Source organism: Leopardus geoffroyi, chromosome A3 (genome assembly GCF_018350155.1).
Source record: "Leopardus geoffroyi isolate Oge1 chromosome A3, O.geoffroyi_Oge1_pat1.0, whole genome shotgun sequence".
Lineage (NCBI taxonomy): Eukaryota > Metazoa > Chordata > Mammalia > Carnivora > Felidae > Leopardus > Leopardus geoffroyi.
Genome location: NC_059336.1, coordinates 105,974,493 through 106,035,440, shown reverse-complemented (window position 1 = coordinate 106,035,440; position 60,948 = coordinate 105,974,493). Strand labels below are relative to the sequence as shown.

The window sequence follows — 60,948 nt, the reverse complement described above, 5'->3', positions numbered from 1 at the left end:
TCAGCAGAGAAGCCCTTCCTCGCTACTTCATTCACTACCACCTGGGTGGGGCAGCTTGAAGGCTGAGGGTCGGAATCACTCTCGCTCCCATGTCCGGCCTGTGCTGTTGGCTGAGACCTTGGCTAGGACTCTCAGCCGGAATCGACAGACGGGTGCCCTCTCCATGTGGCCTGCGCTTCCTCACGGCATGGCAGCCGAGCTCCAGTGCGAGAAACAGACAGAGACAGAGAAACGGACAGAGAGAGAAAGAGCCAGCCAGTGGAAGCCACATGCCTCTTATGACCCAGCCTAGGAAGCCACACAGTGTCATTTCTGAGACATCCTATTTGTTGCGGCGGCCCCAGAGACCTGCCTAGGTTCAAGGCAAAAGGACACAGACCCCGTCTCTTAATGGAAAGTGGTAAGGTTGTGGAAGAGCATGTGACTCTAGAAATACTGCTATGGCCCTTTTGGAAAATACACAGAGCCCCAGTTTATACACAGAGCTTCCCATGAGGCGGGAAGCTACATGGCCAGTGCAAGAGCACAGAACCCTTGAGTAGCAGAATCAGAACTGGAAGCTGGGTCTTCTGACTCCAAACCCCAGGTTTTTCCTACTGAACAGTGTGCCTTCCAACCCCATCTAGTGGGGCTTCAGAAAGGTCCAGGCCATTCCCATATAACAAGGCCTTTCAGAGCCAGCCAGCCAGCTCCCTCATACACACACACACACACACACACACACACACAGCTTCTCCCAGTAGTCTGTTTATCCCACTGGACCTGGTGAGGGGAAAAGCTCCTCACTGGGTCAGACCCCATTCTGCTTCACTGCCAGGCCGAGCTGAGCCAGGGGACCCAGGACTCCCCAGTGCTGGCGAGTCCTGATGCTCTGGGGTGAGGGTGGAGGGATTGACAGGGTGCAGTCTGGGATGTGTAATTCCAGACGACAGCGGGAGCTAAGAAGACTATGGGTAATTTGGGGAATTTTTGGAAAATGTGAGTGTGATGTCAGCGTCAGTGAAAGAAAGAAAGCTGGGGGGATGAGGGGGAGCCCTGGAGGGGCTGGCCAGGAAAGGCGAGGGCAGTCAAGTTGTAATGGGAGAAACGGTTTATTAGTCTAGAAAAGTTTAACTTGAAGCTCCCAGCCTACCTCCACGCCTCTGCTCAGCATGGGCAAATAGCACAGATGTGATTATAATCCATGCTGGTTGAATCCAGGGGAAGAGGTGGGAATGTATTGATTTCTTCACAGATTATTAAACAACTAAGCATAAAGCCAGCTCTTCGCCAGACCAGGGCATCAGCAGTAGCTGGGAAATCTCGGCCTGGGTCATTGCATGGGGGAGGAGGCTGCAGAAGTCAAGGGTGGGGCAGCCCACCCCTCAAGAGTCTCTGGGGAATTTGGCTGATGCTTCTAGGAACGCTTTGACTGACTTGTTAAGGCTGCATCCCCAGAACTGGGTGCTCCTCTAACACCCTTCCCAGAAGTGACCTCAGGCCTGAAGTTCTCATTGAATCCTAGCCTTCATGCACAGAGCCAGGAAGCATTCAGCACACATTAGGGCAGCATTGTCCTGATGGCAATGGGTCATCCATCCACAGCCAGGCACAGCTAGCTGGCCTCACCGTCTCCCACCCACTGCTACGATCCCTGTGGCCTTGGGCAAGTCACTGAACTTCAGGAAGACTGGGTGAAAGCGAAGCAAGAAGATCTACGCCAAAGAGCTGTTATGAGCCCTAACTAGGAACATAGGCTCCTACCCCAGGGTCTGACCTATACGATTAGATACACGGGCATTCTCATCCCCATCTGTTTTCCTCTTCCATTCTTTTCCACAAACCCCAAACCACGATTCATCCAAAACTTATCTCATTCAGACAAGCAGAGCCAGAGAGAGGCAAAGCTGATAAAGTGTTGGGGGTGGTGGGGAGAAGAGATCCAAGGAGGCACTTTCTGCCTTCAGGAGGCACTGGTGTAGGAGGCCTTGTAGGACACTGGGCCAGAGCGGGGGTGCCAGCCCCCACTGTGGGGAGGGTTCCTCTTATCATCTTGTGCTGCTTGTCCTTAAGGTCCGGACAGTCCCAAAGCCACCCACTCCATCAGACCCCAGCAAGGTGCCAGCAAGAACAAACGAAAGCATAGGCACCAGGAAGAGAGGCTGCTTCGTCGCTGTCTTGGAGACATGGTCCCAAGCTTCTCTCGGCCTCTATTTTCTCACCCAGAAGATAGAGTTGGACTGATGGTGTCCTATTGGCTTCCTCGGTTTCATCCTCTTTCTCCTCCTGGCCCCTCCCACTGCTTGGCCCCTCCCACTCCTTCCCCTCAGGCCTCAGCCAGACAAACCAGGCTTATCAAAAGGGAGGAACTGGGCTGTAGGTTGTTCTCTAAAGTCCTTTCTGTGGCTGCAACTTCGGAGCCCCCTCACCCCGCCCCCACCCTGGCCCAGATTCCACTTTTCTGAGCCAGGACTGGGGTTTCGGTAGGGGGACCACAGCCCTTGACTTTCCTGGAGGACTCTGATGCTATTCTCACCCTTGTCCCTCATGGGTTTCTGTCCCTCTGGGGTGCTTGAAAGGTCTTAGGCCACCTCTCAAGGTTCCAAGTTAAAAAGACTTTCTCTAGAACCTTAGGAATGGGACTGAAAAATAAACGGACTCCAATCTTGTCTTCAGGCTTTATTTCGAGACTTTTAACAGCCTGAAACAATCCTCCCCTCCCCTTTCTCCTCTCCTGGCAGATCCAGCATCCTCCAACTCAGTCCTGCCTGGGCCGGATTAGGGATGGGAGGAGGTTATGGTCCATGGAAGAGTCATACCATGAACTTTATGGGGTTTGCAGTGGCCAGGTGCAGAGCTGGGTCCCTCCTTTTCTCAACAACAGCCAGAGAAACGAAATGCAGGCTCCAGAGAGCATCCAGTTCTGTGGAGGGGCAAGTAGAAAGGCAAGGGGATGGGAAAACAAACAGGTTTATGAAGATAAAGAGGAGTTTTTGTACGGGCACAGGGGACAGCCTTCAGGTGAGGAGGAATAAGAGAGTTATGGGGAGATTGGTCATGTCATAATCAACAAGTGGCAAGGGGTAGGAAGTTTTTGTGGGTTGTTAGGAGGTTACCCACGATGGCAGTAATTTTCAGGCAGGTATTGGGAGCTGGGTTGAATCTGAGAAGAGCCCATGGCCACCTTTCACCATTGCTCACAATCCCCAGAGGACCCTGGCCATGATACTCCCTCCGGAACCAACTCCTGTCTCCCCTAACCTCAGACCTTCTGCTCCAAGGAGGAGCCTTAGGGCAGCTGGAGCCTAACATTCCCTGGGCTCTTCCAGCCCCAACATTTATCTTAGGGTTATTTTCACTCCCAAGAACAAAGAAGCTTTCTATTCAGCAAGTGGCGAGAACCCACACCTCTGACAAGCCATAGATCACCCTTGGGGAGAGCGGGAGGGACGGGTGGCCAGCACGTGGGGCTGCTTCTCCCTCCCACCCAGACCCTCAGAAGGGGGCGTCTGGCTCGTGGCTTGCTGTAGGGTCCTGGGCAGAAGACAGAAATGGTGCAGGACAGACTGGTTCTGTGAGCCAGAGGCCAAGCTGTGTGGGAAGAGAGGGAAGTGAGGGTGGGGGCATGACTGACTCTCAAGAAGCAGTTCTGAGCAAGCCGTGCTTGGACCCAAACTCCCTGGGCCCAGTCTCCTTACATGAGAGATAAGATGATCATCCAAATCACCGGGATCGGGGAAGGGGGGAGGGGCCTCTAAAAATATAAAAGTAACACATGCCCACGGTCTATAAAGGCCAATACACAGAAAAGGTATATATTGGATTCAACACCCACAGTGCCTGCCACTGTGGCTGAATTTTTTTTTAATGTTTGAAGAGGAGTTTTAATTTTTATTTTTGTAGCTGAATTTCTTGTTTCCTTCAATAAATATATTTGAATACACTAGCATGTATAGGTATGGGCACACACTTATACATACATATGCTTATAAACTATCCATTTTCAAACACTCGGTAAGAAATTAAACACATTGTTCTACAATGTCCTTTTTACATTTAACTATATAGCTTGTAAGTCACTCCACCTTTGTACATATAGAACTATCTCCTTTTTACTGACTGGTTAGTATTCCATTGCATGGCTCTTGATGGATATTTAGGTCATTTCCCATCTTTTCCTATTACAAATAACACTGCACCAAATATCCACGTAACCTATTTCTTTGTACACATTTCTGAGTACCAGTAAGGTATGTTCCTAGAAGCAGAATCACCAGGCAGACCAAAGGGCATGTGCATTCATTTGATCCCAATGGATATTGCTAAACTGCTCTTTACAAACGCTGTTCTTATTTACACAGATGCCGACAATGTATGAGAGTGCCTCCCATCTTAGGTGAACTCTGTGTGTTATACAACTTTTTGATTTACATTAATGTGACAGATGAGAAAAATGGCATTACGTTGTGGTTATACCTCGCATTTCACTCATTGCAAATAAGGTAAGAAAACTTAATGTGTTTAAAAGCCATGTGCACTTAAGGGAGCTTTAAAATATACAGATCCTTGCATCCCATGCTCAAAAATCTAATTCACTGAACCCCAAAACTGTATTTTTTTAAAGTGACTGGGGTAAGGATTTCTTACAGAGAACGTAAAAAACACTATCCATGAAAGAGAAGCTGATACACCGTCCTTGAAACTATAAATGTCCATTCATTAAAAGAGAATGAAAAGTCAACCAACAGACTGGGAGAAGATATTTTCAATATATGTATTCTACAAAGATCTAGGACCAGCATATATGAAGAAGTCCTACAAATCAACAAGAACAATTAAAAATCAACAACTGATTTTTTTTTTTTTAGGTAAAAAAAGACACAGACACTTCACCAATGAAGATAAATGAATGACCATATACATATGAAAAGCTTAACTCATAACTCATCAGGGAAAGGTAAATTAAAACCACAGCGACATACGATCACCAGTAGCACTCTAGTATTCAACAAGCAACTTTCCAGGAATTAAAGCTTTTCTTTGGCGTCAATACTCCCATGAGGGCTGACGTTAAGCCAAGGTGACTTCGCTGATCGCATAATGAGGAAGCGATGTAGACAATGGACGTTTACAAGCCACACAGGCTGGTTCCAGCACATCACTGAGACCACTACACAACTGCCATGAAGGCTAAAATGAAAAAGTCTGACCATACCAAGTGCTGGTAAGATTGTAGAGGAAGTGGAACACTAACAGCTTGCTCGTGGGAAGTTGTTACTGGAAAAAAAACAAAACAAAACTGGTACAGTGTAAATTGGTACCATCACAGCGGAAAACTGTCTCTTAAAGCTAAACATATTCTGATTCTATGAATATGTACACCCCCACAAAAATGAGTGCATATGTAGTGGCTTATTTTAGGTGTCAACTTCACCGGGCCATGGGATGCCCAAACATTTGGTCAAATATTTTTCTGGGTGTGCCTGTGAGAGTGTTTCTGGCTCAGATTAACTTTTGAATCAGTAGGCTGAGTAAAGCAGATTGCCTCCCCTGATATGGGTGAGCCTCAGCCAATCAACTGAAGACCTGACTAGAATAAAAAGGCTGAGTAACAAGGAACCCCTCCTGTCTGACTGCACTGAACCAGAGGGCATCGATTCTTCGGGGCGTCTAGATTCAAACTGAAACATCAGTTCTTTCTGGGTCTTGAGCCTGCCAGCATTCAGCTCTCCTGGTTCTCAGTCCTCCGGTCTCTGAACTCACCATTGGTTCGGTTCTCCTGGGTCTCCAGCTTGCAAAACACAGATCCTGGGACTTGTCAACTACAATCATGTGAGACGATTCCTTACAATAAGTCTCTCCTTCTCTACACACACAGACACACACTACTGGCTCTGTTTCTCCAGAGAACTCTGAATAATATAGCATATGTCCACCACAAAAATGTATAAGAATGTTCATAGCAGTTTTATTCGTAAGAGTCAAAAACTGGAAACGATCCCAATGTCCACCGATACAGTAGCATGGATAAGTATATGGTGCTAGACTTGTACCATGGAATACTATCCCACAATAAAAAGAATAAACTACAGATCTACACAACAGCATGCATGAATCTCACAGACAAAATTTTGAAATAAAGGAAGCAGACACAAAAGACTTTATATATATATATATATATATATATATATATATATATGTATATCCCAACTTGGAGCATCCATGAAAATGTATTCTGAATATTCGAGATGCTCCATATTCTGATATGGGTGGTAGCTACAAGGGTACGAAAAGTTATCCAGCTGCACACTTAAGCTTTGTACCCTTTACTGTTTATATGATATACCCAATATAATTTTTAAATAAAAATGGTGTTTTAAAGCTACCAGGTATTTCCGATGATAGTCTAGTATAGGAAACACTGGACTTGGAATCAAAATTTCTCTTAGAGCCGGTGTTCTGTGAATGTGAGAAGAAACAGGCAGGATGGCACCAGGGCAAAAGCAAGAAGAAGGATGCCAGAGCACCTGCCTGGCTCAGTCAATAGAGTGGGCGGCTCTTGATCTTGTGGTCATGAGTTCAAGCCCTACATTGGACACAGAGTTTACTTTAAAAAGAAAAAGAGGGGCGCCTGGGTGGCTCAGTTGGTTAAGCATCCGACTCTTGATTTCAGCTCAGGTCCTGGCTTCACAGTTCATGGGATCGAGCCCCACACTAGGCTCCGCACTGACAGTGCAGTGGATTCTCTTGACACTGCTTGGGATTCTCTCTCCCTCTTTCCCTCCCTGTCTCTCTCTCTCAAAATAAATAAATAAACTTTTAAAAAGAGAGAAAAAAAAGAAAGAAAAAGGAGCAGCGAGTAGAGGCAAGGATGGAAAATGGAAAGACAGGGAGAGCAACTGAAAATACATTTAATTCAGCCAACATCTATTTAACAGCTGTTACGAGCAAGGCACTGTGCTAGGTAGTCAGAAGGTTAAAAATAAGCAGAGTGCAGCCCCTGCCCTCAAGAAGTTTGCCAGCTTGTGGAAGACATAATTCTACATTGCGAGGCAAAGCATGGTACATGCCCCACCCCCCAAAGGGGGCACCAAGAGAAAGCTCTGCAAGTGGAAAATGGCATTCGGTTGGGCATGAAGTTCATCTGGAAAGACTTCACAATGGGCCAGGCACTTGAACGAGGCCTCAAAGGATAGGGAGAATTCTGCTAGAGAGAGATGGTTGGAGGAAGATATTTATTTAGGATCCTTTCGAATGAGCCAGTGCACAGGGCCAGTGTAACCCTTGAGCACTGAAGCTCATCAGACTCCCCATGAGATGGATGAAGAAATAATCCACAGAAGTGGCTAGTGGATGTCTACTGACAAAGCCGGAAGGAGTTCCAGGTCTCATCCAGGGACTAGAGATTTCCCAAGGAACCATAAAAGAGACAAATGTGCTCAGCCCTTCTCAGCACAGAGGATGAAGTTATTATTTGTTATGGATTCCTTAAAGAGCAGGGGGAGTAGGGGCTGCATAGGGACCAGAGTCAGTAAGAACAGGCTAGAGGCAATGGCCATAGTCCAGAGCTGGACCAGCCAGGACCTGAAGTAGGAAAATGGCAATGACAAGGCAAAGGTTGGGACACAGGAAAGCTGGAATCAACAAATTATGACTACAGCATATGCTCCCTGAGGTAGGGGCTCTGTCTATCTTGAACAAGTGAATTTCAGTGAATTTCTAGCACCTAGTGTGGTGATGGATACATAGGAAATACATAATAATGTTTGTTGGACAGACTAAAAGGAGTGAGGGACAGGAAAAAGACGAAGATGACACCCTTCCCCTGGGTGAAAATTTATGTGAGTAGGAAGATGGGAACTCAAGAGAAGATGGTTTGGAAAGGAAAGAAGAAGATGATGGTTAACTGAGACAAATCCTAGCAGAACCCTCTTCTGGTGCAATCTAGTAGAAACAAGACCGTGGCTGGGATCAGACAACGAACTAACAATTTTATATGTGATGTCATCCTTGAGAAGTGACTGTTGCAGCTGCATGACCAGATGACACGGGCAAGAGAGAGAGCAGAGAGAAGACAAGTGAGGACAGAACTCAAGGGTAAGACGCTGGGGAGGGCAGCAGGAAAGGAGACAGAGAAGAATCAGGACAGTGGAGTATCACCACAGTCCATGGAAGACAGAACTTCAAGAGGAAGACCCTCTCAGTTCAGTTGTATATGAGAAATAATTGTGTCCCCCTGCTCCACAGTAATCCAGAAACTGAAGAGTTTAGTAGACAGTGTGGACTTGAAATAGAAACAGACAAGCCTTGACTAAATATAGCTTCAGTGCCAGTTAATAGCGAAATCTTGAGCAAGTTCCTTAAACATCTATTTCCCAACTGATTGGATTCTGATTGGTTATAAGAGTGCAATTGATATAATCTATAATTCCAGGTTGCTGTAAGGATTAAGTAAAGGTATATGATAATAAATGAAATGTATAAAAATACCCAACAGAGGGACTAGAATGTAGTTGGCATTCAATGCCTACTCACTCCCCTTCTCTGGCCCTCCTGCGTACTAGGACCTGAGGCTTGGGGAAATGACGCTCAACATAGACTACTTGAGGTATATGTAAGAGATCTAAGCGCACTCCAGAACCACTTGCTAGGACCGGGGGAGCCACTGCATGCTGGTCAAGCCACTGAACCTGATCAAGCTGCTCCAGAATACTGCAGTCAGTAAGGAGATGTTGGTGACCCTGCAAAGATGGTGGCAGCAGCATCGAGGATACAAGAGCAGAGTCATCAACCATCTCCTTGGCAGCAAGAGGAAAGAGGCAGAAGTGCCACTGAAAGACTAACCACAGAGACACAAGTGTCCTTGGGTTGAGAGTAATCTGAACAAGTATGTGGGCCAGGGGAGAAGGCAAGCTAGGAGATACAAGAAAGACAAAGGCCTGGGGCTCCTGGGTGGCTCAGTCGGTTAAGCATCGAACTCTTAATTTCAGCTCAGGTCATGATCTCACAGTTTGTGGGATCAAGCCCCATGTAGGGCTCCACACTGACGGCACAAAGTCTGCTTGGGATTCTCTCTTTCCCTCTCTTTCTCTTTCTCTCTCTCTCTCTGCCCCTACCCCGCTGGTGCTCATGCTCTATCTCTCACCCTCTCAAAATAACTAAATAAGCATTAAAAAAAGGAAAGACAAAGGCTACTCAAGACACTCAAAGTGAAGGGCTCAAACCGAGGGGTGAACCAGGTTCCATGACATGATCCTAAGACTGGTATAACTTGAGGAGCCATGACCCTTTAAGAAGGCAAATTTATAAATTTATGATTACAAATTAGATACAAAGCTGTATGTTTATTTAAAATGAGAAAATCATTCACACTAAAATTTTGAAAAAATTTTATGCTGATAAACACAATCACAAAACCCAGAAAAATAACATACATTTATTTATTTTTTTTTTTTTTTCAACGTTTATTTATTTTGGGGACAGAGAGAGACAGAGCATGAACGGGGGAGGGGCAGAGAGAGAGGGAGACACAGAATCGGAAACAGGCTCCAGGCTCTGAGCCATCAGCCCAGAGCCCGACGTGGGGCTCGAACTCACGGACCGCGAGATCGTGACCTGGCTGAAGTCGGACGCTTAACCGACTGCGCCACCCAGGCGCCCCAACATACATTTATTAATTAATTGCTCGATATACCCCTAGAATACTTTTAGGAAAAGTATTTTAGGTTTTGTGTGTGTGTGTGTGTGTGTGTGTGTGTGTGTATTTTTTGATTGCTTCCTCTTACATCAAAGGTTTTGTGGCATTATCTCCTATAGAGAGCACAGAAAAGTAACTCAGTCTTTCCCCCAGCATGGCTAATCAAAATTTGTTTTTTATTATTGATGGTTTAGAAAAAAATTCAGCTTCATAACTCGATATTGGTAATGTCACATAAATTTTTAGGATTATTGTCATATTCGGGAAAACCACTATCAAGATCCTTTCGTCTAGAAGCTATGGTATTTTGCGGCATGTCAAGTTCTCTTGTACAGAGACTCATTCTAAACGTCCTTTGACTTGATAGTATCAATGAGCCAGGTTGTTGATTTTCTTACTATAGTGGTTAATCATGAGTGTTGTAGCAACTCACTGATGTCAGTATTAAACAAGACATTTAAATAATGATTCAGTGATGAGAATCACAAACCTACGACTCTACAGATGAGCATTCTAGCTATTTGGAGCATTGCTGCAAATGTGTGCTCTGTACACATAGGAATTCTGATTAAATCACATTTCTCAGAAAAATGTATGGTGCATTTACTATTGAGTGTATTCCTGGCAGGAGAGAATTTTCCCTGTGACTTGGCACTGATGATGAGAACCAAATTCTCACAGCTTTACCTTTCTGAAGAATGCAAAATTATTTGCTAGACTAGCCTCTGGGTCTGCAGCAAGTTGCCTGGTGACTCCTAAAAAGATATGTTCTTGTGCTAACCCCCTGAACCTGTGAATTTGACCTTATTTAAAGGAAATGTCTTTGCAGGTGTTAAATTAAAGATCTTGAGGGGCGCCTGGGTGGCTCAGTCGGTTGAGCCTCCAACTCTTGGTTTTGGTTCAGGTCATGATCTCATGGTTCATGGGTTCGAGCCCCACATCAAGCTCTGTGCTGACAGTATGTGGAGCCTGTTTAGGATTCTCTCTCTCTCTCTCTCTCTCTCTCTCTCTCTCTCTCTCCATCTCTCTCGGCCCCTCCTCCCCACTCGCACTGCCTCTGTCTCTCTCAAAATAAATAAATAAACTTAAAAAAATTTGTTTTAAATCTTGAGATCATCCTGGATTATCCTGATGGGCCCTAAATCCAATGACAAGTGTCCTTATAAAGCAACAGGAAAGGAAAAGGCAGGGACACAGAGGAGGCTATGTGAAGAGAGAGGCAGAAAATGGAGCGACGCAGCCACACGCCAAGGAGCACCAAGAGCTGAAAGAGACACAGAAGTCCAAGAAGAATTCTTCCCTAGAGTATCTGGAGGGACAGTCAGCCCCTTGGCCCCCAGAGCTGAGAGAATACATTTCTGCTGTTTCAAGCCATCCAGCGTGCGGCCCTTTGTTAGAGCAGCTAGAAAACTAATACAGGTTCCATACATTCCAAACTTTGTTTCTCCTCTACTCCCCAAACATTTCCTGTGGGGCTGCCATAAGACACATTCACGGTCTCCAGCCATGCACCTCAAGGTGCCGGTTAAGTCAGCACAGTGTGCTGCAGAGAAGCCCCCGGAAGCCCTTCCCCCTGTGGATGGCTGACAATAATTTAACTACACATGCGAGTGACTGGAAGCCTCATACACACATCTCACTAAACCCAGACTCAACACGTGCTGGACTCAGCTTCCCATTAGCTGGGTCTCAACAAACCTTCTCACCCCTCCAAGGCCATGCAACACAAGCAAAAAATGTGAAGGCAAGGCAATCAGAGCAGAAGGAAGTAGACTTCTTAGCAACCATGGTTAAAATACACGACGCTTGTAACTTTACCGGAACATATCATCCCATGGATGCACTAGTAGAGTTCCCGCCCCTGGGTCCCTGGAAGGAGTTGTACAAGAAGGGGGCTCTGAGCTCAACTTCTGAGCTTCCTGGTAATCGCCTCAAGGTCAGCCTCCAGCAAGAAGGACCCTATCTTTCCCTGAGACCTAAAAATGCACAGCCAACCAGCTTTCTAGTGGACTCCGTTTCTAGAAGGAAAGCAACTCTGACAAATTTGAAGAGTTCTAGGAAGGCAAGAGCACAGAAAGTATTGAGACAAGGAAGAAAAAAAATTCCTAGGAGCTCACAAAGGGCCCCTTTAATTATACCAAGAACAGGAAGGAAGGTGTGGACCCACTCTTGAGAATATACTTAGGGCAGAGCAGTGATGTCAATGGCCATGGAAGAGAAGTGAGTATGGCAAATCCAAACTTACTTTCATATTCTAGGCAAGATTTATCAAATAAGAAAGAATAAATATTTGTAAACTGAGTTAAAAGCTGAAGTTACATGAAGAGGTCCTGAAAGTCTGAGGCTTCTCTAAATGGAGGTCTGTCAGCTCACCTGTAACATCCAGGGACTCACAAGAACCTATGGATGAAATAGTCCTGTAACTTCCACGCATCATGCAGGTTGGGAGACATGCTGCATTTCTGTAGCTGAGCAGATACAGTTAGGACTTTTGAAAACAGAAGAGGTCAATACTGGTAACTGTAGATTATCCATCTTGGGCAAGATTCTGGCACAGACTTTGAGCACATATGTGTGTATTTGTGTGTGTGTGTGTGTGTGTGTGTGTGTGTGTGTGTAAATTTCCAGGGCAAGTTTGTGCCCTGTGCCATCAGGTTCCCAGAGAAGTTGGTGACCCCTAAAATGGTTAAAAGCTACTGACCAAAGATTTTCTTTAGGGAAAAATTGCTTAACACTCGGACCCTTCCAATCCCCTCCGACCACAGGTGGGGAAACTGAGGACATGGGGAAAGGGGTCTGTTCAAGGTCTGTTCCTTCCTCAAATTCTCACTGCCCCACCCCACCCTTTACATTGCTTTTTCCAAAATGCTTCTCTCTCCATCAGAAGGCATCAAGAGATGCCCAGAGCTTGGCTGTGGGAGCAGGGTGTGATTTATGAGCTCTTTGTACCCCTTCCTGGGAAGGGACAGACAGTTTCTGAGCATAACACTCAAACCAAAAGGAATCCCTTTGGATTTAGAAATCCCCAGACATTCTTTGAGAAATGATGAATAGGGCTTGAATGTAATGGGAAAATCGTGGGAGACAGACTGGAGACGGGACGTCTTTCAAAGAGCAGTTGGGGTTCTTGGAAAGGAAGGCCAGGATCTCTGGGAGCAGGGTGGGTTCCCTAAGGCTCCTCTGTCCTGCCAAATTAATTTCACCTTTTTTAAAATTTTATTTTAGGGAAGACAGAGAGAGCACAAGCTGGGGAGAGGAACAGAGGGAGAGAGAGAGAACTAAGCAGGCTCCTACTCCATGCAGAGCCTGACACAGGGCTCGATCCTACAACCCTGGGATGATGACCTGAGCAGAAATCAAGAGTCAGATGCTCAACTGACTGAGCCACCCAGGCGCCCATATTTCACTCTTTTTCATAGACTTTCCACTCCTGCCAGATTAGGAGAAGGAATTTGACATTATTTATCTATATTTCTTCAAGCTCTTGGTGAAATTGCTTATTATAGACAAGAAGAAATGGTATGGATAGTTTGAAGATATAAACAGCTTCGGGATTCACCCTTGTTTCCCTCTGTTCAAACTTTTTATTTATTTTTTTATTTTTTAAGATTTATTTATTTATTTAAGTAATCTCTACACCCAACGTAGGGCTCGAACTCATCACTCCAAGATCAAGAGTCACATGCTCCACCAACTGAGCCAGCCAGGTGCCCTTGTTCAAACTTTTTATTAGTGATGTGCATGAGAATATTGCTGGCATGCTTACTAAATTTGCAAGCATTATCAAGCTAGAATTATTAACTTTTCAATTAACAAACTTTTATCAAAAACTTCTAAATGAAGAAACCGAGGGGATGAAAGACACTTTTTCCTGCAAAACTCGGGAACCAGAAGCAAAATAAACAAGTACACAGTTACAGTGCACTGTGACTGTGCTGCCACAGAGAGGGAGGCATGGGGGGGGGGGGGGGGCGGGGGTGGTTACAGGAGCCCAGAAAAAGGGCCCCAACCCAGATTGTGATTTCCATGAGGAGGTGATGGTTGAGGAGTCTTGAGAACAAGGCAGCAGTTAGCAGAGCAACCCTGGGAAGGAGATGACCCACTGGAGGGAAAACATACACAGGCCCAAGTGCAGGTAAGCCCTGGTCTGTTCAGGAAGCTGCATGTGGTTCTGGATAGCAGGTATTCATGGAGGTCATTCAGTGGCATCAGCCAACAGATGGTCTGGTCTGGTTTGAAGGGTCCAAGATGGCTTTGCCCACATTTCTGATTATTTGCTGGCTGGGACTAGATTCAGCTGAGACTATTGATCTAGTGGCTTCACCAGCATGTTCTAAGAGTAACTGGACTTTTTACATGGTGGCTCAGAGAGAGTGTTCCAAGAGACCAAAATGGGAGCTTTGGGAAATTTATGACCTACCTTGGAAATTCCAGACATTGACTCCCAATGCATGCTGTTGGCCAAACAAGTCACCAGAGCCAGCCCAGCTTCAAGGGAGGGGGGTGGGACCCCATTTCTCAATGGGACAAATGTCAAAGGATTTGCATCATCTCTAAGCCACCACAATGGAGAGAAGGTCAGGGAAGTGACACTTATATTTTCAGAAAGATAAAGTTATGGTGTCCAGGAAGGAAAAAGCCGGATGGAATTCAGCTAGGGAGGAGTTGAGGGTGCTCTATAAAATGGCCTAAGTCTTAATAAAACCAGTATAACTCATCAGCCTGATGGCCTGGTCTTCCCTGCTCTTCATTCTTTCAACAAGCGCTGATTTTGTGTCCACTCTTTTCCAGACCCTGGACAAGGTGCTGGGGAGACGGTGTGAATAAGACACTGTTCCTGTATTTAATCCATAAATCCCTGAGTAAGTGCAACAGAATGTCACAAGGGTTGCATCTTGGAAGATGAGGGGACTCTCTAGGTACCTGGAGAGAAGAGTGGGGAAAAGGGCATTCCAGGCCAATAAGCAGCAGGAACAAAGCTGTAGAGGCATGTGGTGGTTGGTTTTAGGGCCATGTCAGCATGCTAGAATACGGGATATGGTGGCCTCGGCAGGAGCAGAAACAAAAGGGACAGCATTCAGACCCAGATGATGTCTGCCGATGGCTCCGCAGTGTGTGTGGGGGGGCATGTGGGCTCTTTACCTGTTTGCCTGGTACCCTTTCACAGAAATAGCCCATAAAGGCACTAGAATGATGCCTGCTTATTGCCTTGCGGGGGCAGAGGAACAGAACCAAATGACTGCCATTCCCAGGTACTTCTTCAAAGTGATCAAAATGGGAGAAAACTGGTCAGCTGGACACCAGGTGCCAGAGCAGGTAGGATGTGTTTCTGGCCACAGGGGCCCCTAGAACTCAGCCAGCTGACTCTGTGCCTCAGGTCCTAAGCCAGAGTTCCACGGTCCTACCCCAGCTGCCTGGGGTAGACAAGAAGACAAACAAACATCAGGGCCCCCTGCCTCTACCTGCCCTCCTGCCTTCACAAGAGCCAAAATAGATACACCCCAACATTGGGTTTTACCAGGCTTCAGTGGAGGCTACTGTGGAGTTCGTATGTGACATCTCTCAACACCAAACACTCTAGGCAGGGGGGAGGGGTTGGTGGGGAAGGCCTTATCTTATTCAGCCCAAAATTTCATAGCAGGACCAAGGGTTTGTTCCCAATGGGCATGGAAATTCAGGTGTGGCATAATCCTCAGACAGCCCCACCGATGAGCTTCCAAGAGTTCAACAAAGCAACTGACCCAGCCCTAATCCCAAATACCAACAGCAAACCACATCCTAACCCAAACCCTTTCAGACCCTTATCCTCTTTGCTAACTCCACAACCATCTGAATTCCCGCCCAGTACTCATCTAACCCTATGCTAACACCAAATAAAATAACAAAATAACCTATACATTTACCTCCAATCAATCCGTACTGCCTTCAGCCCTAACTTTGACTCCAATTCCAACCTCACCCTAGGTCAAAGCAAAGGAAGGGTCTCTGGAGAGAAAATCACCACTGCTCCACGATCTGGAGGCCTTGACCGACAGCTGTCTACAATTTGTAACTTGAAATGTGTCTCGAACAACTGTCCTCCGGGTTTAAAACCTGATAGGAGACTATTGCCATTATTAAAGGATTTAATGCCCAGAAATCTATTTGGAAAGAATCAGACCTTAGAAATCCATAGCTGAGAAATAGAGGCATTTTAGTTATTTCCTCTGCAAACAGCAGACTGGGATGAAAATTCTTCTATCCCAAACCTTGGGCTGCCAGGAGTCATCGGGAAATGGGATTATCTTCAATTCATAAATGTTGAATAACTGCCAGCTTCTAAGGAGAGAGGAGATAAGTAGAAGAGTCCAAAGGAGAAACTAGATTTTTTTTAAAGAGACCCCAGCACGTTTCGTTCTGACTTAGTGTCTGGCCTTCTCCCCACCCTGGAAGGCTGGTTAGGGGTGCCCAGCCCATGGCCCAGAGGCTAAGAGCCTGAATGAGGGGCAGGGAAGGTGGGGTTTCAGAGCATGAGGCTGGAGCTAAGTCCCAGAGTTGTGTTCTGTAGGAGAAGGCAGAGGTCAGTCTGGAAATGTGATTCCAAAGTGGGCTGTCAATCAGGGAAATAAGACAAATAACTGAGGCTGAGACACAAAGCCCAGGGGCGGGATGGCTGGAGCGGGGAAGGCCAGAAAGAGAAACTGCAGGTTGGGGCAGGCCAGTTGGGGGATGGGGGAGGCAGTCTGGAGAAATTCCAGGATCCAGGTGCCAGTACCCCACCCAAGCAGGTTTTACACCCTAACAGTACAAGTTTGCATGGAAAAGCCAGACTCCTTTTTTAATCACACTTTTTTCCCCCGACAAAATTGGAGAATATTTAGCAAGTCTAAAAAAGTTTCTAGAAGCGAATTAAAATTAACTACAACCCCTAGGGGTGCCTGGGTGGCTCAGTTGGCTAAGCGTCCGACTTCAGCTCAAGTCACTATCTCGCGTCTGTGGGTTCGAGCCCCGTGTCGGGCTCTGGGCTGATGGCTCGGAGCCTGGAGCCTGCTTCCGATTCTGTGTCTCCCTCTCTCTCTGCCCCTCCCCCATTCATGCTCTGTCTCTCTCTGTCTCAAAAATAAATAAACGTTAAAAAAATTTTTTTAACTACAACCCCTTGACTTGGGTTACGGTCATTTAAAGGGGCAATGTGACTAGCACTTCATCATTTCAAGAATTTGTCCTCTTACCTTCCAGGCTTAGTTGCTAACATCTAGAAGAAAACAGCTTCTGCTCTCTTTCTTCGTCCAAGAGGACAAGACCTCCTGACCAGAAATCAAGGCACAGCTGAGGCTGACTGAGCAGATGCTATTCCCTGCACTGGAAGGGAGGTGGGGGTCCGTTCAGAAGATGCGTGCTGGTTGTCTCCTGCGTGGCGGCGCTGTGCTGGCCCCGGGGTTACAGCCTGGCACAAACCACCCCTTCTCTGGGCACTTCCACCTCCTGCAAAGGCTACCGATGGTCCCCAGGCCAGCTTCCTCCGTGTATCACTGACACACCCCCGTGTGCACCCACTCCCATACTCCCACACCACAGCATCACACAGGCGCCTGCACCCTCGCAAATACATTCGCGGGCACACACAATCACTCACACCGATGTCCTCGCTTGCACGCTCACATCACAGCGACATACACTTACACGCTCAAAGACTACACACGCACACGCATGCCCTCGGACACACTCTCACACATGCCGTTACTGATGAGCACACACTAGGCAGTCACGTGCTCCTTCTTTTGTGCTCCCTTGTCCCCTGGAGAACAGTCAGCAGGTGGCATTTAATATAATTAATTATATAATGTCACTTACCCACCTCTCTCAGCCTGGATGCTTCCTAAGTTCACTCCGGTAAAGCCCACCTTCCTGCACAGTGCCTGGCACATGGTAGGTGTCGACGGTGTTCACTGCATGAGTCATGACCCGCTCCTAGACACCCCCTCTCTCTCAGGCTGGAGTTACAGCTGGGAAAACAAAATCCGAGGGAGCTCGTCAGAAAACTGGCAGGTGCTACAGCAAGTGTCTCCCAGCTCAGCTCTCCCCTGTGCCCCGTCTGGGGTAGACACAGGCAGACAGCACCCAGCCGGCGAGCCTTCCCTGCTCCTGCCACCCCTCCAGGTGACATCACCACAGGTCCCACCCTCGGCCTCAAGGAGCCGGAAATGGGGTTCCTTGGCCCTCGGAAAGTTGACCAATGCCGGGAAAGAGGGATGTACTCACCAGTTGCATGCAGGACTCTGGATAAACCTGAATGGTTGAGAAACTCAGAAGTGAAGAGAGCTGGGGCAGGACAGGATGAGACGGGACAGGGTGGGTCCTGGAGCACTGCAGGGTGGGTCCTGCAATATTTGGGAGAGCAGACAGAAAAGGCGCCTCAGGAGAGGCAGACCAAAGCCTCACACAGTCACCTTGCCCTTTCTCTTGCTCAGTCAGCAACAGACCACAACCAGGGCCCAGACTGGATACCAAACTAACAACAAGGCTCCCAACCCTATCCCTATCATGATGGCCATACCATACTAGCAGTAGGATAGTCCGTTCTACACACACACACACACACACAGCCTGCAGAGCTAAGGCAGGTCCAGGATACAGACCTTGGGCTGGCAGTGGGGGATCAGGGCTCAGAGCGGGGGAGAAGGTGGGCTGGGGTAGGGCTGTGGCCGCTTTCTGTGGTCAGAGCTGCAACTCTGAGCTCCTAAAAAGAGCCTCAGGTTTGGGGAAGGAGAGAAGACTTGGGGGATGGGGAGAGGGCATCTCTGATCAGATTTGGCCATTATCACACATCCCTGATGCTGTGCCCCATCGTGGGACTCCCCCCACCCCTCCCGGGGCCCCCATCGCACAAGCACAACCCTGGAGAGCAGGCTTCAAACACCCCTCGGTGAGGGGCTCAAGGATGGGGGGAACCAGTTCACGCTCTCCTCCTCACCCCACAAATACCGAATCTCCCTTTTGCCGTCTATAGGGCCAGCGTCAGGCATGACCTTTGCTCCTTGGTGCCGCCTCCTTCACCACCCACCGCCAGCCTGCTCGCCACCTTGGGGCCATTAGCATTTTTAAGGTTCTTATTCCCATACACATCCTGCCCTGGGATTGTCTCTTCCTCGAGGTATTAGCACCTTCCACTTGCCTTTTATCACCCCAGCCCCGCCTGCCTGGGGTCAGCCTTCAATCCACAAGCGTCTGGGGAAGAGCCAGGAAGCCTGCTCACACTCCTTTCACAGTTCATCCCTTTCCGTCGGAGGCATGTCCTGAGGTCCCGAGCCCCCTCCCACCTTTTCTCCCTTCCCCCCCACGAGAGGTGTTCCCATAATCATTGGGCATCAGTCGGCTCTAATCAACCCCCTGTTTTGACTATTTTAGCAGCAATAAAAGGGCCATAAAGAGAAAGTCAGTGGGCCCTCTAGGAGCATGGATCTCCTTTGCTGTGATATAATGAAAAACACCAAGTGCTTCCTCAGAGCCCTAAGTGACAGCGTGGCAAGCAAAGCTATTGGAGGAAGCCTAATTATGCTATAAATTAAAGGCCTTTTTTTTTTTACCCAACATTATGACCTTTAATAAGATTGTTTTTACAACCGGCTGTCAATAAATCATGCAGGAGCACCAGTAAGAAGCATTCTCTGAGAACTTCTGCGAATTTCATTAGCTGCAGTTTATTTGGTTTTGGCGAGCTATGATGTTTTTTAAATCTCAAATTAAAGGCTCTGAACCATAAAAGCTAATTCAGAAAAGTTCCTGTTTCAGCCTCTGAAAACAAGCTTCCCTAATTGCAGAAATTAGCTGAGATGTGGCCAGGCCAGGAGGTCATTAGCTGGGAAGCAATGACAAGTGGCTGGGACTTCACCAGGCCCAGCAGCCACGAGCCCCCTAAAAACCTAAAGGTGCCAGTCCCAGGGGACAGCTGGCCCAACAGTGGCCGGCTCTGGGAGGTCCTTGTCCTGAGGACTACTGATGTCAAAAGGGACAGGCCAGCTCAGCTACTGGGGCAGGAACGGCCCCAGCCAGTGTCCTTAGGCCAACAGATTGGGAATCCACAAAGCCGTTTAACTCGCCGCTCAGAACTCCCCACCCGAGCTTTCTTGACTTCAGTTCTTGTCCTCCTCAGAACACTAACATTGGCCATATCAGTGTTATAATCTTCCTGAAAGATATATAAGGAGAATATATAAAGAATAGGACATACAGGTGGCAAATTCAGAGGCATCGCCATGACAAAGGAGTGCACACAGTCAGCAGAAACATGGCCAATGGTGTGAGGTCTGCTGCCCACCTCTTAAGAAAGCAGGTGAACCTACTATATGCCACACGCAGCTGGTGCCTGAGTACAGACTTACATCAGAAAGCCTGCGTTTAAATTCCAGCCCTGCTATGAATTATGGAACCTTGTGTGGCATGTACAATTAAGATTGTGAAGCCAGACAGACCTTGTTCAAATACTGGCTTCAGGACTTGCCAGCCAAGTGACCTTAGGCAAAGTATGTCATCTTTCTGGGCCTCAGTTTCCTCCTCTGTAAAATGGGGATAGTCTCAGTAGTCTCCCCAGAGCATTGTTTTGAGCAAGAGGAAGCAGAGGCAGAGACAGGGCTGCTGTCTATCGGCTCTCAATAAACACCAGCTGGTGACAATGGTAGTAAGAGGACAACAGTGTTTCCTCCTGGGTCTCAGCTTCACCCCCTACAAAAAGGGGGCTGGATCTGAAGGATTTCTAAGGCCACTTCCGTCATGGAGTGGAAGTGATTCGAAGAGATGTAAACTCTCCTGCTTAAACCCTTCAAAGACTTCCCATTACCCACAGAATGAAGTCTAAGCTCCTCAGAAAGAGCCCGTATGCTTGGATCCCTGCTGCCCACTCCACCCCTCCCCCACTGTCCCAGAGCTCAAGAGAATTTGATGCGCAATAGCCCCTGCCTCTGGGCTCAGGTACACAGTCTCCTCTCTGCCTAGAATCCCCCCTGGAGCCTCTTCACCTGGCTAAGACCTTCTCCCAGACCCCCAAAGTCACTTCTCGCAGGAAGCTCCCTACTCTCAGCCCTCCCCCCCCCCATTCCCACAGGATCTACTTGTAACACCTGCTACTTCTATCAGAGACCCCATCACCCCACACTGATGGTTTTGTCCAACCCGCACCCTCACCTAAGTAGGCAGCAAAGACCATATTGATTGGGGTCCCCAAATCCCAAAACCATCCTTGGCATATGATATGCCCTTAAAATATTTGTCAAAGGAACGTTCATGAAATAGCATTCAGGGACAGAAATCTAGCAAAAACGGTATGCAGAAATAGATGAAGTTATTTTGTCAACAGACATTTGAGTTGTAACTAGGAGTTAGGTCTTTTTTTTATCTTAATGAAGTAATTATACTGAAGATCGTCAGAAAACGAAACTTTAATACCTCTTCCCGTAGTCTTACCATCTGTTCATCATCTCTCTTTTCTCAGAGAACGAGGAGGGGAGACGGAGTCGAGATGAGACCTCATAGGGTGAGGCTGGGTCAGAAAGGATCGCCTTTGAGAACCAGGAGACACAGAGGCCATGCCCTGGGTGGGTTCCATTCTCCTCACCCCCAAGTCTTTTCCTCCACACTCCCCAACCTGCCCAACTTCCACAGCCCAGGATTCCTTTCTCCTAGGGGAGAAACATCAGTGGTTCTAAAATTTCCGAATGAAAACCATCCGTGAAGTCGTGCGTGGGAAATGAAATGCCAGCACAAGGGCGTCAGTGACTGTGGAGAAATCATGGCATCTACACTCACCTGGGCTTCCTTTGGTCTGCCTCATTAATCAGCTCCCCAGGTCATCGGGGTGTCTCGCCTCAGGCTCACAGGTCTGGTTTTTGTATAATACACATTTCCCCCAGTTTTTATTTCATCTGCTTTTTTCAAGCAGCCTTTCCATTATTTCTGAACATTTGAGTTAAAAAAATGTAAATTACAGACGCCTGTGGATTGACGTAATGTGAAAAGAAGGCGGCTGTTTCCCCTCCCTCCAAACAGGGACCATGGTTTTTAAAACTAATAAACCCCTTAAACCTCATGAAGCCCACTTCAACCTTTTTAAATGGCTATTTTCAGAAAGGAAAAGGAAAAAAGAAGAAGCCAGGAAACATGTTTGGGGCAATGCCTTGGCAGGAGGGGGAATGACCCCTGCCAGGGCAGATGGCATCTGTCCCCTCCCTCAGGTCCAAGGTGGCAGCCCATGAAGAATCTGGGAGGGGAAAGCCTCCCACTCGTGGAAGAGCCTTGGAAGTCCTCATAGAAAGGAGAGACTGAAGGGACAGACGCAGGAGACAGGAACTTCATGGTACAGAGAGGCTCTGGAGAAGGTGGGAGCAGAGGGATTGAGAGGGACATAGGAGGGATCAGTTTTGATACCCAAGTTGGGATAGTGAGTGGGAGGGCACTGGGAGGAGCAAAGGGTGAGGAAGGTGGCCTGGCCGGGAAGGAAAGTCAACAGGATCTGCCTTTTCTAGAAACAGGAATTGAATGTGGAGGAGACTATGAAGCTGGGAATCATGGGTGGAGCAGAGATCAGAAATAGCTCTAGGGAGACAACAAAAGCCACCTTTAAAAACTGATCCCACCTTGGGGCGCCTGGGTGGCTCAGTCGGTTGAGCGTCCGACTTCAGCGCAGGTCACGATCTCGCGGTCCGTGAGTTCGAGCCCCGCATTGGGCTCTGGGCTGATGGCTCAGAGCCTGGAGCCTGCTTCCGATTCTGTGTCTCCCTCTCTCTCTGCCCCTCCCCCATTCATGCTCTGTCTCTCTCTGTCTCAAAAATAAATAAATGTTAAAAAAAAAAAAAAAAAAAAAAAACAACTGATCCCACCTCTAATGTGTGCAAGACTCTCCTATTTTTGCCACTCAGTGAGGGTCCCACTCAGTAACCACTAGAGACAGAGTCAAGGGTCACTTACCTTACCCCAGAGGACTCTGGCTGACTGTCTACTCAGGCATTGGGTCCTGCTCTGCCCGTAGCCCTGAATCAAATGCTTGGCAGAGAAACACACAGAAGGCATCCAGCAACATTCATAGAATGAATGAATGAGCTAACACACGAATGGATCAATGAATGGGTGAAATGACCGTCTTCGAAGCAACTGTAATCCTTCTGGAAAGAAATACAGGTGCCTCTCTTCCAAGCGTACCAAAAGTATGCCCCAGAACAAGCCTACCATGTACAGCTGCACAGGTACTAGGGATCCAAATCAAAAATTTCCCTCCCAAAGTGACCTCTCATTCAGAAAGCAAAAGTTCCTAGGAACAGCTGAGAAGTTTCTCTCTTGCTTTTTCTGTCTCTTCTAGGTTCAACAGGTTGGAATTTCAAAATCAGAGAAGGACCAGCAAAGTTGATTTGGAAGTGCCCCGGGGAGAGGCTGGTGTGAGCCACTCTGCATTTGCCACATGGGCCGATGATCCTCCCCAGCTTCCTGAGGGATGGCATCAGCTCTTACAATTTCTGAGGGTGAAACGGGTCTTTGGAGTTTCTGGATTTGCCTCCCGAACTCAAGGAGATTCCCGGCAAATCCGCTATTTACACTTGTAAATAGAAGTGTTTCGCTTCTATTCTGGTTTGGTTTGGAAAGAATTTCTCTAATGCTTCCACCTCCCGAACCATCGAACCAGAACCATCGAGTAGGCTTTAAAAGTATCACACTTAGCCCTTCCCTACCACACCCACACCCGAGGGCACGGCTAGGGTCCTCCAGGGGGAAATGCTTCTGCACCCTAGGTCCCTGGGATTCGTGCCTCCTTCTCAGCAGTTGCAATGGAGGGGCTAGATGAAGGGGAGATCACCCTTCGAATCAGCCAATGTCCCTTCCTCAGCTGAAGTCAAGGAGATGTGAATGGGTTGCCAGTCGAAAGGCAAATATAAGTGTCCCCCACGATTTGAGCTGGATGAGGGAAGCACACGCTTCATCACTGTCATTCTACTCTGGCTTATAATTTAGGGAGCAGAGGATACGTTCTCATGGAGCTCAAAATCTTGAGCTACAACTCTTCAAGCTAAAAGTACAATCACTTAAAAAAAAAAATACGACTGCTTATCAACTTTATGCACCTCCTATTTAGATGTGAAAAATGCTCCAGAGGGAAGTTTCATGAGCAAAGGCCAGAATTTACTGCGTATTTCCCACAAATAGGGCTCACTGGTTTGTTCTGCGAGAAAGAAAACCCAGAGGACCCACCCAGCAGGCCTCTCGGGCAAAACAGAATCTAAGCCAGATTAAAAAATCCACTTCAGGACTTTTTTATTGCTGGGGTGGGTTGGAGAACTGTCAATGGGCAGGAAAATAGCACATCTGGAATGTGGCTCTGTCCCCTTGATGGCTGGTATAACTCAACTTGTATGTCAGATCTTTTTTTGTTTTTTCTTTCTTTCTTTCTTTTTTTTTTTTTTTTTTTTTTTTTAATGGCCAAGATTTATCTGGCTTCTATTCATTTTTTTAAGTCCAGGGTGAATACGATGGTTGAATTCTATACGTTTACATTTGTGTAAATTAAAAGTCGTATTTCACTACCGGGCTGGTCTCTTGCTTGTCTTCAAGGTGAAAATGGCAAAACTAAGCACTATGATCCAAGGCACTGATTACCCTTCTCACCCAGAAGATACTAAAAGAGAAAGATCTTGTGATTTTCTTCACTAAAGCTATATCCCCTTTGTGCCTTTATAAAATCTGGTTCTGGAAAAGTTGGCGCCAAGATGCTCAAACTGAAAGTAGAATTTTGGATTAATTTAGTCAGTCATGTTCTGACTGTGGCAACAAGAGGCTATTATAGGCCTTTTTTGCAGCAAGCAAATTGGTTTGTAAAGTTGATAGAGCCATTTTAACTCCTAAAGGGATTTGAGAGGAAAGTGAGCGGACCCTTCTGGAGACAGTGGTCTATTGCTTTTTCGTCCAGGGGCTGATATCAGTTTTGACCATAAGGGAATGCCTTTTTCATGGAAGTCCACACTTGGCATTTGCTCTTAAGTTAAAAGCAAGAGCAATGTAATAAACGTTTGGTAACAACCCCCCACATACTTAGATTTATTGGCTAGTTAAATCTTTAATGGTTAAAGTTAAAAACCTTTTATTTCAATGGCCTGGGGATTTGCACAGCTGGAAAGTTGCATTTTAATATATTCAAATTGGAATAGAAAAGCCAAAATTGACCAGGACATTGACTGTGTTTCTTGGATACTCCCAAACTGGTAGTAAGCAGATGGCAGGCTTGGCCTTGCTGTAGGTCTACCCTCCTCACCCCAAGCCAAGCCTGAAGGGGAAAGAAGAGAGGGGAGAAGGAGGCATGCGCTGCAGGCACCCGTGGGGCGGGCTCCCTTCCTACCTCCACTCACCTGCTTCACTCACCTTGTTCTCCACCCAAGTAGTTGAGAAATCACAGAGCATCTATTCTCTGGCTCTGCCACCCAAGTGACCCATATTGGTTGGGTCATGCCCTACCAGTTTTGCCCTTCTGGAAACTCAGCTGGTGGCATGCGAAAGCAGTGGCAAAGGGACTGGGGCACCTGAGTTGATGGGGGTTGATAACATGATGAAGGGAGATGGGGGAGAATGGACTATCAAGGCATAAGGACAGTACAGCGTCTGAGAGGTGAAAGTGATGGCAGGGACAGGGGGGTGGTGCTGGTGACATTTAACCAAAGGAGGGAATTTCAAATTGCTTTCCATGAATTATCTCATGGATTCTGCAATTTGGTACTATTTTACTCTCCTTTTACAGATAAGGAAACTGAGGTATACAGAGGCTGTCCGAGGGAGGGGCGCCTGGCTGGCTCAGTCAGTAGAACATGCAACTCTTGATCTCAAGGCTGTGAGTTCAAGCCTTGAACTCTCTTGAGTGTAGGGAGTACTTAAAAATAAATAAAATCGTAAAAAAAAAAAAAAGAGGTTGTCCAAGTTCATGTTGTTAGAAAAAGGTGGAGCCAGGATTCAACACCAGGCAGTCTCACTCGAGAGCCTGCAACCCTAAAAGCCTGCAACCCTCAAAGAGCGAAGGACGGGGACGCCCAACGTCTTGGAAACTAAGGAGCATGAGTGTTACAATCACTAGTAAAGCAGAACCAGTAAGGATTATCTCTGCTGCTTTCGGGACACATGAAAATGAAGAAATCGTCATCCTCACGCACAACTCACAAAGGCACACTGTCGCTTCACCCGTCAGCTCTTCAGGTACCTTAACCCAGAGACAAAGACGTTCTGACAAAGAGGTTATGCGCTCATCTACTGACTTCTTGGGCACTTGCTGCAGAGACACAGAGACATCATGGGACCAATGCTCTCACACAGGTGCACCACCAATCAGACTTACGTCTTCTGGCATCACATACTCACACACATTTGTGCATGCCACAGGGTATTCCTGGATGATCCCTTGGGACTCAGCGCTGCCATTATTTCTCAGATGACAGACTACCGTCTGTCCTGCTGACAGTGATCCACCTGGCCCACGGTGGATCCTGAATGATGAAGGATAAAGCATGCGGATCGCACTGCCAGGAATGTAAGATGATCCAAAGGCCCCCAGGACAAAGTAGAAATAAATAGGACCATCTACCCACCACTTCCAATCCCCATCCCAAGAGCCCTGAGCTGTCACCTAGAGAAGGGTCAACCCAGCCTTTGCTAGTGATCTTTGTCAGGAGGAGGTTAAAGCTCGAACCCAGGACTTTAGTCACCAATAGTTATCTCAGCATCCAGGATGAAGGCTGAAGGCACGGGGGTCGGATCACTCTTCTTAAGTATACTTGATTGCTGGGTCCCAAGGAGAGAAGATTCTTGATGGAAAATGCCAGGCTCCCAGTGAATTTTCTAGTTCTGAAACACTAATATTTCTCATATGGAGGCTCACAGACGTTCACAGGGTTTTCAATTTCAAGGCCATTTTGGTTTTTTATGGGGTTTGATGTTCTCTGCACAAACATAGGTTTAATAATTGACAGAGTGCCAGGCTGCCCATTTTGGCACTTACAGGCCTGCCGTTCAGGACAGTGAAGCCACTCAGTTCATATGGCCCACAAAGCCACGACAGTCTACTGCCTGGCACAGAGACCTTGCCAATTGCAGGAAGTTGGGAAATAAAAGAAACGTTTCAAATAAAAAGATGTCAATTTAACAGCCAGGGACCTGGAAACAGATGTTCCTTGCATAGTCGGAGAGCCGCCCACCCGCCCGCCCATCCGTCCTCCGGGTTTTCAAAGTCACTTCTTGTCAGGTGCCCTGGTTAAGAGGGAGAATTAATGAGCTGTGCTCCATTTTACGGCTGCCGTCTGATGTGGGAGCCGTGTGTGGAGTGCTCCGCGGACAGGCCAGCCCGGCCCCCAGCCCTTCCTCCAGCAGCTCAGCTTGGATCAAAGCGGAGAGCAGCTCAGCTTTTATAGCAAAATGATTAAAACCACGTGGGGCTTGTTTCCTCACACGTGACCTCCCGTCAAAGTGCAGAGGGGGGAGCGGAGGAAAGGTGAACCCAGGGGTCTCCAGGCCGAAGGAAGGGTAGGACCCGGGAGGCAGACACCACAGAAAACGAGCACGGCCATCTATATGCATGTGCACACACTCACAAATAATGCCTTTTCCCTGCAAGTTGAAACCTGGCTCCAGAATGAGCAGCCAGAGGACCTAATTAGCCCAGTTAGCTGGGAGCACTTAGCACCATAGATAGATAGATAGATAGATAGATAGATAGATAGATAGATAGATGATAGATAGATGATAGATAGATAGATAGATAGATAGATGATAGATAGATTCCTAGCTATCCAATTACTCCTAATCCTTGTTAGAAAGTACAACTGGATTGCACTGACAAAGTAAGTCTCAAATGTCCCTGCTGCATCTAGACAAAAAATTTCTCATCCATCCTTGGATGGATGCTTGTCTTTGGCAATTCCACTGCACCCGAACATCAGAACTCCCCTGTGGTAGGTAGCCCCCCTTCTTATAGCTCAGTTGATTCCCCCACCCTGGTATTCATGTGTAATCTCCTCTTCAAGCGAGCAAGGACCGGATTTAGTGACTTGTCTCTAGCAAGCTGAATGAAGCCGAGGTAATGAGATGTCCCTTCCAAGATTATGTTATTAAAAGACGGTGGCTTCCTTCTTGGGCTCATTTACTCTGAAGGAAGCCAGCTGTCATGGTGTGAGCTGGGCTAGAAGGGGGCCCACATGGCAAAGCACTGAGAGAGACCTCTTACCAGCAGCCAGAGAGGAACTGAACCTTGCCAGCAGCCGCAAGAGTGAGGTTAGAGGCAGACCCTCTCCCAGTCGAGTCTTGAGACTATGGCCCTGGTCACCTTGATGGCAGCCATCTGAGACACCCTCAGCTGCACCTGAATCCTTTGCCCACAGAAACTAAGCGATAATAAATGACTATTGTTTTAAGCTGCTAAATTTGGGCTAATTTGTTAGGCGCCTTAAATGACTAATACACCTACCTTGGCTCCTCCTCCACACCTGAAAATCACACGTCCTTCAATCTTGGCTCCTCCCTGAGATAATCCTGTGCAGCCAGGTGTAATTTACAGCAATCTTTACGTGGGGTTTCTATACCATCAGCCCCACTGCTGCCTTTAGCTCTCTGAGCTCATCCCAGTCACCCTGGCCTCCTTGTTGTGACTTGAACGCACCAGATATGCATCCACTTCAGGGTCTTTGCACTTCCCCAGGGCTTACCCTCCCTCCTCCTTAGAGTCTTTGTTCAAACATCACCTTCACAGCTAGGCCTTTCTTGACTAATCTGCTTAAAAAGGAAATCTCTTCCACCCCACCCCCAGAGCTTCCTACCCACCCTCTTCCTGCTGAATTTTTGCCATAGTCTTTGCCATCATCTAGCATACTACATCTTACTAATTTTATTTCTTGTTCAACCCCTCTCTCCCCTAGACCAAAGGCAGGGATTTTTGGAATTTTTGTCTGTTTCGTTCGCCCCTTCATTCCCAGTGTCTAGAACCCTGCCTGGAACATTTTATAGGCATTCGATAAAGACTCACTGAATAAATTAGTGAATGGGATAGTTCTCCCATGTTCTTTAAGTTTATTTGTTTTGAGAGAGTGTGTGTGTGCAAGCACAGAGAAGGGGCAGAGGGGGGGTGGAGAGAGAATCCCAAGCAGGTTCTGTGCTGTCATCTCAGAGCCCAACACAGGGCTTTAGCCCACGAACTGAACCATGAGATCATGACCTGAGCTGAAATCAAGAGTCAGGTGCTTAAGTGACTGAGCCACCCAGGCGCCCCCAGTTCTCCCATTTTCTAACCACCTACTACTGTCTCCTAAATACATATTGTCATTAGTCCTCCTGACAACTCCACAAGGTTGACATTATTGTTTTTCATTTTACAGAACGTAAAACCTGAGGCCAGAGGATGCTGCATTATTCAAGGTCCTGCAGCTAATACGTGGGAGTACTAGGATTCGACCCTCCTACATTCACTTCTCTACACTTCTTCCATGGCACTGGCTAACTGTTTACAGTTAACCAAGTGCTTTCCAAAGCAATGATCTCATCTAACCTTCACGATAACCCTGCGAAAAAGGCATTAAAATTATTATCTCCATGTTGACAGAGATGGAAATCGAAGCTCAGAGAGGTTAAGGCATCTGCCTTAACAGAGCAGAGCCAGCACAGAATTTCTCTGGCTCATTAAAAAGACATTGACTGAGCCGCTTCTGGGTGCCAGACACCATGAATAATAGCACCGGGTCCCCCTCAAGGCCTCTGGTTCTCCACTCTCCCCAGTCCTGTGGGGCTCTGTGTTGGCCACTGCAGTGTGGTGAGTCCGCACTCAGGGTAACCACAGACAGAAGATATTTGTAAATGTCAATTTGTGTTGTTCAGACACGGCCTGAAGGCGGCTGATCTGAAGGGAGACTGACAGGTGAACACTGAGGTCTTGGGGAAGGGAACCAGAAGAGATGACAGAGAAGGGGACTTTTCAAGATGGAGCCAGAAGATGCATTAAGCCAAAGGAGGTTGAGGTAGCTGAGCTTTTTAAAAATCCTCTTTTATCCTTATTCCTCATTCCCATCCCCCCCGCAGGGAGCCACGTTGAGGCATTTGGTGTATATGGATCTCTTGGTTCATGCCTTTGCAAAATGCTTAGCTTTCTTTTGGGGCGTTCAGTCTTCTCCACCTAACGCAAATGTTGTACAGCTCCCTCTGCCTTTTACTCACCCGCTCAGCACTGTTTAAAGATCCATGCATGTTAGTGAGCGTACATCTAACCCCTTGCTTCTCACTGCGAGGTAATACTTCATGGCGTGTAGCTACCACCTCTTACTATCCACCTCCGCGAGGATGACCCCCACCACAGCAATACTGTCGCGCACGTCCCTGCCACACCCCGCCCGGGCCTGTGTGAGTGGACTGCTGGCACATAGGGTAGAAACATCTTCATTCAGTAGCACCCGCGTGCTGTCCTGATACACTCCTACCAGCATGGCACGCACGTTCTTGTACCTCATACCCCTCCCAGCACTTGGTTCCATCCAGCCTTCCAATTTCCACCAGCCCGATAGCTATAAAGTTTATATCTCATTATTTCTTTAATGCGCCTTTCTCTGATTATTAATGAGTTCGAGCAACCCTTCATTTGCTTGTTGGCCTTTTAGGTTCTCTTGAGTGGACTAATCGGATCTTAAGTGGAAGGAGGGAGATTAGTCCACAAAACTGACCTGGATTCCTGGAAAAGGGGGAAGGGATGGGAGGTCTCCAGGCATAGGAACCACAGATGCTCAGGCAACACTTCGAACTGGAAAAGGCTTCCAGGTGAACAGTATGGGCCTCAGCCATGGGGTTTTCCTTGAAAACCATCTTTTTTTTTTTTAACGTTTTTTATTTAGAGACAGGGAGAGACAGAGCATGAACAGGGGAGGGGCAGAGAGAGAGGGAGACACAGAATCTGAAACAGGCTCCAGGCTCTGAGCTGTCAGCACAGAGCCCGACGTGGGGCTCGAACTCACGGACCGCGAGATCATGACCTGAGCCGAAGTCGGCCGCCCAACCAACTGAGCCGCCCAGGCGCCCCGAAAACCATCTTTTTACTTTCTTCAAAATACAGGACAGAATGTAGAAAACAGGCTGGCTCAGAAGGGGAGAATGGAGTTGGCCAGGAAGATAGAAGCTGAATTCAGTCAAAGCATATGTCCTGGAAACTTAAATTGGATTCTGCTAAAAGGAAGCATTTCAGTTATTTTAAAAGACACAATCAAGAGACTGAGAGGCAATCCGCAATGTGAGAAAAGATTCTTGCAGAATAAATATATGACAAAAGACTCAGATCCAGAATATATAAAGAACCTCTACAAACCAGTAAGAAAAAGACAAACTGCTCAATAGAAATATGGGCAAAAGACTTGAACAAGCTCTTCACAAAAGAGGCTATACAAATGGCCAACAACCATATGAAAATGTGCTCCGACTTCTTCAGGAATCAGAAATACAAAGTGGAACATCAATTTGAGTTACCACTATTACACCCACTAGTGTGGCTAAAGTGAAAAAGAGAAGCCAAATGTTGGATGGAACACAAATTGGCATATCCTCTTTGGAAAGCTAGTCAACAATATCTTCTAAAGCTGCTCCTTGGGCATGTATAAACCCTTTGCTCAAAAATTCCTTCCTAGGTACATATCCAACAGAAATGCATTCTCCAAAATACACACACAATAGTGCTCATAGAGTCACTATCCATAACATACAACAACTGGAAACTACCCAAAGACCCCTCAACGACTGAATAGATAAGTAATTGTAGTATATTCACATAATGAAATAATACACAGCAACAAAAATTTAAACAATCAGGGCACTTGGGTGGCTCAGTTGGTTGAGCGTCCTACTCTTGATTTCAACTCGGGTCATGATCTCATGGTTTGTGAGTTTGAGCCCCACGCTGGACTCTGCACTGACAACAAGGAGTCTGCTTGGGATTCTCTTTCTCCACCCCACTCTTCCCCCGCTCGCTCTCTCTCTCTCTCAAAATAAATAAACATTTTTTTTAAGTTTAAAAAAATCTTTCATGGGAACCAGTTGCCTCACTCTGACACCATACTGACAAATCAGGCATAGGAGACACACAGGAGGGGGGAGCTGGCAACAGGCTATGGAAACATCACATACAAGAACAGATGCTGGGGTGTCTGGGGCTTAGTCAGTTGGGCGTCAGACTTCAGCTCAGGTCATGATCTCGCAGTCCATGAGTTCGAGCCCCACATCAGACTCTCTGCTGACAGCTCAGAGCCTGGAGCCTGCTTCGGATTCTGAGTCTCCTCTCTCTCTGCCCCTCCCTGGCTCATGCTTGGTCTGTCTCTCTCTCAAAAATAAATAAAGATTAAAAAGATTAAATAAAAAAAAAAGAACAGATGTTCACCCTGCTTTGCTTTGTGAGCAGAGTACAAGTGAGTACACAGTCAGTGCGTACCTCGTGAGATTTCAGAGAACAAGATAGGAGTGTCCTAAACGTGGGGAGGGCTCTACCAAGAACCAAGTGCTTTGTGTATTTTATCCCACTCGTGCCCCTCCGCAGCTGAGTGAACTGAGATCCTTATAGGCAACATGAGTTGCCTGAGGCCATACTGTCTGTAAGTCCCAGAGCTAGATCTGGTCCTCGGGTCTCCTAGCTTAAGTTTCCTTCTCTCAGTCCACATTACCAGCTTGATCTGAGCCACAGCAATCAGGGGAGCACCCCCCCCCGCCCCCGCCCCAAGGAGGAACAAATTACACAGACATTGAAGGATGGAGATGATTCGTGAGAGCAGACAATGGAGGAAGCCAGAGCGTGTGCTATGGCAGGGAAATGCCAAGTCCAGGAGCTTACAACCTTATCTGGAATTCAGCTTCCTACAGAGGAGCTGCTGGTGGTTCTCTCAGGAGACAGGCAGAAAGAATGACCAGGGGAGTGCAGCTGACCCACCCCCGCCCCAGCCCTCGTTGTCTTGCCCCTTCTGTAAAGCCCTAGAAGTCTCTCTTCCCAAAGGTTCTCTGTGCCCCCAGATTTATTTTGCTTTCTTTCGCTAAATCAAACTTTATCAGACAGTTTTACTATCAGCCGTTAAACCAAAATGTGTTTGTGCAACAGTAAACACCTTGTTACTGCAGGGAAGGATTACATAAACAACAGTGGAGACGAGGCCTGACTCACTGTACCCAGGAGCCCGTGGCCCTCAGTGGGGATGGAGGAGGGCAGACTGGAGGGCACTGCGGGGCACCTCGGAAGCTGAGGGCAAGGGGAAGGGTCCGCACTCTGCTCTGGGGCATCTGCTTTCACCAGAATGGAATGGCTGGCAACCATTTCTCCAGTCAGAGGCTGACAGACATGTCCTCTAGAGATCCCAGAAGGTACACCGACCCTCCCCAGAGCGCTGGGGCAGTAAGCAGACAGGGAGGGATGGCAGAAATGCTAGGCAGGAGGTGGGGGTGGTTGGTTTTGGATTAGAATCTCATGAGATGGGTCAGGTTGGGGGCTGGATAGGGGTGGAAATAGATGAAGGCCGGAAGGAGTCAAGAGAGGAGAGGAGGGAGGGCATGTTGTGGAGACAAGAGGGTAAGGAAGATCAGGGCAGTGGGGCCACCTGCTCGGGACTGAATTGTTGGCCAAGGAGTGGAGAGACAGGGGCCTCTTTTGGCGTGATGGAGGCACAGGTGTTTAAACCAGCCTTGGCTGAGTGGCAGACAGAGACGCTGGGGTGTGTGTGCCCAGAGGCAGGGACCTGTGGGCAGAATAACCAGTGAGGCTGCCCCTCTCACTGGGTCTGCCCAAGGCTTTCCCTCCAGATGCCCTTCTCCCTCCCCTCTGTACACTCAAGACCCTCTCTTCATGGCTGCTCGCCCAGCCAGAGTCATGTGGCATAGGCTGTCTAAGGGACGTTAAGACTGGATCTAAGGAGGCCCCAAGTGCTGGATGGAACCCAAGGGAAAGTTGGAGAGAAGATGAACAAACAGTTTACAGGGTTTTTTTGACCCTACTAGACACCAGGCACCATTCTGGGATCTTCTACACCACAGACACTACTTTGAGTCTTACACTCACATTCTGGAACAGAAATTATCTCCATATACCACATTGCCTGTTCACATTAATGACCTTATTCTTCTTATGCCACTACTACGAACAGTTATCATTTTATTGAGCACTCGCGATGTGGCCAGCATCCTGACCATATTTTTCCATTTAATCCTCCTATGTAGTTTATGAGACAGGCACCTTCATTATTCTTTTTTATAAATGGGGAAACCAAGACTCAAAAAGGTTGAGTTACGTGGCTGGGGTCACACACCTAGTAAATAGCCGAGTCAGAATCGGAGCCCAGAACTCTCTAATGCCAAAACCTGCGCTCTTCTTACCCAAATACGTGCTAAGGAAAGAGTCTGGAGGAAGGGGTAGCATGATGGGGGGCAAGGGTGGGGGGAGTGCAAGAGGTGGCATACACGCAGAAGGGTTGGCCCGGGACACAAGGCACGTAGAAGCCTCTACTGAAGAAGAGAGAACAGTCATCCGCTTCACTCATAGCCCAAAGCAGTGGGGTGCTCCTGGGCTGGCATGACTCTAAGCTCCTTCCTCAGAGACTAGGATGTACTCTCAGGAGCCCTGGAAGCCTCTGGCCACTGCAGGCTCAGAGTCCTAGGCACCGTACCAGCTTCCTGAAGTCCTGGCCCGAGCTATTTGAACCGTAGAGGCTGTATCTCCCACTTCCCTCCAGGGTCCAGATCTCAAGCATCCCCTCATCCCTTTCTTTTGGCCTTCTTTTTTTTTTTTTTTTAAGTTTATTTATTTATTTTGAGAGAGAGAGAGAGAGAGAGATCCAGGGAGTGGCAGGGAGAGAGGGAGAGAGAATCCCAAGCAGACTCCAAGCTGTCAGCGTAGAACTTGCCTGACTCGGGGCTCAAACCCATGAACCATGAGATCATGACCTGAGCTGAAACCAGGAGCCGGATGCTTAACGGACTGAGTCACCCAGGCGCTCCTTTCCTTTGGCCTTCAAAGCTATTCCACACGTCCTTCATCTCCCCACCACCATCCTACCTCATCCCTCTACCCCCTACCGCACACTGACCTATCTGCCAGGCCACAATCCTAGAGCCTGAGGCCACACAACAGAGACCTAACCCCTGAGGTTGGTGTCACTTCAGAGCCCTGGATCACTGGGGCTGTAAGTCTTCAAGTCACCACAGTCTTTCTGCCCAGGTCCTGAGTACACACAGGCCACTGACCTCACTGACAATCCTGTCCCTTCTGAGGAGACCAGGGAATCCAACAAGCTTGGATCCTGGGGTCTGGAGCCATGTCTAAGGCCACAAATCTCAGGACTCCACTTAGCAGAATCATAAGGTAGCATTCAAGGGGACAGGGCCAAGGTCCCATGCTTAGTTTAATGCCTTGGTATCACTGTCTTGAAATTCTTAATGTTTTGATTTTTTTTTTTTTAAACAAGGAGCTCTGGGTGTTGATTTTGCACTCAGCTCTGCAAATTGTAGAGCGAGTCCTGCCCAGCAGCACTAGTATTCCTATGGCTTGGACCCTCTTCTTGGGTTCCTTGGGCCAATTTCAGATGTAGGAAGCCTGGTGTGGGCAGGAGCCCCCCAAGCTGGACACTGCTAGCCTGGAAGGCAAATCAGGGCTAGCCCAGGAAAGGGCAAAGATTGTTCTGTGGAGCTCTGTAATCTGGGGCTCCAGAGACAGCAGGAGGGGAGGAGAGAAGTTGTCATTTAGGGAAGAAGGTGAAAGAGAAGAGAGACGGGCTTCCAGAAGCTGCAGCCACGGGAGCCAGGAAAATGAAATAGTCAGAGGTCCGGGAGCTCATCTCCAGGAGTCCTGGAACCACAGCAGCATGGCCAGCTGCAGGCACAGGGTTCCAGGCAGCATGGCAGAGAGTTTAGGCACTTCGGCTCAGGGCTGGTGGTCAGGGTCCAAATCCTACTCTGCCACTCATTAGGTGGGATCCTGCTACATGCAAGCTGGGTTTCCTCATTTGTAAGATAAAAATAATACCTATTGTGCAGAGTAAAAACTAGAGACAATGTAAGTACGGAACAATTTCTCAAATGTCTGCCACATGTCGGGCATTGTAACAGACATATGTCCCTTGGGAAGCCTCGTTTAATTCTCAGTGTCAACCCATTAGGTGGATATTAAGGCTTCGAGAACAGATCGGTGTCCAGGGTGGCAAAGCAGGTGAGAAGCAGAGATGAGGTTTAAAGCCAGTTCTGTGGTTCTGTGAGCCTGGTGGGTGCTATCACCCCTCTCTGTCAGGCAGCATGGCACTGAGCTGGGGGAGTTGTGTGTGGGATCTGTCAGTAGGAAAAGTATTCCAAGAGTAGATGACATAAAGGAGGTTCTTCCACCAACTATCATTTAAAGTCCCTCTTTTGGAAAAAAAAAATTCCTTTTTCTAAAAGGAAAAGTATAATTAGAGATCATCTATGCTGTCTCCATGGAGCCCGCCCCACCTCCCCACCATCCGCCACCCTGTCTGAGACAGAATTGAATAGAGGCCGCCATCATGTCTGCAGTGAAGGATGCTGGGATGCCTGCCAGCAACCCGGTCTCTCCCATAATCCCATTGCACTTACTGGCTTTTTTTCTAATGCTTTATGGAAGTATAACTTACATAGTGAAAGTGCAAACTTTGTTAAGTATGTAGTATGATGAGCATGATGAATTTTCACAAATCAAACACACCCAGGTAAACAACATCAAGAAACAAAATGTTCACAGCATCCCAGAAACCCTTCTGCTGTGCCTTTGGAATACCTACCCCACCCCATCCCCCAAAGGCTAACTTCCAACATCACTGGTTAGTTTTACCTATTTTAAAACTTTATATAAACGGAATCAAATATCCTTTGTGCTGTCTGGCCTTTTTGTTCACTGTTATGTGTGTGTGAGTCACTTATTTTTTTCCAGGTACCTGATGGCAGTTCATTCATTCACATTGCTGTATAATATTCTTTGGTACAAACATGCCCTAGTCTACTTCTTCTCGGCATTTAAGTAGATTTCAATCACTTATAGGTTTTAAATGTCTTATGATTTTGAATGGCTTTTAAAGGTCAGGCTCTCCAAAAAACTCTAAAAAGTAAGGTTATGTTTCATTATGGATGAATTTTGTTAAACAAGGATGGTGAAGATTTCCCTGGTGCAAAAGCATCACAATTGGTTTGTGTGATATTTTCACCTCCAGTAGGAGTCCTAGAGAAATCATCATTTAAAACATCACTTGGAACAAATACATGGGTGAATTCTACAGACATTCCCTTGAATCTTCTCTTAGAACCATTAACAGTTTGAAGAGAAGTGTAGAGATTCACGTTAGTAAATTATTTTTTGAGAGAGGGGATGAAAGAGCCTGAGAACAGAAAAGTTTTGCATGAAGTGTCCCTCACACAAAACAAGGACTGGGCAGACTCTTTCCATTGGCAAATGCTCGTCATTTCTGCCCCCCCCCCCAAATTAGGAGACACAAATGTGACTTGATAGCTGAAACAATTTCCCTCTCTTCTATTGCAATCATGAGAAGAGGGGGAGAGAGTGACATATATAAATGTAGTAAATTAGTGATTTCCCTTGCCATGAATTCCCCCACAAAGTTCTCAGTTGCCATAAATGAAGGTATTTATATTACTGAAAATGCCTGAGAACTCATTTGACCCTATAATATCACTGAAATTGTAATGGCTACTCCAGATTTGTTTTTTTTTTTTTTTCTTAAATTTTTTTTTCAACGTTTATTTATTTTTGGGACAGAGAGAGACAGAGTATGAACGGGGGAGGGGCAGAGAGAGAGGGAGACACAGAATCGGAAACAGGCTCCAGGCTCTGAGCCATCAGCCCAGAGCCTGACGCGGGGCTCGAACTCACGGGACCGCGAGATCGTGACCTGGCTGAAGTCGGACGCTCAACCGACTGCGCCACCCAGGCGCCCCAGGGGCTGACATTTTTAATTGCTAAAGGGCTGCACTGAGAATACTGAAAACAACGAGGAGTATTTGAAGATAAGGCTGGACTCATGCGCCCAGATGACACCAGGCTATGAGCAGGAGGAACCTGATTGTCCGATTACCTATGACTGTGGGCCAACTTTGCCATTTCAAAAAAAAAAAAAAGAAAGAAAAAGAAAGAAAGAAAGAAACAACATTTTTAAATACATTTTAAACTTCTTCAATTTATTAGGCAAAAAGATATTTTCCCCTCGTTTAAATCAACGGTGTGTTTAAGTGTAAATTCAGTCTTCTGAGTGCTTGCCATTGGAAGGGCCTGAGCTACTTTTTAATTTTCTTTATTTAATTAAAAATATCCAAGGGGCACCTGGGTGGCTCAGTCGGTTAAGTGTCCGACTTCGGCTCAGGTCATGATCTCGTGGTTCATGAGTTCGAGTCCCACGTCAGGCTCTGTGCTGACAGCTCAGAACCTGGAGCCTGCTTCAGATTCTGTATCTCCTTCTCTCTCTCTGCCTTTCCCCTGCTCACACCCTGCCCCCCTCTCTCTCTCTCTCTCTCTCTGTCTCTCTCTGTCAATAATAAATAAACATTAAAATGTTTTAAAATAATAATAATATCCAAGATGTTACCATTGAGGGAAACTGGGTAAAATAGCCCTTGGATATTTTTCTGCAACTTCTTGTGAATCCATAATGATTTCAAAATTAAAGATTGAAATAATAATAATAGCATTAAAATAGTAAATGGCCCTGTTGGCTTGGAGTTGGATTCTTTTAAGCCTGCCTTTCAGGCATCATCTGAGTGCTCACAGGACATTCTGAAGCCATTGAGCTGGAAACCTTTCCTTTCCATGAGTTTGTTGTCATTCCAGTGGGCAATATAGAAATATAGCCTCCAAAAAATGACTCCGAATTACAGACATTTGCAGCCATTCGAGACTTCAAGTTTGTAAAACGTCTAGTTTCCTTCCATTTGAACATTTCTGAAGGGGGAAACAACCTTTTGGAAATTTTTCTCTCCAAAAGTGATTACAGTAAAAGCCCTGGTACACTTTGGTTCAATTTACATCTGGGAGTAGATATTTCTTTCCTTCCATAACTATGTTTATAACACAAGTTTAGAGTTTTGTTAACAAATGTTCACTTAGGCAGTCTGAGTTTGCAACTGGCAGGACAAAAACATTTCTGAATATTGAAAATTTGCTAAAAACTGTCGAAAACCAGTGCCATCTTTTTATCTGGGGGCCATTAGCAGGGGATAGCCAGGAGACCCCTCGGAAGCCCCCAGGTGACCCCTTCACTTCATTTGTCCTACAGGAAAAGATTCTCAAGTGCCATCCATGCACAAGGTGCTGGGCCCACAGCCAGGAGCAACAATTAGGTTGAGGGGCCATGTTCCGCTTCTGGCCCCCACCCTTCAGGCCAGAAGTCAGATGGTCTTCTGTCAGTCTCCCAACAGCAGATGCAGATCAGCAAAATTCACACAAGCAGCTATAAAAACAAGAGTTTCAATCTATAAGATGAACTTGGGATTGATGCCTCACACCCTCATCAGGGACCAGAAGACTTTACCCCCCATCCCACACCACCACGTGGGTGTGCAAGTGCAAGGAAGTGGTTAAGAGGAAGGCATCTGAGAGAGATCCCAGCTTCCTGGGAGCAAAGCCTGGCTGTCACTACCTATGTGACGTTGGGCCAGTGCATTAACTTCTGTGGCCTCATTCTATCATCTGTAATGCCCAGATAATAACAGTTACCTGCATCATTAGTTGTTGGAAACATTAAATGAGATAATGCATATAAGGGCTCACAGGAACGTTCTCTGTTACTGTTCTCTGAGTGCTTAGGAAGTGTTCTCTATTAAGTCAAATTAATCCCCAGGAGGCTGCTTGGAGGGCCCAGAATCAGAACAAAGGGCAGTCGAGGCAATAGTTCCCCTTCACTCAGAAGATATCAGTGAAACACCCCTCGCCCCCAAAATAATGGACATTCTCTGGTCACAAGGCTGCTCTGCTCTTTACATTCTATGTGTATCTCCCATGGGCCAGGCTGGAGAAGCTTGACACGTCTTGCTTTTCCAAACCCCTCTTTCTCCGTGAACGACCTCTTGTCTGCTGGCCCATTTTTTTCCTTCTGTTTAAAGTGCACTGAGATTGTTCTTCCCACAGTCCTGGCAGACATTATATCTCTACCCCACCCCCACCCAGCCCAGTGTTGATTCAATTAGAACCACTCTCCAAACTCCGGCTGGGGCGCCCAAGGTCAGAGCCCATGTGCAGAAATCACATTACCTTCCCTATGAATCACAACCCATCATTTCATATTGGTGTCAGCAAGATTTAAATCTTTCAATAACAACTACCCATGCATTTTACAGTTGTATAGTTCCTGCTTTCTTTTTTTTTTTTTTTAAGCATAATTAAGTTTAGGGCACATGTAATTTTATTTTAGGTTCCATTAGTTTATTTGCCTCTCACAATGGAAACTGTATATGTTTGCGTATTTTTTAAACATGACAGATAAACATGCTGAGGTAGCCCATGTTCACTCCTTTGATCTCAGTCTTCTTGCTTAGCTTAAAGTCAACAACTCCCATTTTGAACATGATGTTTTCAGATGACTGGCTTTGGAAACTTCCTGGCCTGGGCATGTAACTATTGACTTGACATTTCCCCTCCGGTTGCCAAAAGCACCTTACATTCAATATATCTAAGACTAAACTCATAATCTTACCTCCCACACTAGGCCTTCTTCCAGGGTCCCTCATCTGAATAACAGCACCTCCATCTACGTATCTGGACAGGCCTGGAACCTAGAATTCATTCTTGATACCTCCTCTCCTTGTCTGCCATATGCAATTTATCTCAAGAGTTCAGCTCCTGAACATCCCCTGAATCCATCCACTTCTCTCCATCTCAGATGCCTCAACCTGAACCAAAGCCACCTTTGCTTATGAGTTAGATTATAACAATAGCCTCTGGACTGGTCTCTCTGTGTTCCTTCCTGATTCTCTTATTGATGAAGGAAGCACATTCCGTTTTCCAGATTGTCTAGCCGTGATTTCCAACTGTGGTACACATCAAAGCACCAAGCGCCCTGGCTAAAATGCAGCATCCAACTGTGGAGATTCTAATTCATTAGGTGTGAGTGTAATTCCAGAATCTGTATGTGTAACAAGTACCCTCAAATGATTTTGATGTAGCTAGCCTGTCTGTGAATCGACCTTTGGGGATCATTAGCTACAGCTCACCAGTGCCATACCTGACCCATTTTAGAGATGACCAAGTATGTCTCCGGCGTAAGTCAGGGGATGAGTACCTCTCTGACAAGCATTTCTTGAGCCCCTACTGTGTGCCAAGTTGTTCAAGCACTAGGGATACAGGAGTGAATAACACGGACAAAAATCCCTGTCTTCATGGAGCTTACCTTTTGGTAGTAGTAGATCAACAAAAAGAAACGAATGAACAAAATATATGAATGTTACATAGCAGTAAGTGCTATGGAGGAAAATAAAGGAAGTTGAAGGATGCGGGGGGAGTAGAGCTGTGGAGGGGGGTGCAGGTTGTCATTCAGAATAGGCTACTCAGGGATGGCCTCCCTGGGAAGGTGGCAACTGAGTAAATACCTGAAGGAGAAGAGGCAGATAAGCCACTCAGATAAGAGAAGAAGGGCTTTCCTAGATGAAGTCTAAAAGGAACAAGCAAGGCTTGCTGTTCTAGCATCCTTCAGAGGAAGGATATTCTCTGCAGAGTACATATTCAGCTTCTAGTCCTCAGCTCCAAACTGGGGAAGATATTCCCAATAAAATGTGGCATTCTTCACCTCACTGTCATTGCTCAAGTATCCCCTCTGCCTGAAAACCTCTCCGGACCCCTCAGCTTTGAAGGCTTACCAGTTCAGCCCTTTTATGCTCCACTATATCTGAACATCCTTCTATCACGGCACCTAAGATACAGCACCTAAGATACATGGCACCTAAGATACTGCCTTTACTGGTTTACATGCTTGTCTCCCCCATCTCCACAACCAGACTTCAGGCTGTGGAGCTTTATCTGTGACGGTATCTTCAGTGCCTCGCAAAGAATCGGGCCAGAGTAGGTTCTTGACAAGTGTCAAGTGCAGAAAACGAAGAGGGAGGGGAGGAGGGAGGTGGAAGGAAGCAAGACCTAACTTCAGGTTAAACGCCAGGATGGGTATTACGCAGCGGGAGACGGACAGACCAGGATTTCTGCCAACCAGTCCTGTGGGGAGTAATGCCCTCATTCTCCTACCATCCCTCAGTAGCCTCTCTGGGATATTCCTTCAGGTGCAGATGAGTGATCGTAAGATGTGGTAATCATACTAATAGCTGTCACCTGTCAGATGTGTGCTCTGCACCAGGCACGACACTAAGTCCTTTACATGCGTCACCGCATTACGTTGCTTAATCCTCATAACAGTCCTGTGCGTTAGATACAGTTATTATCTCTACTTCACACGTAAGGCGTCCAGTGTCTTGCCCAAGGTTGCCCAGCTGGAATGAGTATTCAAACCCAGGGAGCAAGACACCAGAGCCCATACGCTTAACTTTTGTCCGAGTCAACTGAGCAGTAATTTGAAGGGAACCCAAGTTCTGGGCTGGGAAGCTGGGGAGAGCAAGTGGAAAAGAAGGGGGGAAGGACAGTTTGGGCCAGAAGAGAGGCCTGCGGTTGGAGACAGAGGGTGGGTCTTCAGAGTAGACAGAAGCCCGGGGCTTCAGAACCCCCAGAGTCCCCTCCGAAGCTGAGGGGCTCTTTGGCAAAGCTCTCTCCAGAGCAGAGGAAAGGAGGCTGAGAACCCCGGAGGGAATTTGGGGGGAGGGTGACTAGACCTGAAACTGGATTGAATGGGGATCTGGAAATCAGGAAGTTCTGAGGGGGGATACGTCTCTTGAGCTGGCCACAAATGAGCCTGCGGTTGTTCAGCCCACTGAAGCCTGCCCTGGGGAAGGTTATCAAGGCTGCCCAGTGGCCGGGGCCACGTTGGTGCACAGTTCCAGGGACATCATTCATACTAGGCTGTAAGAGGAGCGTTTTCCACTGGGTCAGCAGGCCTGAAGGGAAGTGTGTTCAGACCCTCTGTCCACATGGCTCCCTCACCCATCCCAGAGTTCCATTCTGCACAGCAGCTATCTGTCCCCCTCCATCCCACCCTCATCCTACATGCCCCCTACTCCCAAGAAAACCTTCCTTCCACTGGTTTCTTACGCCACCTGAAAAACAAAATTTCACTACCGGGAGATTGGGGCACAGAACCCTGGCTGGGTCCAGGGAGAAAAGACGCCCAAGAGGTGACATGGAGAGAGGTGAGGGGTCCAGCTGGAGCCCAGGCAGGGCCTCCGATTCTGGAAGCTCTGTGGAAACTTGACACCAAGGCCAGGTCCCGAGCCAGGGCGGGGGAGGGAGTAAACCATCTTCCCGGAGCAGGAAGTGAGGGAGAGAGTGAGCCGTGAGCTGGGGCAGCGCTCTGTTTTCTTTGGCCTCTGCCAGCCCCGGGAGGGAGAAAGGCAAGGGAGGAGGATGGGGCTGGTGGAAAGATCCAGCCTTTGTGTCCTACCTCCCCCAAGAGGTGGAGGCTGGAGGAAGGTGGGGGTTGGGGTGGGAGATATGCAAGATTGCTGGGGCCAGAGAACCCTGGAATCAGGTGAAAATGTGGGGAGTGGCAAGGGGTGGGAGGGCCCATGAGCTGGGAGCCCTGAGCTTACTGTGTTGGAGGGCTGGAACTAAGCAAGGAAGGTACAGTGAGTTCCCTACATTCTCTCCAGCCTTGACCCCCCTAGGGCTCCCCAAAAGGCCCTGACCTTGTGCACCCCACAGAGCCTTGAGGGGGAAGATGTCATCCTAAGAAAAGTTCTGGGCTTGTGCAGGCCAGGGCAGCCCGCCTCCCCCTCCACCAGGAAGCCGGACTTGCAAAGCCCCTGTGTGTCTCCTGCGTCTATGCTGGGATGTAGTCATTCTATTCTTGATAAAAAGCCTTCCCTTAAGGGCAACTCTGTCCCTAACCCAAATTTTCCTGGGACCTCCATCCCAAATGTTGTCCTAATCCCAAACTTAATCCTAACACCCATCTCTAACAGGGGCCCCAAACCTCAACCCAAACACTGTCCAAAAATCACTAAATTTAATCCCATACCTGCATCCTCATCCAAAGCCTTGCTGTAGCCCCAACTCCACACTCCCACCCTGATCTATGGAAATCAAATGCCTGACTCACACAGAGGTGTCTGTGGTGGGGTGGGAATTAACAAACAGCAAGAGTTAGCATGCATTAAGCATTTATGAGGTGTTAGGCACTGTAATAGGCTCTTTCTCTGTATCGCTGTATTTAATTAATACCAACCCTATGGTATTACTGTTACTACCATTTTACAGATAAGAACATTGAGGCTCAGAAAGATCAGGCTAGTTACCTAGTAAAGTGTCACCGGTCACATTTGGGACTGGTGGAATCACTGCTCCCATCAGGAACATTTCACAGGGTGACTTTGGAGCCTTAACAGGGATGTCCTCTGTCTGCATGGGGAACACTTTGGCTGCTCTAGAATCCAAACCAGATAAGATCCAAACCAGATCTGCTCTACCAGATAAGATTCAAATGAGGGTCTCTGCTCAGATATTGAGTGAGTTGGCTCTGAAGTCACAGAGCCTAGAAACCCATTGCAGAGTGACATAAGAATCATAGCAGGGCTGGGAAGTGTCTGATCCAGGAGAACAACCCCACACCTGGTTAACTCCCGGCAAAATCACTGAGGATTCCATCACCACGGCCCCCACCCCACCACTTTGGGGGTGCACTTCCTGATCAGTCAAATCTTAACTTGGGCTCAACTGATGCTCTGATACATCCTGGGGAATGTGCCAGGCAAAATGCCGTTCTAAGTCACAAGGTCCCAGAGCCTTCTAGAACACAGTGAGGGGAATCCTCAATCAGGACAGGGATGACAGCCTTCTAAATGGAAGTGGTTTGTCGAACACACACACACACACACACGCACTCATAGATGGGCTTGTTCATACACTGATATACAGTCCCATTCAAGACCTCTCCGGTTCCTTTTCTCTGCATCAAATCCTACATTTTCTCTAGGCCAGTGAGGGAGACCGGAGGGGGCCCACCTCCCTCATCCTAGAAGACCTCACTCAGAGGACACTGACCTGCAAAGTTCCCAGGCCAGCAGATCTGGGCCAGTCCAGAGGAAAGGTATCAGCTCTCTGGAGTCCTCTATCCCTTCCTGAGTCAGGATTTGTGTCGGAGTTCTTATGAGCAGAGTGTCTGTCCAACTATGAAGGACTACATGAAGAAATGCTCAGTATGCCATACACCCCACCCCACCACTCTCCGACAGTCTTGAAAAGGCGACCCAACCAAGGAACTCTGGACACAAAGAAGCCTGATTGGAGGCCAGCTGGGATGCCCAGCCTATATATCGTCCAAGGTGCTCTGGCTTAAAAGCCAGAAGCCCTCTCATGGATCCTCCTGGCCTATAAACACAGAACGTGCTGGCTACAAGAGCCTTGCCCCTAGTGTTCCATGTTGACATTACCTGGAGCCTTTCCAAACCAGTCCCGGGACCCCTGAGATGGCTCAAAGCCACCAAACCCAGTTCCATCTTGGTCTCCCTCCTTCCACACCCCACATTTAGCTCCCTCTCATGTGCAACATGAGTGTTCTTTCTCTTCTGCCACCATCTCATCTGTCATTTGGGAGCCAGAGCCTGGAACCAGTAGCAACAGTAAGTATATTAGCTGGGGGAGGAGAAGGGGCAAAAGGCATAGATAGAGTAGAACAAGGGAAGGGAGAGGGCTTGGGGAGTGAGGTGTGAGGCTCTGGCGGGATCACTCCCAACTTTCTCGGCTTGGAACCCAAGAGCCAGGAATCCATGACTTCAGAGAGGTGGGAGCCAACGCCTTCCACTGAAGCCCATCAGAGCACCTCCCCTGGGCCTGGTGACATGGGGTCCCTCCCCAGCCCTCCCCTAGAAACTGACAGCATCTGGGGCTAGGAACCCACCATCCACAGATCCCCTCCAGATTCCACAGATGCAGATAAAAGTCAGAATAGAAATAACCAGCTCTGAGAGGGGCGGATGCAGATGTGGCCATCAGAGCCCCAGATGTGGCTTAGCCATGGCTGCTGCCAGGGCTGCTGTGGCTGTGAATAGGAATGTAGACCCAGATGGGGATGGGGATGGGGATGGGGGCAGGGGTGGGAGGAGGGGACAGTGCACAATTCTGTGCATTCTAGGCTCCAGGAGCGGTGCAGCTCTGAGCAGGAGAGAGGTCTAGCATCTGACTTTGTGAAAAGGCTCAGCCTGGTCCCGGGGAAACTAGATTCCTACAAAGGAATACTCCACCTTCGTCCACCCAAGACTCGTTACACTCTCTGCCAACCCCTGCTGCCTCTCTTCCCTGGGGCCTCCAGCCACAGAATCAGCTTCATCATTGGGACCCTTCTCCACTGGTGGCCCTACGGTTCTCCTTGGGCATCTCCTGCCATAGAAGGGAGGGCAGCAACGTGTCTCTGGCTCCGGGAAACAGAGGGAAATGTCAGTGTCAGCCCTGCAGGTCAGCCTCTGTCCTAAAGCCCTGCTAATACCCAGCATTCCGGGCTCCATAAAGATGAAGGGGCCCATGGCCCTGCTCGGGGGCCTCTGCACATAAACACCCCCAATGACAAAGCTTCCTACACCATCACTCATGAGGCCCATTTACTTCCCACTTTGTTCTGAATTTTCATCTCGGGAGGTTTGCAGATCGCTAACAGCAGGAACTTTCCAGAAGTTGCAGAATATAATCGGTGCATTCTCAGCCTTGCCACTCTCAGAGCACCCCAGGCAGCGGCCTGCCAGTGAGCAGAGGGGGTGGGAGGCTGAAGGCAGCCAGGAGAGTCTAAGTAAGAACAGGCCATGGAGGACCACCTTGCCCAGCCTCTACCTCTGCGTGAGTTTAGCCTGCATCCCAGCCAGCCCCAACCCCGGTCCTATTTGTGAAAATAAGGAGATCAGCCCACACTCAACTACTCTGGGAAGATTAGCTATCACAACACAGAACTTCTCTCCTGGGCCGGAAGTTTGTCTTTAAATATACCCTGAACCCCACCCACTGCAGAATCAACATCGCCTCTGCTCCGGCCTCCTGGGGAGGGGAGGTGGAGGAAGACAGCCTGAGCCACAGAGTCAGGATTGCCAAGTCCCCTGACCATGGCACTTTTCTGGGTGGAAGTCCTAGGACCAGGTTTCCCAGGGTCACTCTGTCCCTTTGATGATCTCTAGGGATGGCCTGCTACATTCACCACAGGAAACTCCGTCTCTTTTAGAAAAAAGACTTCTTCCAGTTTCCTCCAAAGAGCCAAACTAATACCTCCTGAGCGCCTACTATGTGCTTCACATGCTCCAGCACGTCTCATTTCATCTTTACAACACTGCGAGTGTGGAAATACCACCATTCTTTTAAAACAGAAGGCAACAGCCTCAGAGAGGATAACGTCAGAACTTCACCTGAGGTCACACGGCCAACAGACCCCAGGACAAGACCAGAACACAACCCAGGCGGAGTCTTCAACCTGTGCTTTCTCCTCCATGTCACACTCCGCCAGGGAAGACAGGAAGCCAGACTGAATGGGCAGGGAAGAGTGGCAGAGGAAATGCTCCTGCTGTCACTCACCTGGCTGCCTTCCTGGCAGGTTAAGCGGCAGGACATCACACATCGACTCAGATCTTCCCACAGCCTGGACACAGGGTTCCCAGCAGCCAAGCAAGGCCAACGAGGGGCCAGAACCATTGCCTCTCCCTCTTCCATCGGAGGAGAGTGAACAGCTTCCAGAGTTCTACCCGGAATTACAGATGGATAAGGATTGCCAACGTCACATGGGTTTAAGTCAAGGCGGACTCCTGGGAAGAGAGGCGATCGTAGCCGGTTTTATAAAGAAATGAAATTCTTTGTGCAGCGAGAAGGAAGAAGAAAACCCCAGAGCAGAGAGGAAACCGATCAGAGGTTGGAGAAGTGGACTGGCCACCGTGGGGAAGGGTGGGGGCCCCAGGAACGACACACTTTGTGGGGTTCAGCAGCCCTCTGTAGTTCTCCCATCCAGAGCTCAGAATCCCAGATCCCCAAGGGGGCTGCAGCAGCCCTCCTCATGCGGTCTACTCCACATTCCTCACATTCTTTACGCTCAATTAAGGAGAAATAATCAGGGAAGCAAGCAAGGCCGCAGCCGGGCAGTCATGCCCCACGCTGGCGGAATCACGGCATCATGTGTGCGGAAACAGCCCCCCTCGGCCCAGCCAGACCGGACCTCAGACGAAGTGGCTTTGGCGGGGATGAAGGAGGCCAGCAGCCAGGACAAGGGTGTCTGTCTCTCTGTGCTCCACAGAGACAAAAGAGTGTGGGGGAAGTGGGTGGGGGGGTGGGGAGTGGGATCAGGACAGAAAAGAAGATGAGAAGACCAGGTCAGAAGACAAGGACGGTGGGCAACCAGAAGGCCTCAGCTGTCCATTTCTAAATCACGTCATTGCTCTACTGAAATCACAGCACTGTGTTGCCATTACCATCCGCCATCGTCATCAAACGCCCTTTGAGACCCTCCCAGATGCTTCAAGTGTTCTCTTTCATCAGTTTAGTGGCAGGTGTTGATTAAAGGAGTCATGGGACTAGTACCTCTCTGTGGTGGCCAAAATATACCAGCATAGTCTGCACAGGGATGCCATTCTTCACCCCCTTGGAACGTGTATGTTATTTCCTCCTCGTGGACCCACCAGGCCCAGTCAGCCAAGCAAGCCCCTACTCCCTCTAGCCTCTATCCAAGGGCTGCCTCCATCCCTAGCCCCAAATTCCACCCCACAAAAGCATTCCCTGACATCCCCCAGAAGACTCAGGGTTTCCTCTGGGCTCCCCCTTCACCTGGTACATGTAACCAGGACAGACCTTATGCTGTTTTGTAATTTTAGGTATATACGTCTGTATCCCCACCCGAACGAGTAATAAGCAAACGAGTGATCATTATTTATTGAGCATATTCTATGTGCCAGGCACTGTGTTAGCACTTGATACATGACCTCCTTTAATCCTTTTAACGTTCCCTAGAGGTCATTATTATTATCATCTCCAATTTACCTATAAGCAAGTTGAGATTTAGAAAGGTTAAGTAACTTGTCCAAAGTGACCCAGCTAGTAAATCAAGGAGGGGGAGCTTGAACACAGGATCATGAAATGCAAAAACCCATGCTATTAATCTAACATAGAGATGTTTGAGGACAGGGCCCATATATTGACTTGCTTACCACTCTACTGCAAAGAATAGATGATCAATACACGATGAATGGATGGGTGATGTGGGCTTTGCAGAGTGGAAAACAGTGGAACTGGGCCACAAGCTCTCTCTTCTCACCTCCCTCATCAATGGATCAAATCTGTGAGACTATTTGTTAGACCAAAGACTCAATCATGCTTTTTGTTGGGTCTACTGTTAGGCCAAACACCCAAACAGTGGCCACTTTGGGGTCTCAGTCCGTGGTCTGAGGCACGGGCCACTTTATTATCAGGGCAGGACTCAGTCTGGGCCTAGTGTAGAGAATCAGTCTGTGACCCGTGTATGTTGGAAGGAGGTGTGCTTCAGGGGAGAATACCTCTCTGCCTAGCTGACTTGCAGCTAAATAGATACGGATGTTCTCTAGCCAGAGTGCCTTGTGGCCCAGCATTTAGAGGTGGAGACATAATACATTCGACAGGATAGCGCAGGCTGAAATGCCCCGGGAATGGGGGTGAGGAGATGTACCCACTAGGCAAGCTCCATGTATGCTTTGTGAGTCCCACATACGTGTGAGTGTGTGGGGTGGCACATGTGTGTGCTGTGTGTGGCGGGGCGACAGGGGCCGGGTAGGGTGTGGGAGAGACAAGCACACACACCTGTAATAACATTGGCTTCAGACGCTAGGAGAGAAGAAATTCCCCCAACTGTTTTATCAGAGCCGAAGTTACTAAATTACGTTGTTGTTTTAAATTTGAGCTTCTCTGCCTGCAAACGGGGGGATCTCAGGTTCACGAGCTTAATGCTTGGCTGGGCCTGGAGCTCCACTTCCCCACCCAACCCGGGCTCCCAGAGCTCCCAGGCCTGAGGAACAAAAGTCTTCTCTCCCAGAGCTTTGAAGTGGAAACACTAACTGCTCCCTTTAATTAGAAAGAAACCCCCTATTGTTCCTGCTTTATTACTGATGGATGAAGACGTTGGAGGGGGAGCTCTGAAGAGCAGGGGGGGTAGCAGAGGGGACAGAAAATCTCTATTTAGAATAGAGAATCTCCACGCTCAGCCCCCATGCACTGAAGCAGACCTCTTTGTCCACACAATCAACCAAGATTTCATAGGGCCTCCAGCCTTTGATTAGATGTTATGGGAAACATACAAGACAGGGTCCCAGCCCTCAAAGAGTTTAAAATCTAGGTAGGGGAGGCAGGGCAGGGGGACAAGAAATAAAAGATAATTGGTACTAAATCAGTACTGCCAAATATATGCAAAAAGAATTCAGGATACATGGAACGGAGAGATAGTCCCATGAGACACCCTCCTAAGAAACGTCTGGCGGGGGTTGGCGGGGGGGCACCCGGGTGGCTCAGTAGGTTAAGCGTCTGACTCTTGGTTTCGGCTCAGGTCCTGATCCCACGTTTGTGGAATCGAGCCCGGCATTGGGCTCTGTGTCGACAATGCAGAGCCTGCTTAGAATTCTCTCTCTCTTCTCTCTCTCGCTCTGCCCCTCCCCTGACACTATCTCTCTCAAATTAAAGAAACATTAAAATATTTTTTAAAACAAGAAATGTCTGGGGGGGGGGTGGGCGGTGGCGGCTAGGGACTTGAGCTGGATGCTACAAAATGGAGAGAATTGACAGCGAGAAGGAGAGGGAGGCTACAGGAGAAGAGATTCCCACTCCAAGCAGGGTAAATGGACCCGTGCAGAGACATAGAAGCAGAAGCTGGGCTGGCTTCTTTGGAGGACAGGAAGGAATAAGTCTGGTTGTATAGGGGGGCACGTGCAGGGGGCTGTGGGAAATCAGGTGTATAGAGCAGATGTAACAGAGGGGTGGAAGACATTCTCCACAGGGAGAATGGCCTTGATGAGATAATCAGGGAGCCATCGAGCTTCCTTGAGCAGGGGGGTGACCTGATACAAAGTGGCCCTTGGGAAGATTAATCTGGCAGCCCTGTGCAAGAAGGCATGAAGGGGAAGGACAGCAAAGGAGGGAAACGAGTTGGGGAGCTCCCGAGGAAACCCAGGTAATGATGGCTTAGACTAAGGTGATGGCAGTGGGATCAGGAAAGAAAAGGTGAGTCTGGGATAGATTTCAAAGGAAGAAAAGGATGTGTTGACAGAATAGATGTAAGAGGATAAAGGAGTGGGATGAGTCAAAGACACCTCTAAGATCTCCAGTCTGGGAGACTAGGAGGGTGGTGAAGGGGTAAGAGGACAGAAGCCCTCTAGGGGAAGTGTGGGGCCAGAGGAGTTAATAACCAAAACCCCCCAAAGCTTTATGCTCCCTTCCAGAGCTCAGAGATGTCCTGAACCTGGTAGCAGCTCCAGGGCAAGAGAGCCCTGTCCCCTGACAATGGGGACACCATTAATGAAATAACAACTTTTGTACAGTCTTTTCTCAGTGCACTTCAAAGTGATTCACATTTGCACCTCATTTCATCCTCAAAACAACCACCGCAGGTATCATTATCCCCATTTTGCAGATGAAAAAAACTGAGGTACGGAAAGACTAAACAACTTGCTCTAAGTCACATAACTAGTTAAGGGCAGGGCTAGATGCAGAAGCCTTCTGACTTTCAGCTCAGGACCCCTCCCGGTGCCTGCTGGCAGTCCAGGAGACGGGTGGGGCCTCGAGCTGCAGGTGCCCCGAATCACTGGGGGCAAAGAGTCTGGGGCTCAGAGACAGGGTCCACCCCGGACTTCAACAGCACCTCCAGCCTGCTCTTCACACTCACATAGGGCGTAAGTCGGGAGCCCAGGGTTGGAAACGCCAAGTCTAATCAGACCTCACAAGCCCACAGATGGTTTGAATCAATGTGCTACCTTGATAGGAATAATGAGGAGTCCTGAAGACAGTCTTATGCCAGCTCTATCCGCCTGGACAGAGAACCGTATCTTTCACAAGAATTTCCCCATCCAGGATCCCGTGACCCTCCAAGCCGGGCAATCCTTCATGAGGAAGTCCCCTGGTCCCACGTCACACCCGCTCCCCGGCCCCCGCCCCCCAGCAGAACCACCCACAGATTTTCCGAAAACTTTGGCCTCAGGTTCTGATTTGACAAACTCTGACTTCTTAGGCTTTTCTTGAGGCTGAAAACGGTTCCTAGGGAAAAATACGTGAGCACAGGTTACAAGGCCAGCCAGGGGTTGTGGGGCAATATGGTAGGGTGGGCGGGCCTGGATGCAGAGAAATGCAGGAACAGACACATGTCCCACACACTTCGTGTCAGAGTGTCCCAATGTGCATTGTTTCATTCGTTCAACATGACAAATGTCATCACGACGTTTCCTTTGCTAGGATACCTGAACTAGGGCACCCAAATCTCATGGAATTAATCAATCTGTAAGGTCGCAGACTCCCAGCAACAGAACCAGACCTACGATTTAGAAAAACCTCTTACTGTGGGAGCCCATTGAAGACAGCACCCCAGAATGGCAGCAACGGCCCTTCCCCCGGGAAAGCTCAGACCTGGGACCTCAATCCCACGAGGGTGGTCCTGTGGGCAGGGACCTGCTTTAATGTAATTTGGTCCTGCCCCACCCCTTGCCTAGCAAAGCTTAATTTGAAGCTTAAAAAACAATGAAGTTAATTTTTAAAAACCTTTCATTGAGTTCCATGAGACCCCTATTAATTTTATTGTTTCAATAAAGCATTTATTTAATTGTCTCCAGAAGGGCCCTGTTAAATGTACAGATGTTACCTGAGTCAGAAGGGAGGGAGCTGGGAGCCTTTTTTTCACCCTCTCCCGTTAGCACATTAGCAGGATTCTGTTATTGGATTAACTGATTGTCACCTTAAAAGTCACAAAGTAGAGCCCTGAGGGAATGAGACATGAGGCAGGTAAATTCTGGGGAGTAGTTGTGGTCACAGTTGCACAAAGCAGAAAGCCAGGCGTATGATAAAGAGGTTGGGTTTGGTTAAAACAAAAGGAGAGCTTGGGGCGCCTGAGTGGCTCAGTCGGTTAAGCGTCCGACTTCGGCTCAGGTCATGATCTCGCGGTTCGTGAGTTCAAGCCCCGAGTCGGGCTCTGTGCTGACGGCTCAGAGCCTGGAGCCTGTTTTGGATTCTGTGTCTCTCTCTCTGACCCTCCCCCATTCGTGCTCTGTCTCTCTCTGTCTCAAAAATAAATAAAGGTTAAAAAAAAATTTAAAAAAAAAACAAAAGGAGAGCATTTTTTTTTTTTTTCTGTCAAAGAGGAGATATTTGTTATTTAGTCTCTGGCACAAGGCTGATAACCCTGAAAAAAAAAAAAAATCAGAACAAGCACATTACTAGATGTATGTTGTCCAAACCATAGGAGGGGAGGGGCTTGGCTTGAGTTGACAGAAGATCTGAGGAGCAACATGTTCAGTCCCTCCACAATTATTTACTGAGTACCTACTATATGCTGCCACTACTTGGAGCTCTGAGTGTGCAGCAGTGAACAAAACGAAGCCCCTGCTCTCATGGTGCTTACATTCTAATGAGGGGAGACTGACAACAAAAAAATATACCGGACATATCGAGATAATTTCAGACAAGAAGGGCTCTGAGGACAAAACAGGGTGATTTGCTAGACAGTGGTCAGAGAAGCCTGTGATATGACATCTGAGCCAAGACTTGAATATATGGAGAAGGAGCCAACCCACAGAAAGGTCTGAGAGAAGAGCTTTCCAGGCAGAGGGAACAGCAAGTGCAAAGATCCTGGGGCCCTAGTGTGAGAGGAGCATTATCAACCAAGTAATCAAAGGAGCGTGCTCTGGGGAGAGAATCAGGAGACCCTCTAACATAAGAATATGTCAGAACAGAGTCCATCATTCATCTTTGTGTCCCTGGTTATTTGTTTGGTGTGAAGCACAGAATAGGTGATCAATAAATGGATGACGGAAGGGGAGAAAGGAATGAGAGGAAGGATACGACTGAACATTTAGAGGGAACTGCATTTAGTCAGATTATTTGCAATTAAAACCGAAAGGGGGGGGGACAGCTGAGTCTGTACAGTAGGTCATTCGTTACCAAGCCAGGAGGTGCCCAGGGGAAGGAAGGTATGGAAGGGGGGTATATATCTGCTCCCATCTAGGAGACCAAAATGTAACTGAGGAAACAGTAATAGTCATCACTCCTAAAATTATTATAGGCCCTGATTTATAGCTTACATGGTGCTTTTGCACACATTTTGTTTCTTTTTTTTTTAATATTTATTTACTTTTGAGAGAGAGAGAGAGAGAGAGAGAGAGAGAGAGAGAGAGAGGCAGAGAGAGCGAAAGAGAGGGAGACACAGAATCCGAAACAGGCTCCAGGCTCTGAGCTGTCAGCACAGAGCTGGACACAGGGCTCGAACTCGGGAACAGCGAGATGATGACCTAGGCCAAAGTCAGACACTTAACCAACTGAGCCACCCAAGCACCCCACACATTTCCTGTTTGTAACAGACTCATGAAATAGAAACTAACACTATTAGTCAATATTTAATGAATTGCCTGTAGGCCTAGCATGGCACCATGCTAGGTGATGGGGATATACTGGGAGCAGAAATCAAACAAGGCCCTGCTTTCACGGACTATATAGTCCAGAATAGACAGACTCACTTGTGTCATTGAGAGAAATTATGACCACAGTGAGTGTTTCAATGCATACGTACAAAGGGCTACAAGCACCCATCTTGGGGGTGATCAGGAAAGGCTTCCTTGGGGAGGTGACTTAGCTGAGCTCTAAGGATGAGTGGAGTCACTAGGTAAAGAGGGGAGACAAGAGTGTTCCAAACAGAGGAACAGTAAGTGAAAGGAGAAGCAAGGGAGGGTCAGCAGGTCCTGAGCAGAGTTCGAGAGACAGGGCACAGTTACGGCAGAAGTAGGAGTGGACAAGGTTCTAGGATGTGGGGCCTCAGGGAACACAGATGAAAGTTTGTCCTTGACCTACAGGGAACTGGAAGCCAATAGAGGTTTTAAGTTATATTTAAATACTTGAAAAGCTGTCCTGAGGAAGATGGTGTCAATCTACTACAATCAAATAATGTCTCGGCCCCCTGTAAGAAAGTGACCTTGTCCATCACAAAAGTGGGGAGTGACTGGCTGTTTAAATGTCAGGAAGAGGTCCTCCTTTGGTCAGAAGACTGGGCAGCATGTACGACTTCAACTTTTTCACCATCAAGGATCCCTTTTATTCATCTTGCTGGCCCACAAACCCCAGATGTTTTAGAGACTACCTACCACGATACATTTACATAACACAATTTTCCTCCATTTTTAAAATTTTTTGTTAAAGTTTATTCATTTACCTTAAGAGAGAGACAGAGAGTGAGCGCAAGCAGGTGGGGCAGAGGGAGAGAGAGAATCCCAAGCAGGCTTTGCACTGTCAGCGCAGAGCCTGACGCAGGGCTTGAGCCCACCAGCCATGAGGTCATGACCTGACCCAATATCAAGAGTCAGATGCCTAACCAACTGAGGCACCCAGTCACCCTATTTTTTTTTTTAATTTGTGTAATGTTTATTTTTGAGAGAGAGACAGACATACAGACAGAGCACAAGCAGGGGAGGGCAGAGAGAGAGGGAGATAGAGAATCTGAAGCAGGCTCCAGGCTCCAAGCTGTCAGGATAGAGCCCAATGCAGGGCTCGAACTCATGAACCATGGGATCATGACCTGAGCCAGACTCAGATGCCTAAATGACTGAGACACCCAGGTGTCCCTAAGCATTTTTCTTAATAAACATAGCCAATGTCATTCATCAGGACAAGAAGCCCAATGCATGATACAATTCTGGCCACAAGTGAAGAAATTCAATGTTTCCTTTGACAGGGTACATTTATCATGAAATATGTATAATTTCCTAGAGGCTTTCTGAAATACTCACAATAGCTCCCCATTCCCCAATACATTTATAGACTCTGGGAGATCTTTTGGCTCCAGGCTGGGAACTACTATTCTTTGGTGACACCCAAGGTCTCTTTCCAACCAGGGTATGCTAAACCATGAGCTATAGCTTCCTTGTGTTCAGGGATTTGGGCAAGGATCAGTAAATGTGAACTAAAACAATCAGGGAAGGCTTGCTGGAAAAAGAAAGCCTTGAGCTGGGCCTTGAAGGACGGGCAAGCTTCGGACAGGTGGGGACAGGGTGTTGTCAGGCGGGAGAAGGAGAGTGTTCCCTAAGATTGGCGAAGCAGCCAGCTAGGCTGCAAATGGAGTCAGGAAGTATTTGTGGGTACAAGAATAGAAAAAGTCAGTTGCAACTGACTTTACATGCCAAGCTAAATTATCCTCCAAATGATGGGGAGTCATCAAAGATTTTAGAACAGGAAAATTATGTGTTGGAAACAGTGTTCTTGGCAGATGAATCTGGTGCCCATACATGCTTTGAGGTGGGAGGGGAACTTTGAGGGGACCCAATCAACAGACCAGATGTGAGAGGAAGAGCCTGGACTGGAGAGGATGGCTGTGAGGAAAATAAAGGAGCAAATCCAAGAAACTTTTTTTTTTTTTTGTAAAGCACAGGACTTGAATTTGAGTTTAGAAGCATTGACAGACTGTGAGGTGTCTTTGGAGCCTGGGGTACAGCAGTGAGTCACCAAGGGAAGCTCATGGGGGTGGGGGAGATGATGGGTGCATGGGGCATCTTGGGAAGTTTTTACTCACTACATCCTTCCTAGTGGTGACTAACCTCAGCAAGTGGGGTTGGAGGGGCAGCCAAGGTGCTTTCACATCTTACGATACATAATCTCCTTTAATGGAGGGATTTTGTATAATTTTTACTTCCTTTTTTGTGCTTTTTTTGGGATTTTTCAAATAATTATTTTAATTCCATACAGACTCCCAGAGTCTTGTTAACCCTTTGTGAAACATCACTCCTGATTTGTTCCCTCCCCCCTGCAGGGAAGGGGAAGGAGGGAAATGATTTACAGGGTCCTGTTGGGTCTCTGAAAAACACATCATGGGGGTTTAGTCTCTACTCCTGAGTCTGTGGGTTTCCCTATGGGGGAGCAGGGAGGTCTCTTCAGTGTACCTCTTTCTACACCTCCCTCCTTCTCTCCCCACTGTCCCCTGCCCCACAGGGCCTACCTCTGTCCTTTAAAGACTCAAATATCATCAGACAGCCATCTTTGACTTCAGATAGCAATGCTGGGCTTGGAAAGATGGACCTGGGGATTTTTACAGCTGAAATCAGCCCGGCCTGGCCCACCCCGTGAACTAAATTACAGGCAGCAGGAGAGAACCTGGAAGAGAACAAACTCTGCAGGCAAAGGCATCTGTGTCCAAATCCCAGCTCGGCCACTAGTCACCTAACCTCTCAGTATGTCAATCTTCTCATCTTGAAAATTGGAGATAATAATAGTATTTATTTCCTAGAGGTATTAAGTGGATCATATCATGATGAAAGGCATTGAATAAGTGTGCTCTATCATTAGTATTAATAAGAATGACAAAATAATACAACTTTACGATCAAGCTCTGTTGCTTGGAGACAAAACACCTTAACTTAACGTACTTCCATCTTGGTTCCCACTGGTGGCATTTATTTGCCTCTCTCCATCTCCTTTTGGACTGGAATCTTCTTTTCCCAAACCGACAAAGAGCTGAGAGAAAACCTAAAGCAGGGCCTGAGTCGCTGCTTCCTCATCTCATAGTGGTCTGCTCTGCCACAAGATTTGTGTGACATTCGACAGAATGCTCAATCTCACGAGACTCATTTCCCTCATGTATAAAACAGGTGTAATAATACTGACCTCACAGTATGTGTCAAGAGGCTAGACGGTTCTCCATCAGGGTTCCAGGTAGGGTCAGTTCTTTCCTGCCTGCCCACCCCAGACCCTCCGCGGTTTCCTTTGCATTAGCTTCTGATGGTTTGGGGTGATCTTCCCAATTACACCATAAACTCCTGAGGGCACAAGTAGGGCCAAGATCTCCTTAACTTCAAGGAGCAGACTTCCTCCTGGGCCTTGGTCCAGGCCAGCCTTCTGGGGCAGCCAGGGAAGAGGCAGAGAATTTTCAGCCCTCTAGAGGTCCAGAACCAGATGCACAAACACAACGGCTCCTCTTTCTTCACCTTTTCTCTCCACTTTCCAAACCACAACCCCAAGGTTGCTTGGGAAGAACTGGTTCTTTCTATTTGACAACAGCCTAGAAGGAAAGTTGCCCCATCGACTCAGGGTACATTTGGCCTGGTCAGAGAAGGTGTAACGTGTTAGATCCAATCACCCAGTCCCTATGTTCCATTCCGATCGCTCTCCCATGCAAAGGCCTCTGGACAAAAGCAAAGGTCTCCTTTTACCACCCCCTGCCACCAGAGTCTATCCATCACCCAGTGATCCAATGACCAACTCTCCATCCATCTACTAGCCTCTCTATCTGCCGCAGGAACAGGAGCCCTGGGGTTCAGCTCTCACAGTCTCAGTTCTTGGCTGGGTCGAAGGAACACCAGCAGCCCCCTTATTCTACCCCCTGGTAATGGCTCTAAACAGGGACCTCTCGGCCTTCTCTGTCTTCCCCCCACCTCTATCCACCAGCAACTCCAATGAAAGGAAACAATGTAGGACGACACACATCTCAGCCACCCAGGAAAGGGAGAGAGAGAGAAGCTGTCTTAGAACATCTCTCTGGGCTGGTGGGTGAGGCTGAGCAGGAGGGAGGAGGGAGAAAGAGAGAGCCTTGCCCAGGGAGGGAGACGGAGAGGGACACTCTGGACCACAGACCCAGACACACAGACACACAGAGAGACCAGCCCAGGCAGTGAGAGCTCTGCAAGCCTATAAACCCTTTTGGTTGCAAGGGTCCTGGAGGGCCTCACCCTGTCACAGGGTCATGGAGCCAAAATGGCTCACATTTGCATCTTGGGACCCACACAGAGGAACTAAGCTCTTTTCCAGAAACAAGTGGAACAATCTCCCCTGGGTCACAGCTTTCTCTTTGTCTGACTACTCTTCTCAGGATTCAGGGCTTTTGTCTCTGTCTCCCTGTCTCTGCATCTTTGTCTATCTTGTCTCTTCTCTCTTTCTCCCTCTGCCCCCATCTCTGTCTCAGATCACTTCTTGGGGACTCTGCCTTGGGGCTCCCGCTCTCCAGCGTGTAGGAAACCTGACCTTCATCATCTGTTTTTTATATTTTGGAAACGTCAGCTTCACTTCCTACCTGAGGGAAGTGGGGGTGGGAGAGCAGGCTGCCTGGCTCCACCTCTTTCCCTCCCCCCTCCATCTGAATCCACCCCATCTGAAATCCCACAGCTTCTTGCCCCAGGGAGGATAGATCCGAGGCCCCTCCTGCTCTCAGTCACTTTGGCAATAGGAGTCAGGCCCTGATTCACAGTCTTCCCTCCACAGCTCACCGTGGGGTGCGGGAGGCAGTGAGGCCCCTTCGGATCAACCCACCAGTGGTTTGCTGATTTGGGAAAAAGAGAAAATGCCAGGCACAGTGAAAGCCCAAAAGGCTGAGAGATTTCACCAATGAAAACCAGGATGGCAGCAGTCATTTCTGCCTCTAGGCCGAGTTACAGCCAACCAAGCCATCCTACACATTGTCACAGATATTTGCTTGATACTACTATGAATTCTAGAAATAGATTACACGTACTAAGGGCTTACCCTGTGCCGAGCCCTCTACTTGTCATCGCATTACACCCACCCCCCCCCCAACCTCATGCGGTAGGTATTATTTTCTTCCACATTTGAATGGGAAAACTAAGTACACAGAGAGGTTAACCACCTCGCCCAAAGTAACTCAGCTAATCAGATGTGAACCCTGATTTCTCTGACTCCAAGTCCCAAGCTCTACATCGAGGTTTCCGAGACCAGGGAAATGTATTGTGTACATTTCCTTTTGAAGGAAATACATCCGCAGTAATCTGAGAATTTACCTTCAAAATCCCAGGGACCCAGGGACCCCGGTTGGGAGAAGCGTTGTAACACACTACTTTCTGTGAGACCTAGAAGAACCAGCTAGAAGAGAGCATTTCAAGGAGGAGGAACTGGGAGGGCAAAAAATGATGGCTGCAAGTCAGGGCACAGTGCAGGCACCAGGCAGGGGAAGTCTGGCTCCGTGCAGGGAAATGAAAAGGGGCAAACAGGACTAGGTGGAGGGCTGGGGCAGCTCAAGGAGGCCCGAAGGCCCAGTTCAGTTTATCCTCCAAGTTTTCGGACAGAAGAGTAATACTCCAAAAGACGTGTTTAAGGCCTGGGCTGGAGGAAAAAGGGAGTCAATAAACAGCTGCTGAGAGGTTGCTATTACAGTCCTGGCAGCCTAGGACCACCGGACAAAACATGCAGAAAGGAGGTATCTATAAGACATTACCAGGGGTGCCTGGGTGGCTCAGTCAGTTGAGTGTCTGACTTTGGCTCAGGTCATGATCTCATGGTTTGTGAGTTCGAGCCCCGCGTCGGGCTCTGTGCTGACAGCTCAGAGCCTGAAGCCTGCTTCAGATTCTGTGTCTCCTCCTCTCTCTGCCCCTCCCATGCTCATGCTCTGTCTCTCTCTGTCTCTCAGTAATAAATAAACGTTAAGAAAAAATAAATAAAAGACATTTCCAAAGAAATCTAGCATTTTGGAGTCTGAGCCATCTGCCTTCTTCCCAAGGATTGCTATCCAAGGAAGCCTCTGGGTTGGGTAGGGGTGTGGCAGGCAGAGGGAGGGGCAGGAAAAGGTGGTGTGTCTGCAGCACTGAGCCTTTACACTCGCAGACACTCTGGTCTGAGGGCTGCTGTGGCCGTGAGTGACAGCGAGAGGAAGGCTCTGTGAAGACGGTCGGTACTCAAGGCTCAGAGCTGGACACTGGCCTGAGGAGGAAACTGGTCCTGCCAGGTCTCTGGCACACGGTGGGTGGGCAGACTATAGATCCTGAGCTTGAAGGAGTATTTTGTGTCTTTTTCAGTTCTTTGAAAGGAGGACTCCTCTCCCTGGGTGGCAAAAAAAAAAAAAAAAAGCAAACAAGCAAAATTTGGTTAAGAACTCAAGAACTGCCAATTCAGAAACTCTGATCTGTCCAAAAGTGCAGTCCCTTTTTTTCAGAGGCCAAAAACCTATTTGCATCAAAGACTGTATATGTCTGTGTGTCTGCGGGCCGGTGAGGGAGACAGAGTGGGTGTGAGGAGAGAGCTG

At 47.9% G+C, this 60,948-nt stretch overlaps 2 long non-coding RNA genes across 4 annotated transcripts; one reads left to right on the top strand and one right to left on the bottom strand.

Annotated features, from left to right (window-relative positions):
* Nucleotides 1–2,643: 2,643 nt before the first annotated feature.
* On the bottom strand, nt 2,644–47,977 carry LOC123581191. 3 transcript variants are annotated; one of them, XR_006703655.1, is made up of 3 exons: nt 47,313–47,977; nt 17,514–17,661; nt 2,644–2,902 (listed from the first exon to the last, which is right to left on the bottom strand). It is a non-coding gene; the product is annotated as an uncharacterized LOC123581191 (long non-coding RNA). The 3 variants fall into 3 exon arrangements; XR_006703656.1 differs by lacking the exon at nt 47,313–47,977 and adding an exon at nt 28,134–28,686; XR_006703654.1 differs by lacking the exon at nt 47,313–47,977 and adding an exon at nt 17,918–18,235.
* On the top strand, nt 4,522–19,091 carry LOC123581190. The gene is made up of 3 exons (XR_006703653.1): nt 4,522–5,203; nt 16,895–17,028; nt 18,666–19,091. It is a non-coding gene; the product is annotated as an uncharacterized LOC123581190 (long non-coding RNA).
* Nucleotides 47,978–60,948: the final 12,971 nt, after the last annotated feature.